The sequence below is a fragment of the Perognathus longimembris genome, chromosome 1 (genome assembly GCF_023159225.1).
Source record: "Perognathus longimembris pacificus isolate PPM17 chromosome 1, ASM2315922v1, whole genome shotgun sequence".
Classification (NCBI taxonomy): Eukaryota; Metazoa; Chordata; class Mammalia; order Rodentia; family Heteromyidae; genus Perognathus; species Perognathus longimembris.
This window is the reverse complement of record NC_063161.1, coordinates 43,731,316-43,803,404: the sequence shown is the minus strand read 5'-3', so window position 1 is coordinate 43,803,404 and position 72,089 is coordinate 43,731,316. Positions and strand designations below refer to the sequence as shown.

General features: G+C 39.6%; 2 protein-coding genes across 2 annotated transcripts; one reads left to right on the top strand and one right to left on the bottom strand.

Moving 5' to 3' along the window:
* Positions 1–10,826: 10,826 nt before the first annotated feature.
* Positions 10,827–17,000, top strand: LOC125348032. Its single transcript, XM_048340973.1, is given in 1 exon segment — positions 10,827–17,000. A coding segment is annotated over 1 exon segment (5,235 nt). The 5' UTR covers positions 10,827–11,765.
* Positions 17,001–42,250: 25,250 nt separating this feature from the next.
* On the bottom strand, positions 42,251–43,116 carry LOC125348013 (HORMA domain-containing protein 1-like). Its single transcript, XM_048340953.1, is given in 2 exon segments — positions 42,251–42,942; positions 42,945–43,116. Coding segments are annotated over 2 exon segments (864 nt in total).
* Positions 43,117–72,089: the final 28,973 nt, after the last annotated feature.

Here is a 72,089-nt window from a genome sequence, read left to right as displayed (position 1 = left end):
TTCAAAATTTAACTTGCTCAGAAATCTTTCCAGAACAACAGCCTGACTGCTCATTAATTCTACAGCAATCATTCCTCTATTTGTCATCTTCCCAGCTGTTGGAGATACTCTTTGTATCAAATGATTTTGCCCTTGCTGACACACTACTTTGCATTTTTAACATCATGGTATTAACGATTTTTGCCTTCTTAGGCAATCCTTAGGATTTCCATAAAGGTTCTGCCTCTGTAAGTTGAAGGCACCATTTTACTTTTTCTTTTGTTTCTCCTTTTATGGTATATATGTCACAAGGTCCTGCTCAGAGGAGGAGCCTAGTGCACACTTGTTGAAGACATGCAATTGAAGTGATTATCAGGTGTATATTTGTGTGTGTGTGTGTGTGTGTGTGTGTGTGTGTGTGTGTGTGCCAGTCCTGGGGCTTGAAGTCAGGGTCTAAGCCCTGATACTGAGCTTTTGTGTTCAGGGCTAGCATGCTGCCACTTGAGTTCTACTGCTGGCCTTTTGGTGGTTAATTGGAGATAAGAGTCTCATGGACTTTCTTTCCCGGGCTGGATTTAAACTGTGATCCGCACATCTCAGCCTCCTGAGTAGGCAATGGACATGAGCCATCAGCACCCAGCAGTGAAATTCTTTTTTGTTTTCTTCTTTCATCTAATTGTTTCACAAGAAATAAAGAAGTTATTTGATATATCTATAATCTAAAAAGTAAACTTGCATTTAGAAAGTTTGCATAGCCATTATCTTGAACTTCTAAGGAAAGCTGATCTTTGAATTTTTATGAAGCATAAAGGCCAAGCCAGAAATAATTAGGTTCATTAATATGAGCTCTTCCGGTCAGTTCCGAGAATGAAAATGTATATATTTTCTATGGAAAGAGTTTTTTTTTTTTTTTTTTTTTTTTTTTGGCCAGTCCTGGGCCTTGGACTCAGGGCCTGAGCACTGTCCCTGGCTTCTTCCCGCTCAAGGCTAGCACTCCGCCACTTGAGCCACAGCACCGCTTCTGGCCGTTTTCTGTATATGTGGTGCTGGGGAATCGAACCTAGGGCCTCGTGTATCCGAGGCAGGCACTCTTGCCACTAGGCTATATCCCCAGCCCTGGAAAGAGCTTTTGGTCACAGAGCAAATTGATAGCAAGGAATTAAAAAAATATTTTGTTTTCTTTTTTTTTTTTCAAATTTTTATTATCAAACTGATGTACAGAAAGGTTACAGTTTCATACGTTAGGCACTGGATACATTTCTTGTACAGTTTGTTACCTTGTCCCTCATACCCCCCTCCCTCCTTCCCCTCTCCCTCCCCCCCCCCACGGAGGTGTTCAGTTCACTTACACCAAACAGTTTTGCAAGTATTGCTTTTGTAGTTATTTGTCTTTTTTAACCTTGTGTCTCTCAAATTTGGTATTCCCTTTCAATTTCCTACTTTCAATACCAGTATACACGGTTTCCAATATACTCAGATAAGATTACAGAGATAGTGTAGGTACAACCACAGGAAGGTGATACAAGAACATCATCAATAATAGAAGCTACAGATACACATAGGACGTTGAAAGTAGTTACAACTGTTTCCATAACATGGAGTTCATTTCACTTAGCATCATCTTATGTGTTCATAAGGGTATAGCTATTGGGCCTTGTGATGTTCTGCTATGACTTGCCTAAACCTGTACTAATTATTCCCAATAAGGGAGACCATAGAGTCCATGTTTCTTTGGGTCTGGCTCACTTCACTTAGTATAATTTTTTCCAAGTCCTTCCATTTCCTTACAAATGGGACAATGTCATTCTTTCTGATAGAGGCATAAAATTCCATTGTGTATATGTACCACATTAAAAAATATTTTTAAAAGGGTTTTCATTCAAGATTTCATTTGTTATACTTCTTGAAATCATAGTAACAAATTTCTGACTTCCTAAATGACATGACCTTAAGATGGGAAGGAGCTAGTAAGAAAGACAAGAACGCTTGTAATGTTATCATTTGGACATATTGAAAATGAGTATCTTATGCATTAATAGGAGATTTGGTCCCAGTCTGGCCCTCTCTTAGGCCTAACAGGAGAGATACTTCTAGAATGACAAACGCATGTGGGAGATGTGCTCCCCACTGACAATACAAGGACCCATGGACAGTCCAGATCCTGTCTCTACCACTTCCTATGGGCTAAGTAGGAACTAAAGTAGGAACTTATTCATTCCAGGTGATCTCTTATATGATTCTTGTCCTTCAACCTTTGGAAACTCATATATATACCTTTATGCTCCAAATACATGATGCAGAAACATTGCTACTTATGAGAGTATTTCTACTATACTCTTCTTACTAATTAACCACCTTTGCCAATATATTCCATTCAGTTGGGAGGCTGGGCTGCCTCATGAGGACAGTAATGCATCTATAAATTTGGATTAGGCACAGCTTAATTTCTGCTGTTTCTCACAAAAGTGATATTTAATTCTTGGTGTGAGTGAATGCCTACTTGATGAATCTTTCGGTTTCAATTGCTTTACTCTATTTACAACTCCTTCCCTTCCCTTCCCTATTCCTTCTTTCCTTCCTTCCTTCCGTCCTTCCTTCCGTCCGTCCTTCCTTCCTTCCTTCCTTCCTTCCTTCCTTCCTTCTTTCCTTCCTCTCTCTCTCTCTTTCTTCCTTTCCTTTCCTTCCTCTCTCCCTCCCTCCCTTCCTTAATCCTCCCCCCTCTCATATACTCTCTCTTTTTCTTTTGTCACTGGTACTAGGGTTTGATATCAAGGTCTTGTGCTTGGTAGGCAGGTACTCTGTCATTTGAGCCATCCAGTCATATAGCCTGAGTTTTGTTTTCAATTGATCCCCTATGAAATATTGGTTGATGATCTCACCTCTTTCTCATTTCCGAAGACTACCAGGAAGCTCTCACTTTTTCTGTTGCAACTTTTCTATGTGAAAGGCTCCATGCACTTATCTTAGCCAACAAAGCCCTTGAAATTTCCTGGGGCATGTAGATAACACGTGAAGAAGAGTTCAAATAGCTCAGTCCATTATGTTTTGTTTTGGGAATTTTTAGAATAGCTGTTTTAGTTATGTCTGTACTAGAATGATTTTTTTCCTGATCTATCCTTCCTTTTGTGTTTTCTTAAGCTTTAAAAAAATATCATTTTATTGTTACTAAGATGTACCGAGGGGTTGTCATTCCGTAAGTCAGGTAATGAGCACAATTCTTTTTTGACAATGCCACCCCTTCCTTTGACCTCTTACTCTCTCTGTCTTCTTTTTTTCATTGTAAAGGTGATGTACAGACAGGTGACAGTTATATAAGACAGGTATTGAGTACATTTCTTTTTGAACAGTGTTGCCTCTTCCCTTGTTTTCGCCCAGCTTTTCCCTTCTGACCCCACCTCCCCCCAAGTTATATAGATCATTTTCAACATAATGTCTAGTGAATATCCCTGTTTCATTTGTTCACCTTTTCCTTTGTGTGTTTTGGCAAGCTGTTATTTCTTTCTTTAAATTTTTAAAATGGTTATTATAAAGGTGATGTACAGAGTGGTTATAGTTACATAAGCCAGCTAAAGAGTACATTTCTTTTTGGACAATGTCACCTCTTGCAGTTGTTATTTCTTTAAAAAATACAGAATCACTTCACTTTACTTCAGTATTATATTTTATGTAATTTAATCTCATTAGTTGCACTTTGATTTGAGGGTGTAGGAGGAAGATCTTTTGATCAAATGGAGCCATTTCCAGGAATACTACTATGGAATCATTGCCGCATCTCATAAGTAGGTGTATCTCAGTCATGCCTCTCCTTAAATCTACCTCAAGTCTTTCACGTTTTACTGGTGACCTAACGAGCAATAAGGTAGTCATGAAGCAGATAACATCTAGCAGGAATGAAATGATACTCTACATGGTTCAAATCAATGCTAAACCATTTTCCCCACTACCCCCTGATGTTCATAGACAGGACAAGTGAATGGAATAAAAAAAGAAACAGGCAAAAGCCATGGAAAGTTGACCGTTAAAGAAGGCAAAGATACTTGTTTGTTTAGTTTAGTCTTCAGTCTAATATATGGCCCACTTGCATTTGACATCTTAAGAGAGCAGGTTCGAAGATTATAGTGGTTTTCTTTTCCTCTGCCCATTTTGGGATTTTCAAACATGCGCATAGACATGTTAGAGGTTTGCTCAAGATCAGCTGTTGGAGATGTACCTCAGTGGCACATTTTAGCCATTTTATCACATTTATACTTGCATAGCATGCATGAGGCCTTTGGTGCAAACCCCAAAACATGCATGAGGCCTTTGGTTCAAATCCCAAAACTGCAGAAAAAAGTACCTTGCCAACAGTTAAATAATGAAAATGTTTATATCTTATTGATGATAGTGAGTAATGGCCTTTTTTGCCAGCATCTACAACATTAAAGGACTATTAATGTATTTTTTCTAGGGTTTAGTTTCAGAATTGTAAGCTTTAACTGGACTCTGATTATAAATTCATCATGTCAACAATCTCATTTTATTTTATTTGCATTTAACAAATACGCAATATATGCTCTGTGCTGGTCACTACTCTTGGTTCATTTACTCCTCATGACAACTCTAGATAGAGTAAGGTATTATTTTTATTCCCTTTTCCATACCTAGGGAAATGGAGGCATAAGTGATTAACTCCCATGTCATTGCCCTAGCAAAGCACAAGAGCCAAGATTGAATCCCAGAATTCTGAGATTTCAGTGACCATCATTATTCTATAGATTACCTCAGGATGTTTCAGCGATATTTCCAAAAAGTGAATTGCAAAGCTGATGCAGACAGTGTCAATGACATTACACATTACCACTGAAAAAGAATATGATTATGCTACACAGCTCTTATTTAGATTCAATTTATCATACAAATTCTCTGAGCTATTGACAATCTGACCATGAAATGATGTGTAAAGAAAGAGGCAAGCAAAAGGCAGACCGAGGTGAACCTTGCATGTCAAGCTAAGGAACTTAGATCATATTCTGAAAGCGATGGGAGTTCATTAAATAGGGATGTGTGTATGTGGTATGTGTGTGTAGTCAGAGCTCAGGCTACAGAATCTCAGTATATATTCTGGCTGGGTTCTAGTCAAGAGAAGAGTTGTTAATGAGGATTTTGAGTGCCAGGCAGTAGGGAGTCCTGCTTACCTGGGAGTTAAGGAAGGTTTGCTTGCAACTTCTTGCAGTAAAAATCTGACATGGGTTTGTGAAGTAGATTGGCTATGCCTCACTGTCTGGGCCTTCCACATTCCTCTCAGCTGGGCCATGAATAGGACACAGAGCTTCTGCCATCTCGAGACTATACTACTAGGCTGCAAGCTATGAAGACAAAAAAAGATATAATTCCTGTATACTGGACTTATTCCAATGCTCGCCAAATCTCCTTCCCAAACTGATGCCTTCCTCTGCATTGCCCTCAATATAGTTAGGGGACATTTACATAGTATTCTATGGATTTGTGTTTGGGGGTCATGTGAGCTTACGTTCTCCCTGGAAACAAAACCAATCGCACACACCTTGATTTCTTTTTGGAGGTGGAGAAGTGCCAGGACTTTCTGGACATTGGCAGGAGACTCAGGGGAGCAGATGGTGCAGTCAGAAGACCTGAGCTGGAGAGTTGGGGATACAGATTCCGGTCTGGGTATGAAAGCCTGAGAACCAGGAACACCTAGGGCAGAAGGCCAGTATCCCAGTTCAAGTAATCAGTCACAGAGCAAATCCAACCATTCTCCTTTTTCCTGTTCTCTACAAATTTCCTGTGAATTGGATCATACCCCCTACCTCTTCACCTAATGTACAGACTCAAATTCTAACCTCTTCCAGAAATACTCCTAGACACATGCAATGATGTTTAATTAGAAATAATGTTTAATCAGAGATTTGTACATCTATGGCCTAGTCAAATTGATAGCTAAAACTAAGCATCATGGGAGCTATGACATGGTACTCTCTTAGTCTTGTGCAATGTTAGAGTTAACCCCTGAGGGCAGGCAGTTCTCTCTGGTTCTGAACCTGTCACTGTCAGAATGGTTTTAACACTGACCTGCAAGTATATTTGGAGTCATGCAAAACGTCCTAAATCAGGGTTTCTAGAGTTAGAGTTCTCAGCTTGACTTCACACTAACCAGAGCTGTGTGGCCTGAAGCCAGTGCCTTAACATTTCTAGCACATAGGAGTCACCCCACTATCTCTTTTATAAAGTCTTGTACTTTTTGCCTGGGGCTGGCCTCAGTCTGCAATCCTCCCACCTACGTCTCTTACAGAGCTTGGATTATAGGTGTATACCTCTACAACCTTATTTGTTGATGGGGTCTTGCTAATGTTTTTCTTTTTTCCTTGCTGGCCTTGGACTGTAATCTTCCTGACCTCTGCCTCCTAAGTAACTGGAATTGTGAGCTACCCTCACTAGGCCTCAGTTTTCCCATTCTTAACATAGGTATCATGCCACTAGCTCTTTCTACCTTGCTGAGCTGAGGTATGTACAAGTATTCATGTTTTCACTGTTAAAGGGTCCTGCAGGCTTTCACTGGTCCTCGCTTTTTTTTTTTTTCCATTAGAGAAGATTATTATGGAATCTATCTGCTGTGTTATTAGACAAAGTAGGTTATTAAAATATCTAATAAAACACCCAGAAAACTTAAATTTGCTTCTAGTGTTAGGCATTCGGAGTCAAAAAAGAAAAAGAAAAAATGATTGCAGTGAAAAGTAGGCCAAAGCTTAGTCCTGCAACTGGTTATCAGACTTCAGTGATAAGGCTACTGTGACTGTTTTTCCTGCATCGAATTTGCTGGAAGCAATTTCCTGTTTTTAACCCAAGCAGACTGCCTTCTCCCCATGGGGTTCATTAGCTTGTGCTCCCTGGGCAGTCTCCTTCCTGCTATTTTGTTGGCGGTATGAAGGCCTTACAGCAGATGGGGAGGGCTCAGCCTTGCTTTTGTTGTTAATGCTTATAATCTTATTAAAAGCTAAAGAAATACAAGATCAGCTAACTCCTTGTTCTCCTAAACACTGACTTACTAGCATCACATCAAATATTTACCTTGCCCTAAGCTACCAGTAATTACAAGCTGATATTGTTCAGGCTTGAACAAACACGGAGTAATGAATTTCTGCTAATTATTAGGCACTGATGAAAAATGTGATTTGCCCACTCCCAGAGCCATCCTGGGCTCCTCATCTTTCTGCACGAGGGAAAACTTCAATTGATATGAATATATTTAGGGCTGCCGGAAAGCACTTCAGTGGTATCAACCCAAAGCAATTACCAGCGAGTCTGAGAAAGTGATTAAAATGGCTTAAAATTAAGATTTTGGTTCACCATACTTATCTCTATGCAAATAGATCACATTTTTCAACTGACTTCGGTGTCTTAATTAAAAACAGGCTAAAGTTTTAGAGTAACAGCAGAATTTAAAAATCCACCAAACAGAAAAAGAAACAATTCCAATCTTAGCTGTAAATGAAAGTGATCTTTCTCTTTGTCGTAGATATTCCTGGCTTTTAAAAAAAGTGGCCATGTCTGCACATTGTTACTGCATCATGCATTGGAATGTATAGGCAGATTTCAGCTGCTGTTTTGCTTTGCTTTGCATCTCCTCTGTTTGATGGAGGGGTGGGTAATGAGAGAGTGGTGTGCTCACCTTGCAGTGAGAGGCAACATGGCTTCTGTTCCCCTGAGAGCTAGCACCATTAGGGGGTCCACCCAGAGGTGATGGATATTTCACTACAAATGGAAGGGCCTCAGTATCTATAGAGGGCCCAGAATTCAAATTCTACTTCCATATCTTTCTTTTCTTGTAGTACACATTTCTTGTTGCTGCTCCAGTTTAGTCATTCATGGACCGTGAAAGGCTTCTCCAAGAAAATCACTTGGACACATGGTCACACAGAAAGGAAAAGGAATTTAATGTCAGTAACCTGACAGGCTACCTCGCCATCAGGGAGTAGCAGCAGGGTGGGGGTCATGAGCACAACATTTATAAGGGCAGGTTCATGTGAGACATGAAAACTGGAAACTGCATGTGGAAAGGGTTAGCATGTACAAGTTCTAGCTGCACAAACAAGGGAAAAGGAGATTGTGTTAGGGGAGGAGCTGCCATTTGAGATTACTGCTACCCCATGTCACTTGTATTTTGGGAGAAAACTTGTGACAGCTGATTTCAGGGAAAGGCAGTTTTGTCTCTGCCGAAGGTCTAAGGTGGCAGACTGAATAGGATGGAGGAGATTGGGCTAACAAAGTGGACAAAAGTTGACCCAGTTGAACTTTGGCTACTTTATCACTTTTTCAGGTTTACCCTGAAAGGTTCATTGCAAACCTAGGATTTTTAAGGGGCTCATAAATAGGTAAGCACCTATTTTCTCATATACTTCTAGTCGGATCCTGTTTTGGAAGCACTGTATCCTGTGTTGATTGTCTCTGGGCCTATGCTACTTGTGTTTAAAGTGTTTAAAGTCTAAAACCTAGGTGAGATTTGTATTATGTCAGGTCAACTTTAATACTAGAACTTGCTCAGGATGAATCAGAAGAGTATACACAGGGAAAAGCTCAAATGAAGGTCATTTCTTCCTTAGTCTTCTTGTCTCTTGTACAAGCTCCCTGGGCAAACTTCCAGGGCTTTGTTAACTCTACACATGGAGAATGCTGCTCAAAACCACTTTTCCAGTCCAGAATTCTCTTGCTCTGAAAACCCAGAGACTTACAATGATGACACACTCCATGTCAATCTTTGCTTTTGTCCCCCTTTCTCCCACCTCCTCTCAAACCCACTTATATTTATTTATTTATAATTTTTTTATTATTATCTTTAAGTGGTTGTACAAAGAACTTGCCATTTAACAAAGCAGTTTATGAATACAATGTCTTGATCAATATCATCACTCCCTTCAATATGTTCACCCATCCCTCCCCTACCCACTTCTTCCCTCACTCTTAATTTTGTAGGATGCACATTGGATTCTCAACTGCATTCTTCTCTTCTTTTATTCTTCTATCCCTTCCCCTTGACAACACCTCACCCGTTTCCGGTCCTCTCTTCCTGGTGTTTTATTTTTCTGATCCTTGATTTGTCTTTCTAAGGAATTACACTATTTGGGATCTCCCTTGAATCTACTGTATTTCAGTTAATACATCTGTATGCATTTGCATACCACCCATATAAGCTAAATCTAGCTTCCACATATAAGGGAACACATGCAAAAAATGCAAGCACTTATCAATTTTTCATCAACAACAATAATTTAGCATTATGTGCTGACGTAATCCCTCCAATGGTTTATAGCTAGTGTTGGTCTGATTAGCTGTTGGTCACATCATACTGATGATAAAACTTAATTTTCTGCCTTGACTTTTTACCAGGGTCTAGGCTTTCATGTAATTTAGTCAGTAGGATCTCAAAGCACTACTCTGTTTTCGCCTACAGTCTTATAGTTAAAACTTTGACATGTTTGAGAATTTGCATCCACTCAAAATCTACAGTAATTTGAAGATGAAAAGGCAGAGATTCTGATGGTAGATCTTATTTGTTCATAACTAGTAAAACATGATATGTGTGTGTGTGTGTGTGTGTGTGTGTGTGTGTGTGTGTGTGTTTCCAGAAGAGATAGCATTTGAATTAGTGGAGTGAGGAAAGCAGCTGTCCTACCCACTGTGGGTGGACATCGCCCAATCTGATGAGGATTCAGAGACAACAGTAAGTCAAAGGAAGAGTGAATTATCTCCCTGCTTTGGCAGAGACATCCATATTCTTCTGTTCCTGAACCAGCATTGCTGGGATTTGGGACTAAGATAGGGATTTACACCACTACTTCCTCAGAGTTCAGCTCTTCAGACTTGAGACTGAATTACACCATTGTTTCATAGTTCTCCATTTTGCAAATGCTCTTGTTATGGTGTTAGGAAAATGTAGGAGAAAGGAAAGGAACAGCCTGGACTCTCCATCTCAACAGGGGAGGACTGTTTATTGAGGCACAGCAGAAAGAGGCAGCAACCTTCCTGTGGGAATGGAGATTGTGCAAGGAGGTGGGGTTGGAGTTGGGCTTTTATTGGGTCCGAGCAAGAAAAGTCAGAGGTTATTGAAAGGTTATTAGGGCTGTGGGAGTTAGGCCCACAATAGGATGTTGATGACCAGGCTCAGGTCCCATTGCCCTGCTTGCACACCAACCACGTTCACACATACCTAAGCTTTTGTCTGACATCTGTATGCACCTGGGATAATAGAGTGGGGGTCAGTTCTTCAATGGGATTACTCAACTTCCCTAACTACATAAATCAATTCTTTCACTAAATATGTATGTATGTGTCTTTATGTATTCCATTGGTTCTGTTTCTCTGGAAAACCCCAACAAATGTAGGGATAAATGGGTATATGCATGATTGTGTGTAAATGTATTTTTAGGAAAACAAAATATCTCAGAGATTTAAAAGAAGCTTGAGGAGAACCTGAGAGAGATCCATGTAACCCCTCTGACTGAAGCAAGAAAAAGTTTGACATATTTTATTTTAACTGGTGACCTTCCCTAGGATAAAAATACTTGAAAGATTGGCATCACAGTTGGAGACCCATTAAGAAGTATTTCTTTGCATCTAGACCAACCTCCTTTTTCTGAACTCTTATTCAAAGTACCTTCAAAATATACAGCAGAATTTACATTTTGAGCTCTAAGCTCTGGAAATAAGATTGACATTTGATTGCACAAGGATTTGCCCATCAATTTACAATGCAAAACCTGTCATCTAACTTAAATACAGTATTCAAAACTGAAAGACCCCTACCCAGATCCCAGATTGATAAAAGTCGGTAAGGCCAGGCAGAAAGAAAAGGGCAAGAAAGCGTGAGTCAACACCAACACCTGGTCGGGGTTCTGGGAATTTAAGACCATAAAAATAGCCAGTTCCAGGAACCGAAACTAGGCGGTTTCAAGATTGCGATAAACAAGTTCAAATTCCGAGAACCAAGGGTTGTAAAAACAGGAAAACCAAAAGGTATTTCAGGCTCACCAACGTGGACCAATCAGAGTCATGTAACCCTGTTCCTTGCCTTATTTGGACTGACCAATCCCTATCCCTGTAACCTTGCTGTCAGCTTCTGTAAGCCCGCTTCCGCGATTTCCCCCCATAAAAACCCCTAGGCATCGAGCTCTGGGCGCCACCTCCCTGCGAGGACTTGGACGCCCGGGTACCCGTAACTCGCAATAAACCTCTTGCTGTTGCAGCCCTCGTGTGTCTCGTTGATCTCTGGGGGTCTCCTCAGATAGAAAGACAGCCCACCGCTTGGGGGTCTTTCATCTGGGGGCTCGTCCGGGATCGGAGACCCCCACCCAGGGACCACCGACCCACCGACGGGAGGTAAGCTGGCCAGCGATCGCACTTGTCTGTGTCTTTGTTTTGGTGTTCTGCGCTTGCGTTTGCTTTGTTCTTGTACTAGTTAGCTAACTAGATTTGTATTGGGCGGCTCCGTGGAGGAGTTGACGAACTCATACTCCCGACCGCAGCCCTGGGAGACGTCCCAGTGGTCTTTGGAGGCCACCCTGGCCCATTTGTCCTCCGTAGCCTGGAAAAGAGTCAGTCCCTTTGGGGCTGCCCCGGTGACCGAGGGCTACGTGATTTGTGAAGGAGACGAGAGATCCGGACTCTCACGAACACAGTCTCCATTTGAACTTTTCCTTTCGGTTTTCAACCGAAGCCGCGCTGCGAAAATCTGTTTCACTTTTGTCTCCGTAGTTTTTGTGTTGTCTGTCCTAGGACTCTGTGTTTTTGAAATAATGGGTCAATCTGTTACCACCCCCTTAAGTTTGACTTTACAGCATTGGTCAGAGGTTCGGAAGATCGCCAGTAATCTCTCTCTCGAGGTCCACAAGCGACCTTGGATCACGTATTGCTCCTCAGAGTGGCCCACCTTTGACTTAAGTTGGCCCAGAGATGGGTCCTTTAATTCAATTCTTATTTTACAGGTCAAGGCACGGATCATGGTTCCCGGCCCACGCGGGCACCCAGACCAAGTTCCCTATATTCTTACTTGGGAAGCCTTAATGTCTGACCCCCCTCCATGGGTTAGGCCCTTTGTCTTGTTTCCCCCAACACACCCTCTTACACCCTCCGCTCCCCCTTCCCGTTCATCCCTTTTCCCCGCCGTCACCAAGCCTCCCTTAACTTCAGAGGACCTCAAGGTAAAAGCCCCCAAGGTTCTGCCCCCTGGGGACGACCTCCTCCTGGACCTGATGACTGAGGACTCTCGGTTGCCTCAGCCCCCACCATACCCGGCGGAAACTGGCCCTAGGGAGGACGTGCAGCGGCCCGATCCTTCCCCTATTGCCACTAGAACTAGGGTAAGGAGGGACGGTAATTTACCCCCTGCGGACTCCACTACCCAGGCTTTTCCCTTAAGAACAGGGGCTACCGGACAACTCCAGTATTGGCCTTTTTCCGCCTCAGATTTGTATAACTGGAAAAACAATAATCCTCCTTTTTCAAAAGACCCCGCCATGCTAACTGCCTTGATTGAGTCCATACTTGTTACCCATCAGCCTACCTGGGATGATTGTCAGCAACTGCTACAGGTTCTCCTGACTACTGAAGAGAGGCAGAGAGTCCTCCTGGAAGCTCGGAAAAATGTTCGCGGGGCAGATGGGCGGCCGACACAGCTGCCAAATGAGATTAATGCTGCTTTTCCCTTAGAGAGACCAGACTGGGATTTCACCACTGTGGAAGGTAGGAACCACCTAATCCTTTATCGCCAGTTGCTTATGGCGGGTCTCCATGGGGCAGCTAGGCGCCCCACAAATTTGGCTCAGGTGAAACAGGTTATTCAGAAATCTGAGGAAACTCCTTCTGCCTTCTTAGAGAGACTAAAGGAGGCTTATCGAATATACACTCCCTATGATCCTGAGGACCCAGGACAGGCAACTAACGTTTCCATGTCTTTCATTTGGCAATCTGCTCCGGATATTAGGAAGAAATTGGAAAGGCTGGAAAACTTAAGGGAAAGTTCCCTACAGGATCTACTAAAGGAGGCAGAAAAGATATTTAATAAAAGAGAGACAATAGAGGAGAGAGATGAGAGGCTAAAAAGAGAGGCAGAGGAACGTGATCGAAGAAAGAGTAGGGACCTTAGTAAACTCATGGCCACCTTAGTGACAGGAAAGAGGCAGGATAGACAGGAGGGAGAACGAAGGGGACCCCCCCGAGTGGAAAAAGACCAATGTGCCTATTGCAAAGAAAGAGGGCACTGGGCAAAAGACTGCCCGAAGAACCCCCGGGGTCCTCGGCCTCGACCTAAAACATCTCTCTTGACCCTGGATGATTAGGGAAGTCGGGGTCAGGAGCCCCCCCCTGAACCCAGGATAACTCTAGATGTAGGGGGGCAACCGGTCACCTTCCTAGTTGATACAGGAGCCCAACATTCCGTCCTGAACCGTGACCCAGGACCTCTCAGCGACAAGTCGGCATGGGTCCAGGGAGCCACCGGAGGACGGCGATATCGATGGACTACTGATCGAAGAGTCCACTTGGCTACCGGTAAGGTGACTCATTCTTTTCTTCATGTTCCTGACTGTCCATACCCCCTATTGGGAAGAGATTTGCTCCAGAAATTGAGAGCCCAAATCCATTTTGAGGAGTCTGGGGTGCGTGTAGCTGGCCCCAAAAATCAACCCCTGCAAGTGTTAACTTTGAGTCTGGAAGAAGAATACAGACTGTATGAAAATAATAAAAGAAAAGAACTCTCCCTTAACTTAGAATGGCTAAATGATTTCCCTCAAGCATGGGCAGAGACGGGAGGCATGGGATTGGCCAGACGACAAGCTCCGCTGGTTATAGCTTTAAAAGCAAATACCACACCTGTTTCGATTAAACAATACCCAATGTCACAGGAAGCAAGAATAGGAATTAAACCTCACATAAAAAGGCTTCTGGACCAGGGGATTTTAAAACCTTGCCAGTCCCCATGGAACACCCCCCTGCTCCCCGTCAAAAAGCCTGGGACAGGAGACTATAGACCGGTCCAAGACTTACGAGAAGTTAACAAGCGGGTAGAAGATATACATCCCACGGTGCCCAACCCGTACAACCTGTTAAGCGGACTGTCACCAGCCTATTGTTGGTATACAGTTTTGGACTTGAAGGATGCCTTCTTTTGCCTAAGGCTCCACCCAGACAGCCAGCCTATTTTTGCCTTCGAATGGAAAGATCCTGAATTGGGAATTTCAGGGCAATTGACCTGGACTAGACTCCCCCAGGGGTTTAAAAATAGCCCTACCCTGTTTGATGAGGCCCTACATCGAGACCTGGCAGATTTTCGGGTCCAGCATCCCGCCTTGATGCTACTCCAGTATGTCGATGATTTGTTACTAGCCGCGACATCTGAACGGGAATGTAGGGAAGGAACCAGAGACTTACTACATGCCCTCGGGACCCTAGGGTATCGAGCCTCCGCTAAAAAGGCCCAGATTTGCCAACAACAGGTGACATACCTGGGCTATTTAATTAAAAAGGGAGAAAGGTGGCTGACGGATGCAAGAAAAGAGACAGTCATGAACATACCCGAGCCCCAAAACTCCCGGCAGCTAAGGGAATTTTTGGGAACCGCCGGGTTTTGCAGGCTGTGGATACCAGGCTTTGCCGAAATGGCCAGCCCCCTGTACCCCCTCACCAAACAGGGTACCATGTTTGCCTGGGGAGAAGAACAACAGAAGGCCTTCCAGAACATTAAAAAGGCTCTCCTAACAGCCCCAGCCCTAGGACTCCCAGACTTGACTAAGCCCTTCGATTTGTATGTAGCAGAGAGCAAAGGACATGCGAAGGGAGTGTTAACTCAAAAATTGGGGCCTTGGAGGCGGCCGGTGGCCTACCTCTCCAAGAAATTGGACCCAGTGGCCTCAGGATGGCCACCCTGTCTCAGGATGGTGGCTGCCATTGCCGTCCTGGTTAAGGACGCCAGCAAGTTGACTTTCGGGCAATCCCTGACCATTCTGGCCCCGCACGCAGTGGAGGCACTAATTAGGCAGCCGCCAGATCGCTGGCTGTCCAATGCCCGAATGACTCATTATCAAACTATGCTCCTGGACACAGATCGGGTCCGGTTTGGGCCCGTCATGACCATCAATCCCGCCACGCTACTTCCCTCGGCGGATGAGGAAGCAGTTCCCCATGATTGCCTTGAGATTTTAGCAGAAGTGCACGGGACCCGCTCCGACCTGACTGACCAACCGCTTCAGGGCGCTGACTTTACTTGGTATACTGATGGGAGCAGCCTGGTGCTGAATGGGGAACGGAAGGCGGGAGCAGCCGTAACCACCGAGACTGAGGTAATCTGGGCAGAGACCCTTCCGCCAGGGACCTCAGCACAAAGGGCAGAGCTAATTGCCCTCACCCAGGCACTCAAAATGGCAAGCGGGAAAAGACTCAATGTATATACAGATAGCCGGTATGCCTTTGCCACTGCCCACATTCACGGGGAAATATATAGTCGACGAGGGCTTTTGACTTCTGAAGGAAAGGAAGTTAAGAACAAAAGAGAAATTTTGGCCCTGTTGCACGCATTATTCTTACCCCGTAAGCTCAGCATCATGCACTGCCCGGGACACCAAAAGGGAGAAAGTCCTATTGCCCGGGGCAACAGGATGGCTGACGAGACAGCTCGAAGGGCAGCTGTGATCTCGGTCCCTCCATACCCCGTCTCCAACAAAGAGGCGCGGGCGCAGTGGCTCGAATGGCAGAGTGCTAGCATTGAACCCGAAGGCCAGACAAAGCCTATAGCAATGTGCCTTCAGTCTAATGCAGGTCAGAAAGGAGCAGACTTAGGACCATTTGTATACCCTAAAAAAGATGAAGAGCTCCTAACAAACCTAGGGGCCCGAAAAGACGACAAAAGAAAAATATGGATCCTTGACAATAAGACTGTATTGCCCAGGAATTTCGCCCAGCAAGTGATCGAACAAGTACACCAGCTAACACACTTAAGCCCCAGAAAGATAAAAGCCCTCCTTGATCGAGACGAAAGATTTGTTTATTTTTTGGGCAAGGAAGACATCTTGCAAAGAATATATGACAGGTGCCGTGCATGTGCCATGGTAAATGCTGGGAAGACAAAATCGGGATTAGGAAATGTCCGAATGAGAGGGCATCGCCCTGGAGTCCATTGGGAAGTTGACTTTACTGAAATCAAACCTGGGCTTTACGGATATCAGTATTTGCTGGTGTTTGTCGATACTTTTTCCGGTTGGGTGGAAGCCTTCCCCACAAAGCAAGAAACTGCCAAAGTAGTCAGCAAGAAACTACTGGAAGAAATTTTTCCCAGGTATGGCATGCCTAAATTTCTGGGGTCGGACAATGGGCCAGCCTTCGTCTCCCAGGTAAACCAGCAGGTGGCCATGTTACTGGGGATTAATTGGAAGTTACATTGTTCATACAGACCCCAAAGTTCAGGGCAGGTAGAGAGAATGAATAGAACCATTAAGGAGACTTTAACTAAATTAACGCTTGCAGCTGGCTCAAAGGACTGGGTACTCCTACTCCCTCTTGCCCTTTACCGGGCTCGAAATACCCCTGGACCCCACGGACTTACCCCCTTTGAAATTCTCTACGGGGCACCCCCTCCCTGTGTTAGTTTTTATAGTTCTGATGTCTCCACTTTTGCTAACAGCCAAAATCTTCAAGCCCACTTGCAGGCCTTACAGACCGTCCAGAGAGAGGTCTGGGAGCCACTCGCTGCCGCCTATAAGGAACAGCTGGAGAGACCTGTGGTGCCACATCAGTTCCAGATCGGAGACTCGGTGTGGGTCCGGCGACATCAGACCAAGAACTTGGAACCTCGCTGGAAAGGCCCCTATACCGTACTCTTGACCACTCCAACCGCCTTAAAGGTAGACGGCATAGCTGCTTGGATTCACGCGTCTCACGTCAAACCTGCTTCTGCTGAAGAAACGATCCCGGAATGGCGAGTCCAACGCACTCAAAACCCACTAAAGATAAGACTAATCAAGGGGGGGCCTTCCTCATAGTCCTCTTTGGAATCATCCCTTTAGGAAGGGCAAGCCCCTACCAAGTCCTTAATGTGACTTGGACTTTAATTAATCTTAACTCAGGAAAGGAGTATGCTCTGGCTCAAGGAAAACATGCCTTAAATACCTGGTTTCCCCGGTTAACCTTTGACATGTGTGAGGTAGCAGGAGAGGAATGGAAAAGGAAATGGCTGCCTCAATGCGGAGAAAAAGGAGATGTTTGGTATACATGCCCCGAGGAAGGGCGGGGAGAGGAATGTGGAGGGGCAGGGGATTTCTTCTGCGCCTCCTGGGACTGTGTAACCTCCATGCCCTTGCCCTTGTGGGCAGGGTGGAAATCAAAGAAAAGAGATCTGGTTAGATTCTTTAAAGGAAGCAGGTCAAACTCCCAAGTTCAAGTAAGTTTCACCCCAGAGGGTGAAAAGGCTTCCGGGTGGGAGAAGGGAAAAACATGGGGCCTCCGAGTATATAACCCACACAAACCTGATCCTGGGGTACTACTGACTCTCCAGCAACGAGCCCGGCCACTAATGCCACTAATCCCCCACTCAGTAGGGCCGAACCGTGTTTTGGTAGAGCAAAAACCCCCTTCTGGACTAATCCCTTCCCCCAGGGCAACCCCGTACTCTCCCCTAGCTGCACTTGCAAATCCAACTCCCCCTGTCCCAGGAACAGGGGATAGAATAATAAATCTGGTTACGAGTTCCTTTTCAGTCCTTAATGCCACTTATCCTAGTAGGACCCAAGAATGCTGGTTATGCTTGGCCCCACAGCCTCCTTTCTACGAGGGAGTAGCCGTAATAGGCGAATACACTGCCTATACCATCCCTCCGCCTCAATGTACTAATCTCCCCCAGCGTGGATTAACTTTGGCTGAAATATCAGGAGAAGGACTCTGCATAGGAAAGATTCCTCCAATTTATCAGAGCCTCTGCAATGACTCTCGCTCACCCGAGGCAGGAAACTACTACCTAGTGCCCCCAAATGGAACTCACTGGGCTTGTAACTCTGGATTGACTCCCTGTGTCTATGCTAATATTTTTAACGCAACTGCAGATTTCTGTGTTACCATTGAACTTTGGCCCAAAATCACATACCATAGCCCCGAATATGTATATAGTCACTTTGAAGGTCAAAACCGCTTTAGGAGAGAGCCTATTTCCATAACTCTAGCCCTAATATTAGGGGGACTCACAGTTGGAGGCATTACTGCCGGGATAGCCACTGGCTCCACTGCCTTAATAGCTACTGGACAGTTCCACCAACTCCAAGCGGCAATGAACACTGACATTAAGGCCCTGGAGGAATCTGTGACTGCTCTGGAAAAATCTTTGACATCCCTGTCTGAGGTAGTGTTGCAAAATCGAAGAGGCTTAGATATACTGTTCCTAAAAGAGGGAGGATTGTGCGCGGCCCTTAAGGAAGAATGCTGTTTTTACGCAGACCACACAGGATTAGTGAGAGATAGTATGGCAAAACTTAGAGAAAGACTAAAGCAAAGACAGCAGCTCTTTGAATCTGGTCAAGGTTGGTTTGAAGGATGGTTTAATAAGTCCCCTTGGCTCACTACCCTGCTTTCTACCCTAATAGGGCCCCTTATGATTATTTTGCTTATATTGCTTTTTGGCCCTTGCATCCTTAACAGGCTTGTACAATTTATAAAAGATAGGACGTCCATCACCCACGCCTTGGTTCTCACTCAACAATACCATCAGTTAAGGCAACGAGAAGAGGAATAAAAGATTTTATTCAGTTCATAGAAAAAGGGGGGGATGAAAGACCCCTACCCAGATCCCAGATTGATAAAAGTCGGTAAGGCCAGGCAGAAAGAAAAGGGCAAGAAAGCGTGAGTCAACACCAACACCTGGTCGGGGTTCTGGGAATTTAAGACCATAAAAATAGCCAGTTCCAGGAACCGAAACTAGGCGGTTTCAAGATTGCGATAAACAAGTTCAAATTCCGAGAACCAAGGGTTGTAAAAACAGGAAAACCAAAAGGTATTTCAGGCTCACCAACGTGGACCAATCAGAGTCATGTAACCCTGTTCCTTGCCTTATTTGGACTGACCAATCCCTATCCCTGTAACCTTGCTGTCAGCTTCTGTAAGCCCGCTTCCGCGATTTCCCCCCATAAAAACCCCTAGGCATCGAGCTCTGGGCGCCACCTCCCTGCGAGGACTTGGACGCCCGGGTACCCGTAACTCGCAATAAACCTCTTGCTGTTGCAGCCCTCGTGTGTCTCGTTGATCTCTGGGGGTCTCCTCAGATAGAAAGACAGCCCACCGCTTGGGGGTCTTTCAAAAACAAGAAATCAGATGTTCAGAGATGGTAGGGGTGGGCTATAGCATGGGTTGGAATTGTTTGACAGGCTCTCAATTTTCTCTGGTGACAAAACAGCCTTTCTACCTGCAAGGATGTTCCAGTGGAGATGGTAATAGCCATAACTCAATTTCAAATTACAGCTGACAGAGATATTTTTTCCTCAAACTAAATGTTAGGGTATACATTTGTTGATTTAAATTGACCTCCTTCCCATACTATTTGAATTAAATGATTAGTTTTTCAAGACCTGAGGGATAGATTCAGTCTAGGAAGTGTTAGTAAGAAATTACAGTGTCAAGAAAACAATGGCATTTGAACTACGTGGTTGTCAGTCACAGACACACACCTCTTTTGCAATGTACTTTTCTGAGTTATAGAGGGGGTAGAGGAAACCAGTCAGGATGTTTTTATCATCAGTTTGATTTCTTTTACGGTAATTTATGAAGACAGCACATGAGCACTACAGAAGATTAGAACATTGAGGAAGTGTACAGTGTGAGAGTTATCCTGGCTTCATTTTTATTCTTTCACTAATAAGGGCAATCACTTTAAGTAGTTTGGTATGTATCATTCTGGTTCAAATTCTAAGAAATACTCAGGTACATTCATTAGTCTGTGTATTTTTGTATGCATATCTGATTTGTATAAAAGTGAAATTATTCTATAGACTGTATTTAGTATTGTCTTATATTAAATTTGTTAATGACTACATTTGGGATGATTTCTAAGACACGGAATATCAAACAACAGAGGGCAGGAATAACAGAGAGATAAGGGACAAGTGCATTTTTAATGCTCCAGCTTGTTGCCTGTAGTGCCTATCTTTATCTGTTTAACTCTTTAGCTAACCTGCTGAGTTACAGATAGACCTATAAATACAGATAGATGCTAGCAGGAAGTATAGGAGAATACTTTTATTATATTAAATAGAAAAGGCCTCCCTTAGCATGGCAGGAAAATTGGAAACTTTAAAGGCTGATTTAAAACTTTCATAGGGTACAATTTGTTATGAACAAAATTAAAGAAAAAAGACTCCAAGACCCCATAAAAAGCTATTAGAAGTATAGGATGATTCCTATTGGAATACTGTAGTATATCTCTTTCAGAAATCGACAGATTAAGTAAATTAAGAAGAAAAAGTGAGCAACTAAGAATTGAAATGATCTCATATTAATTTTCATATAATTGATGCATACATCTAATCAATTAGGATTAAATATTCTTAGCTAGGTGCAGAAGGCTCATTCCTGTAATCCTAGCTACTCAAGAGGCTGAGATAAAAGGATTGCAGTTCAAAGCCAGCTGTGAAGAAAAGCCTATGTGACTCCATTTCCACAAGAGCCAGTTAAAAAGCAGAATTACAGACATTGTTCAAATAGTAGAGGAACAACTGAACAAACAATTGGAGCAAATGTGTACACTAGGTTAAAATTCTGGTATGGCAAACAAAAAGAAGAAATATTCTTAAATACTCATTAATTTTCGATATTACCCACGAGAAATAAGAAAAAGGAAAAAAATGAGTTCCCTTTTGTTTTCAGCCCATAGTTCTTTGCTATTGTTGTTTTGGGGCCTTTGGTGAAGAAGAATATCCTGGCTAGGAGTATGAAGTGCAGCAAAACTACTCACCTCATGGTGGTCAGGAATAAGAGGCAGGAGGGGAGACACAGGGATAAAAGGAAAGTGGGGAGGGGGAGGAGAAGGCATAGCTCCAGTGACCTAACTTTCTTCACCAGGTTTGCCATCTCCCAACAGCATCACAGGCTATTGGGGATCAAAACTTCAACAGTTTTGGGGGGATAATTCAGGTACAAAGCATAATATAAAAAGAATGAAGAGGTGGAAGATAGGTAATAGAATATAGAAATAAGTAAGTCCATCCAGGATTCATAGATGTTTTAGACAGAGAGAGTGGAGAAAATGGCAGGAAGAAAATCTTCTGAGAAATAAGTTTCAGGAAAAAAAAAAGATTTCAAAAGCTGAACAGCATGGTTTACCAGATTGAAAAAGGTCCATCAGTACAAGAAATGTATCCAATGCCTAATGTATGAAAGTGTAACCTCTCTGTAATTCAGTTTGATAATAAAAAATATATATATAAAGAAAAAGGTCCATCAAATGTCCTATAAAATTAGCAAAGAACCTCAAACGCGATGACACTTCAGCATGTGAGAAAGAAAAACAGTGACTTGAATATAGTAAATTCAAGGGAGAACACAAATAGTGTAATTCCTTTGAAAGGCAAAGTCAAAGTTCCAAGTTCCAAATCAAAGTTCAGCAAAATAACACCATGAAGCCCGTACTTGACAAGGGTGGGGTGGGGCCAAGAGGAAAGGGGTGGACAAATGAAGAGGAGAAGAGGGGAGAATGCAATCAAGAATTCAATGTATACCCTACAAGATTAAGAAGAGTGAGGGAAGGAGTGGGTAGAAGGATGGGTAAGAATGTTGAAAGGGGTGACACCGATCAAAGGGGTGACACCGATCAAGATACATTGTATTTGTAAACTTCCTTGTTGAATGGCAACACCTTTGTATGACTATTTAAAATAATAGAAATCTTAAAAAAAGAAATATGAAGGTAGGCGAAATGGCTAACTGTTCTTTCAGAGAATATTTCCCTGAAATCAGCTTTGTGAGCTCTTTGTGATTGGCAATGACCACTCAGTTGAATGTAAATAATAACATTCTTGGGAAGTTTCTGAGATATTTCAGTCTGTTCAGAAATGAATATAAATAAAAATGAGAAGGCTTTATCTAAGGGAACCTCATACTCCTAAAAGTGTATATTAAGTAAAAAAGAAAAGCGACTTTTGAAAGGTCAAATAGCTGTGGAAAATTGTGACTTTTAAACAAATTGTATTGAAATATTCATGTACCAAATATCTTTGCATATTTAAAATTTTAAACCATAGCTATTTTTTGGTGTATTTTCAGGTATGTAATTATCACCTAATTAAGTTAAGGATATATTTATTAACCCCAAATGAAACCGTACACCTATTAGCAGTTTCTCTCCATTTCTCTAGCTCCTCACTAGGCCACTTTCTGCCTCTATAGATTTACCTTCTTGTGATACTTCATACAAATGGAATCATCCCATATGAGGTTTTTAAAACCCTTTCTTGTTTTATTCAACACAGTACTTTTAAGGTTCATTTAAATTGTGACACAGGGCCTGGGACTATGGCCTAGTGGCAAGAGTGCTTGCCTTGTATACATGAAGAAGCCCTGGGTTTGATTCCTCAGCACCACAAATATAGAAAACGGCCAGAAGTGGCACTGTGGCTCAAGTGGCCGAGTGCTAGCCTTGAGCAAAAAGAAGCCAGGGACAGTGCTCAGGCCCTGAGTTCAAGCCCCAGGACTGGCAAAAAAAAATTCTTACACATATTCATAATTTGTTCTTTTTTTTTTTTTTTTTTTTTTTGCCAGTCCTGGGCCTTGGACTCAGGGCCTGAGCACTGTCCCTGGCTTCTTTGTGCTCAAGGCTAGCACTCTGCCACTTGCGCCACAGCGCCACTTCTGGCCGTTTTCCATATATGTGGTGCTGGGGAATCGAACCGAGAGCTTCATGTGTAGGAGGCAAGCACTCTTGCCACTAGGCCATATTCCCAGCCCATAATTTGTTCTTTTTAAGGGTCCACTAACATTCCATTATGTGGATAGACCACATTTTGTTCCATCCTTAGTTGATGGACATTTGGTTGTTCCTACTTCTTGACTATTATGGAGAATGGTGGTGTGGACATTGGTGTGCATGTTTTTGTGTGAACATATTTTTATTTCTCTTAGTTACGTGTATACCAAGGAATGGAATTGCTGGGCTACCCCTTCCTCTACATTTAATCTTTTTAAGAACTGCCAGGCTGTTTTCTAAAGCATTTGTACCCTCTCTCACTCCCACCAGTAATGTATGATAGTCCTAGCTTCTCTGCATTCTCTTCCGCCCATACTTGTTATTATCTGTCATTTTGGTTACAACCTTCCTTGTGGGTGGAGTAATGTCTTATTTGTGAAAACTACTGACTTTTAACCCAAATAAACATGTGTTAGAAAGCTGGTAATTGCTACACACCATGGCCCAGAAGACTGAAAAAGAAGCACAGGGACTCGCTTCCCCTATGGATGGCAAATATACAGTATGCAAATTAGATTTTTTCCTGCCTTTGCTCGGTTCTTGCTTAGTTACCTTTTCTTCTGCTCCTTGTTTCTTTCTCATTCATAGCTAAGTACAGTCTCTGTAGTGAATGAGGAGTGTGGACAGCACTAGTGAAGTATCTATGTTAGGCAAAAATAACAGCTCCACATTCCTAAGTGAAACGAAAAATAATTTGTCCCTGAGTATGCTTCAATTCTCATTGGAATAAGCTCAACACGTTTCTGCCTTCTTCTGGAGATGACGCTCTTTACTGGATTAGAAGTCCCCTCCACCTCTTTAGACTTCAGAGCATGTGGCTCGACTTCTCCTTCTCTTGGTTGTAGTGCCCATCATCTCTTCCCAACCCCTGGGCTTTGTAGCTTCATGGCAACCCCAGGCTTTGTAGCTTCATGGCGTTAGGCTCCCAATCTGGTGTAACTAGGCTGTTTTTACTGAATGAGGACATACTAGAATTACTTTCTTTGAGAATGAACATTCAAGATGAATGTTTCTGAAAGCTTCACTTAGAAATGGCTGTCTCTATTTTCTCTGAGTTGCAAAAGTGTAGCATTTGATTATATTTCCTGTGATACCTGTGGTATTACAATTTCACCCTAATTTAGACATATTTCTGTGAATTCCCTTGGCACCGTTGTTTCTAGGACAAAAGTACAGTACAAATTCTAACCTACCGCTTTCCAAAGATCTTCAATACAACTTGGCTGTAAACACAGAGGCTCTTAATGGTTAAACTCAAGTATAGCTTTATCTGCATATAGACAGATCATAAGATCCCTGTAGTAGAAAAAGGAAAAGTAAGTCTGTTGGTACCTGTGGTCCATTCATACCAGCAATGAAGGGCAGCATGCTAGAAATTTCAGTCTGAAGTCTGTGGTGTGATGAAAGAGCATTTCTAAGGACAGAAGTGACCTTAGGCAAGCCATCAAGGCTCATTGGATCCCGTCCTCCTCATACATAAAATACAAGTAGTGGGGATGTTGATTTCAAAGAACTCTCCTAGCTTTAACAGGCGTCAGTATATAAAAGCCAAAGTCACTGTGCTAAGTTATGATTTTTCATTCCAACTTTAACATCTTTTGTTTTAATAATTGATTCTTCATTCCTCAAACCGACTCATAAAAACAGTACTGAAGGTAAAGATCTGATTCTAGCTGAATGAAGTCATGGCCTAGTATAATAAGTCTGAGTGTTTGAGGTTTTCCATTTACCTAGGGTCCTATCTCCCAGCTTTCTCCTTATAGTCATTGGGTTGCTGACCCAAGTAATTCAGTCCAAGTATGTATTTATCTAGGCTACATTTCCATATAATAATATAAAAAATCAATAGTTCTTTTCCATGGATGGATTACATTGACATATTTACTTCATCCAAGAAGATGTGGGCTGGGTGCTGGTAGCTCTTGCCTGTAATTCTAGCTACTCAGGTGGTTGAGATCTGTGAATATGATTCAGAACCAGTCCAGGCAAGAAAATCCATGAGACTCTTTTTTCCAATTAACCACCAAAAAGCCAGAAGTAGAAGTTGTGGCTCAAGTGGTTGAGTACCAGCCTTGAATGAAAAAGCTAAGGGACAGCGCCAAGTTCAAGCCCTAGTAATCCCGCTCTCCCCCAAAAGAAAGATATGTTAGGGATGCTAAACAAGTAAATCATGAGTTTTCAGGCACAGGTTGGGGCTCTGGAGAAGAACAAAGCCTCTGTGTTTGCACTGAAGGGGGATGTGGTGTCTGTCTTGCTCTGATACAGCAGGTGTTTCTAGCACTTGATAGAAATACTTTAAACTGTGACCTCAATATCAGGGAGCCTTGGGATATTTTAAACTGCCTTTCTTCTTCCTCAGTTGTGAGGCTAAGGAGATTAGAGTGAAGGTGGCTTTCTGTGCTGCAGCTGTGTGATGTTAAGCTGCTAATTGTACTCAACTTTTTCCCAGAGGAAGTTCCTGGACTTTGGCTTGGCAGATGACGATGAATTTCTCAGGACATTTTGCGTGCTTCATGTAAACAAGGCAAAAGCTCTGTCTCTACACAGATAACATTTCTTGAAAAAGATGGCATTCGGTCAGAAACTAGGGTCTTTGGAGAGATTCTCGTTTGTGGCTATTTGCACTTTGGTTCTTCGAGTGCAGCTATTTCTGTAGAGTAGTCAGCCACAGTACTTTTGAATATGGCTGGACATTCTTGGGGCATTTTCAGTTTCTAGAGTGCTTTAGCTTTGGATGAAGCCAAGACACAGTGGGTGGGTCCTCTGGGCACTGAACTCTTCATGCCACTTGTCAGCACCTGGAATTTGCATTAGATGTGACCCATTCCCAGCCCCCTGGCCACAGGCACAAGGTCAAGTCCTAAAGGCCTGGCTTGTTCTAGGTAGACCTATTGCCTCTATTTCTCAAGGTGAATTGTTACCCTCACCTTGCATCCTCCTGCACAGAAGGCACCACATCAACCCAACCCAGGCAATTGCTATTCCATGAATGGGCACGTTCTATCTTGCTAGTGTTCTTTAGCCCCACCTGGTGATCAGTGGGTCTCAGATCTGTGTCATCTTCTAAATGTTCTGAGCAATGAAATGGGATAGGTGTGAGCTGGATGTTTAGCCCATGTGTCTATCTGTGTGTAGATGGAAGTGTGAGATCAGAGCACATCTTTTCTAATGCCTATCTGTTTTTCATATTTGCTCCAGTCAAATTACCTTTTTTTTTTCTAGTTCTGTGCTATAGATGCCAAATCACCACAAAAATAGATTCTTCTCTCTACCCTCTCCTTGCCAACTAAGGGAAGTATTATTTCTTATTCTTCTTCAAAATAGTGTTAAGGTACACATGGCTCTGGAGAGTAATCTTTCTTATAAGAAAATAAATGATTTGAGAATGGAAGTTTCCTCCTCTTCCTCCTCCTCCTTCTTCTTTGCCTTTCTCTTTCTCCTTCTCCTCCTCCTTTATCCTCTCTCTCTTTCCCTACGCACACGCACACACACACACACACACACACACACATCATGATTTTTACAGACATGCTATTCAGATTTTGAAGAGGGAAAGGTCATCTTTTCATGAGGATCTTTACAGAGGAGGAATTGGGTCTTGAGGGATGAGTATTGTTTAGATAAGCTGTTATGGTCAGATGGTTTTTCTTAAAGAGGAAACAAAATCATTGGGGGTTATAAAGTGAAGGTACCCCACTTGGATATAAATATAGTTAGAAAAAAATATAGTTAGAAATGGGGAGAGTGATGAAAGGAATGACATTTCAGTCATCAAGATGCATTATACTCACGGATTGACATGTTGAATTGAAACCTTTTTGTACAACTACTTAAGGATTATAAAAAACAAATATAATAAAAAGTAGTCACAATTTCGTAAAGTAAACAGCATAGAGGTTTAAAGGCAGTGGGTCCCGAATTTATCACAGGTGCACCCAGAGACTATCAATATTGTTCTCATCCCCCTCAGTCCCCCAATTCCAATCTCACAGCTGCAAGCTCAGGGAAAGTGGTAAGCAGGTTGAGGCAATATTTAGTCAACTCCTGTGCAGTAGACTTCCTTTTTATCTCTCATCCAAGGCTGGCATGAGTGCCAAGACTGATGCCCATTATTTTTTATTTTATTTTATTTTAATTTTTTCTTATTTATTGTCAAAGTGATGTACAGAGAGGTTACAGTTTCATACATTGGGCCTTGGGTACATTTCTTGTACTGTTTGTTACCTCCTCCCTCATTCCCCCCTACCCCCTACCCCTTTCCCTCTCCCTCCATGAGTTGTTCAGTTGGTTTACACCAAATGGTTTTGCAAGTATTGCTTTTGGAGTTGTTTGTCTTTTTATCCTTTGTCTCTCAATTTTGTTATTCCCTTTCACTTCCCTAGATCTAATACCAGTATTTACAGTATCCAGTGTACTCAGATGAGATACAGTAATAGTGCGGGTACAACCACAGGAAGGGGAAACAAGAGGATCATCAACGATAGAAGCTACTGTTTCACATGGCATGTGGAAAGTAATTAAAACAGTGATATAACACTCATTTCCATAACATGGAGTTCATTTCACTTAGCATCTTCTTATGTGTTCATAGGGGCATAGCTATTAGGCTTTTGTGATCCTGTGCTGTGACTAGCCTAAACCTGTGCTAATTATCCCCTATGAGGGAGACCATAGAGTCCATGTTTCTTTGGGTCTGGCTCACTTCACTTAGTATAATTTTTTTCCAAGTCCTTCCATTTTCTTACAAATGGGGCAGTACCATTCTTTCTGAAAGAGGCATAAAATTCCATTGTGTATATGTACCACATTTTCCTGATCCATTCATCTACTGAGCCAATGCCCATTATTGTGTGCTGGCTTCTTGAATCCTTTCAATGGCCTCGCTCATTTTGCTTGCTATGTCCTTAGCAATGCATTGTCTTAGGTATTTTGGAAAAACCCCAGAGGGTGACTCTTGTGGCAGGGAATGAAGGAAGGAAGCTTTCTGTCCCTCAGTGGGCAATATCTCACCCTACTTTTGGGGGACTGTTTACTCTCCCCCTGAGAGGAAGTCATGGTTTCAAGGGTGGCATATTTCTCTTCACGTCAGAGTCAGATTGCTTGTTCCTTAGAGTGAAGTTTATCATCTACATGACTGTGGTTATTTTTGGTGGCTTTGGTGTTCAGTCCTTTGAGCCTGGTAGTGGGAGGGAGAAAGCTAAGAACCTAGAACAGAACTTGTCACCTTGAATATCCAATAGGAATTGATAGCCAGAGTGCATCTTGTGTTTGAGACCTACTTGATAGTTGAGAAATTTCAGAATATAAATGTTTTCCAGCTCTTGGTCTTGACAGACTGAGATGATTAATGATATGTGACGTTCAAGGAGATAAAATGAGCAGAGCTGAACTCATGGAGTTTTCCTGACAGGGGACTTTTAGAAGGCATTTGAGAAACATGAATATGTTTCTTTAGCTGACACCTTCATTTTTTTTCCATCCTGCCTGACAAATAAGAGACCTCCCAATCTCCTCACCAGAGCATTCTCTGGGGGAATGAGCCAGTTGTGTGGTGCAGCAGCCATGGCTTTTGTTGTAAGATTCTCTTTTATTTTAAGTCAAGCGCTGCTCTCCATTCCATTATTTCACTGTGAAAATGGAAAAATTATATGTGGAAAATGTTTCCTCCATTCTTTTTCAATGTCTTTTCCCCTTAAATGTTAAGGTTGTTAGTTTGAAAAAAAAAAAAAAGATCCTGAAGGCCTACAGAAGGAATTCTGAGTTAGCAATTCGGTAACAACTTTGCTGGAGATCCTGATCTCTGTTTCACAGGGACATGTCATCAAGGGAGATAATCTTGGCAAAAAGGAAGCTTTCTTGGTAGAAGACGTTAGACCCACGACACCAGTTAATGATTGCAAGCACATTCCCTTAATATGGTCACTGGTCATTTTAGGTCTACCAACAAAGCCCTCAGCAATTTGAAGACTTTCCCCCATTACAAACTGGGCCATAGTTCTTTAGTTAGTGAGAGAATTATAATATCATCATCATCATCATCATCATCATCATCATCATCATCATCATCATCTCTTGTGATGCTGGAGACCAAACCCACAGCCTTATATACACAAAGTAAGAGTTCTATTATAGAGCAACACTCTCAGCTCATTGCTATCCTATTTTAATTGGTTGCTTCTGAGTGGAATAATGCAATTTCTGAGGAGTTATTGTTCTTCAGTTTTCTTGGTTATATTGATTATCCTATTCTGCTCCAGGCTCTGCAAAAACAACCAAGCAAACAAAAACTTTTGTGATATTTTCCTAGGGAAAATATACCACTCCTCTGAAAAATTTTACACATTCATAAATTCATTTGCTAAAAATATGCGCGATTTTTCTTTTACTAGGCACTATGTGGGAAGAAGGAGGAACTGGAGACAAATCTGTCTTTAAATCACATGGAGGTTATAAAAACAAACAAACAAAAGTTACTTATATATTAGGTAGATAGATACCCCCCACCACTGAGCATATAGTAATTACACAGTCCTTATTTTCTTTTTTAAAATTTGCATTGGATTGGGCCCAAGGCAGTTTCTCAAGCAATAAGTTTTGTCTGGAGCTAGGCAGACGTAGTTACAGATGTCATTTTTTCTCATCCAAGCTGGTCACTGGTGAGGAAACAGACTCAAGGCAAAGTCACATGACCACTTCCACATAGCTAATTAGAGACCAAGCTACAGACTTCTGATTCCCAAGCAGAAGCATCTTTACTTTCTAAAAGACATGGCATTTCCTAAGTTCAATTTAGCAAGATCAAATTCCAGATTTGTAAACTGCTTTCACACACTGATCTTTTTCAAGGATCCTAATATCCCTAAAGTTAAGTTAGAAGTTGAGGACTCTGTATTGAGTTAGTACTGAGTGATCACAGTTACCTTTGATTAATTTACAAAGACTCATTCTAGATGGGTTAAACTGCTAATTTCATTTCTTCCATTACAAAAATCTTACATTTTTGTCCTCAGAGGTAGAGTTGGAAAGGAGATTGAAGAAGTCTGTCTGTGAGCCTGCCAACTTCGTTACTAAAACTAATTATTTTACAGTGTGCAAATAATATGATCTGAGCAGGGGGAGTGTGGAGAGGAGGGAAAGACATTTCAGAAAATGTAAGTATTCTTGATCATTTGCTTTTAATTAAAAATCAAGTTCAAGCTATTTCTGGGTTGAAATCAATCTTTTTCATAGATGGGTTAGTTCTTGTGGAATTCTCCCTTTCCAACTTTTTCCTCTTATTGGCATCCTGGTTGGTCTGATGCTAGACTAATGTGTGTGAAATGGATTTCTAGTAACCAAAATATGTAGACCCATCTGGGAGAATATATTTTCGCTATGTGCATGTTGCCTCAAATGTAACACAAGACCTGTGTATTTAAAAATACATAAAAACCAGCTTTCAAACGTATATTCCAGAAGTAGGAAGGAGAAAGGTCAATACTCTATTTATTAACTATTATATTGCACAGAATTTATTTTCCTAGATAAGGAAAAATGTCCCTTTGATTGCATCTTTTCCCAAACAAATAACTTGCTTTGTTTTAAAATCAATTTTTCCCCTACATGTAAACTCTCAAGCCTGGAAAGCTATATACAAAAGGATAAAACAGGAAATAAAATAATTAGCATCATCAATAAGTTGCAATTATCATGGGCTACAGCTCTCCCCACAACTTTTTTTCAAAGTCAATTTTCTAAGACTGTCAGTGGTAGAGAGAAAAGGAGAAGTTGAATGAACGGATTTAACTCAACACAATCTTGCTATTTGAAAGTTCTATTACAATAGCTAATTTCCTTTCACAGTCAAAAGAAAGTGGCTCTTTTAACTAGAGGAAAAGAGTGTACAAAGAATATTGTCAGTGTATTGACTAACTAGGACTTTGCTTCTTTCTGATTTTACTCTAGTTGTCTTCATGGTCCACAGAAATGTATGAAGGCTGTGGATGAAGTTTCTTCCTCACTGAGTTTTAAATCCACTTCTATGAGTCTGGCCCACTCCCCTTCTTTCCTTGTGTTCTCTTTTCTAACAAGCATACCTGGATTAGCAGAGCCTTTGAGTTGGGAAGGGAGGAAAAACAGAGGGATCAACTGATGTTCCTTTTGCTCTTGACCTTTCCATCCTGGGAGAAACCTAGCCAAGGAGATCTTCAGAAATCAGTTCCCTTCTTGAAGAAGCTTAGTAGTTTTCAATCAGTTTTCTGACAGTTAGGACTTGACCTTTGCAGAGATAGATACTCTTAAAATATTCAGTTTTGTTTTTGACAATACCTTTCTTGCAAATACCTGCCCATCTTTTCTTGACAGTAATTGGAGCCCCATCCATGGATGACTAAACTCTGTTTTAGACTCTCATTTGGACCATTGGATGGATGGTGTTGCAGGATATGCTGGATGGTCTTACAATAGAAAGGTACGAAAGACTGGCAAGGAGTTTCTTTATGCCACCCTGGGCTTGAGTTCAGTGTATATCCTTTGGCAGGAAGAGAGGTAACTTCCTTACCTCCAAAATAGCTGTTCCATACCCATTATTTTGTTAAACAACAACAACAACAGCAACAACAAAACCTCATGACGTGTAGCATAGACATGATGTAAGTGCTTTGTGCTATGTGAGGAAAAAGCAAAAATATTCTTAAAGTGTTAATGCTTTGTGTTTCTCTTTGATTGGGAGTTTGTTGTTGGGATGGTGATGATGATGATGGTGATGAATTTATTTATTGATTTATTTTTGCTGGTCCTGGGGCTTGAACTCAGGGCCTGATGCTATCCTTGAACCTCTTTGTGCTCAAGGCTAGTGCTCTACCACTTGAGCCACAGCACCATTTCTGGATTTTTATGAGTAGTTTATTGGAGATAAGAGTCTCATGGACTTTTCTGCCTGGACTGAACCGTGATCCTCAGATCTCAGCCTCCTGAGTAGAGCCACCAGTGCCCAGCATTGGGATTATTTTATCCATTGGCCATTATAGGGTAAGTGTTAATGAACAGAACTTTTTCAAAGACTTAAAGTTTGAGCAAGGTTTTCAAGAGCCTACAAAAATGCTTGCAAACTTAAATTGGTTTGTTGAATCTCAAATAAGTATCAAAGCTAAAACACACACACACACACACACACACACACACACACACACACAATCTTGAATCTGGTCAGATGCTAGGCTAATGTGGGTGAAATAGTTTTCTAACAACTAAATAGTCTAGATCCATCTTGAGAATATCTTGAAAAACTGAGATTAATTAATATTGAAGTTAAGTATATCTGTACAACACAACATTGTATTAACTTACTTACTGCAAGTCAATCCATGAAGTTGTAAGTAATTTTATGGCTTGATTTAATATGTTTGATATACTATGGAGATAGTATGTCTAAGGTAAGAATCCTAGATCTTTGAAAGGTCTTCAAATTGTGTGTGTGTGTTCAAGTGTGCATGTGTGTGCAAGTGTGCATGTGTGTGTGTTCAGGAGCTAAAAAAGTGGCGAGGGGATCATGAAGAAGTTTGGGATGGGAGGAAAACTACTTGAAAATATATAGCCAAAATTAGAAGCCGAAATACTCAGTATAATTTCTGAGAAGCTCGTATCCAATTTCCAGAAGTGCTTCTCAAGATAAAATTGTTTCCTTTTGAGCAAAGACTACAACTAAACTTTGAAGTGACAAACAGAATTAAATAGAAGTTGTGTCATACAATTCAAATAAACTTCAGAATTGGCAGTCATCACTCCCTGAGCAATGCATGAGAAAATCTGTCCTTAATGATTGTGCTGAGCATATGTGCAGATGTGTTTTCCTTGGAAGAACACTGGATATGATAAAATCAAAATTCACAAAGCAAATGTGTTAAGGAGTTGCTTTATCTAATTATTCTTAACTTTATAAGAGTGATTCTTGTAAATTGCTTCTTTTTGTACAAATCTTGTTATGTAGCCCCAGCTGGCCTTGAACCATGAATCCTTCTGCTTCAGTCTCTTGAGTGCTAGGATTAAAGGACTGTGCTCCCATGCTCAGATGCAAATTATATCTTTTATTATTTTATTTTATTTTTTGCCAGTCGTGGGGCTTGAACTCAGGGCCTATTCACCATCCCTGAACCTCTTTGTGCTCAAGGCTAGTGCTCTACCACCTGAGCCACAATGGCACTTCTGGCTTTTTCTAAGTAGTTTTATTGGAGATAAGAGTCTCATGGATTTTTCTACCTGGGCTGGCTTTGAACCATGATCCTCAGATCTCAGCCTCCTGAATAGGTAGGATTAGAGGCATGAGCCACCTGCAATGTGTGTGAAATAGTTATGCATTTTGAAAGAAGGCCCATTCTGCAAGTACTTGTGTAGAGGCCACTGCCTATTGGAGCAGGAGAATGGCAGATTTTAAACCCAATGTATCTGAAAGTCAACTGACTACCTTCCCAAATGAAGCCATTACCATCCAGTTGCCTGTTGTTTATGTCAGAAATCTCATTTCCACATCCCAGATTTTCTCTACTCATTGCAGTTACCATCTAATGCTCTTGTCTGAGCCTCTTTCTATTGTCTTAAGCCTTGGAATGAAATATTTTTGCCATGTGTTTCTTTTTTTAGGAATTCTTTTTTCTTATAGAAGTATTTTTTGCACTGAATCAGATTATTCTGTAACTAATCCTTACAACTTTCTTGTAGTCTAGACTATTCAAATTTGTAACAAAGGCAGAGGTATTAAGGGAGAGTGAAAGTTGGGATATATGAAGATGGGGTAACATTGACTCCAGTCCTAGTACTCTACCTGATGCTTTATGTACATTATATATTTGAATTGTGACAACCAGTTTTGAGATAGAAATGGTATCCATTTTCCCAGTGAGGAAGAGACTGAGGCTCAGGGGTTAAGACATGGGATTCAGGTTACACAAGCAATAGATGGTGAAGCTGGACTGGGGGCAAGTTAGGCCTGTTCATTCTACTGTTCTTCCTTTACTATACTCCCTGGCAAGGAAGTCAATGCTTAGATTGAAGTATTTTGATTTTGTTTCTGGTTTTAAAATGCTTTCCACTATTCTATTCTTTTAACCAGTTGATATATCTGGCAGCAATTAATAGAACATATGTTTCTAATTTGTAGTAGTAGTTCCATTAATAAAATAACTATTTCAGCATAAGGCATTTTTGAAGTGAGTGCTTGTCTGAATGTGTTAAAATAGTTTCTACTTCTTTGCCAAGGAGTCTTACATTTCCAAAAAGGACCATAATAGCTCTCCCAGAGAATGTGAATCCTTACACTTAATGGCCTGTGGCTGGGTTTTCTATGGAACTTCTAAATACAGACATGGACAGTATAAGGACACAGATAAAGCTGAGAAGCCTGGATGTTTTCTCTTTAAGGTCATAGAAACACCTGGCCTTGCAATTGGGGATAACAAGTAGAAAGCTAAAAATGCATTGGCGGTGGAATTCATAATTATAGACTACAAGTAGATATATGTAAAAATGGGTTAGCTAACAATAGGCGCTGAAAGATTGATTTGATATATATGTCTATCAATTATCTATCTATCATTAGTTTAGGAAACAGTTAAGTGTGTAAACACAGAAGACTTAAATGTTTAGAGAAAATGGAATTAGGAGTAAAGTCCACCTGTCCTGTGAGTCAGGGACAAGAACCCTGATTTGGGGAGTCTAGAGGTCTGCACCATCTCTGTCATTAAGATAACATAGAGATTGCTGAGTCCCACAAGAACACTCATTCATATTCTCCTTTGGGTAAATAGAAGGGGTTAAGACTAACTCTTCCCAGTGCTTCAGCTCTCACATCAACACACACCAAGATTCAGATTTGTTACGACAGTTCTCTTCACCTCATGAGGAGAAGGATAATAATTCACCTCTTTCCATATTCATGAAGATGAATGTCATAACAGTGCTCAGTCTTCCCATTCCTTCTCCTTATGAATTGCAGCCCCAGAACTAGTGCTGTGCCGTCTTCATGGAAAAACAAACGGCTTTCATGCATAATGAGGTTCATATCGTGCTAATCTGTCTTGTATAAATGAAATCCCTAAGGTATTACAACCATTCTGAACTACGCATTTGTTTAGATTTCTGACATGCAACTGTAGTCATTAAAAAAAAGCTTATGCTTTTTTATAATTCTGGAATAAGACATTGATTTGTTATTATTACTTCTCTGGAAATAATCCCATCTATTTGGAAAAATCACAGCTGAACTGAACCACCTTCAACAATATGAATAAGTATCACAAATAAGGTAAGAATTCAGCTGCCCCTTAAAACATGCCTTATTTTCTAGTAAATTTATGTAGATATGCCAATTAAGGCATGAGGCCCAAACTCCTTCTATAACCTCAGAAAAAACTAAGGCATTATCAGAGCTAGGAGAGCAAGCTGCACAGTCTAAACACAGCTTCTCTTGACTTCCTTCCTCCACCTTTTCCCTTTACTTCTTCCCTTCCTGTTGTCTCCAATTGATCAGTGCAGCTCTCTGCAGGGGGGGAAATGAAAGCTCTCAAGTTCTAGGCAGCTCTGTGGAGCCTGCCTTTCAGGACACTTCTGAAGAAATTTTGCTTGTGAGCTACAACATCAGATCCAAAACAAAGAAGGTCACTGAAAGGGGAAAGCAAAAGCTAGAGATTCATAAGCACAAACAAAAGTACCGAAAGATTCTTTAGGGATGTCAAAGACTTTGTGGAATGAAATGAAGCAAGAAGAATAGACCCGAGAGGGGAAAAAGATTGAAGTTCAGTTTGGCCTCATTTGACTTTTAAAGTTGGTTGATCTTAAGAAAGTATTTTTATTAGCATACATTAATAAAACAAGGAAGTGTCATTGTTTGATCTTTTGAAATGTTGGGCAACTACACATCCACATTTGTCTTTAGGAAGATGAGTCACTATTCCAATACAGTATGGTCATAGGGGAGAAGCTATTAAGTTTCTTACTATCAGCTCCTCTGCCCTGATTTAGAATTGTTTCCTTTCCAGGCTCTTTGCCATTATTGCATCAAGCCACCCTTAATGGATACAAATAATACCAGTTGATTACAGACTTCTTTGTGTTACTTTGCCTTAAATTCTGACTACACATCAACCACCCTACTTATTAAGATAATAACTCAGCTGAGTTTTTTCTTCATGAATATGAGCTCTGGGGAGAAGAAGGTAAAGATTTCTAGAAAAATGAGCTCAAGAAGTCTCTTAATGATTCTCTTATATCTATAGAGAGATGAATAGTAAGAGGTGACATTTGTTAAGGACCTTTTGGTGTACCTTCATCACTGAGTGTCACAAATACATTGAATATTTACAATCATTTCATGAGAAAAGTGCTATTATTGCTTCCAGTTTTTGGTTAGGGAAGCTGGGTTATAGAGAGGTGAAGAAATACGACCAAACTTCAACAGCTAGTCAGGCCTAGAACCCTATTGTCCATCTGTGCTGGATTAAAGCCCCTTCCTTCGCCCTGCCACTTTGGCTACTAGATTAACTCTTGGCTTTGACATTGAATTGGCTGACATGTCTTTGGAAACTCTGGCCAGGCATTAAGATGTAATGTTTTGGCTCAATAATTCCTTGTACTATTTTTGATTATTCTCTGAGCTTTGTGAACAGCCTTCTCCAGAGCTGTAAGTAAAATCTAGAATCCATTATTTTCTCTTTCCTCCCTTAGTCTTGCCTGGCCCCAACTGTCTAAGGGATAAAGTTTGGTTAGGAACCAATGATTCTCATCTTGAAGGTCAAGAATGCTGGCAAGAATGTGATTTCAGACTTGAGCCAAATGACTTAAGATTCAGGACAGGAGAGTTACTACTGCAAACTGTCTGCCTGAATGACAGGGCCATGAGAGCAGTTACCATTGCAGTTTGATTTCTGTGTCTCTACCATCAGCACAGTTACTCGGCAAATCCTGAGTGCTCAATAAGCACTTATGACTGAACACATGGATTAATGAATGAATGGGAGAAAGCAGTGGTATTGGGCAGACTACGGCACAGGTTGTGAAAAAACGACCACTGGGAAGTTTAGGCAGTGTCCTTTATATACCAATGCTGGGTCTGCTGGATAATATCTCAAAGAGCCAGGACAATCCCTGTCAGATGAGGGAGTTGAAGCTCTGAATAGCCCTTCTACTCCCATTATGTCTGGCTCAATAATTGAGAATGAACTAGTCTGTGGCTAGATTCAGCAAGAGAGCAAGAAAAGCTAAAGTCAGGGAGTTTGGCTCAAATTTCCTACCTTGCCATAACTGAAGGCAGGGGTCTGGGGTAGTTGTTTTTGTATATCTCCCTTTAGCTCATTTCTGGGCAAGGCCAATCATTGGCATCATTCAGCCTTCAATACAAGCCTGCAATCTGCACATAGATATAGAGCATCAGCTGTAGGCACACTGGTTCTATTTATTTCATAACTAATGCTAGGAACTGCTGAATGAGGTACTTGAGCATTTCCCTTAACCAGCCTCTACTACTTGTTGTTTCAAGCCCTCTGTTAGCAGCTCCTGCAGTTCGAGGTCATTCACATTCTTACTTCATGTTTGTATCTTCAACACCTAGCATAGGTGTGACCTAGAATTGATATGCAAGGAGTGCTTTGAGTAGACAAACAATTGGATAACTATAAGTCTATTTTTAATTAAAAAACTTATTTATTGTCAAAGTTATGTACAGAGGGGCTACAATTTCATATGTAAGGCAGTGAGTACATTCCTTATCCAACTTGTTATCGCCTCCCTCATTTTTCCCTGTCTATCCTCCTCCTTACTCCCCCACCCCCCCATGAGTTGTACAGTGGTTTACAGCATATAGCTTTGTAAATATTGCTGTTGCATTGCTTTGTTTTTATCCTTTGTCTCTCGATTTTGATGTTCCCCTTCCCTTCCCTAGTTCCAATAAACACATATACAACACCCGGGTTACCAAAATTAGTTACAGTGACATCAGAGGTAAAATTATGGGGAAGAAAGACAAAAGAAAAAAAGCATAATTTCACATGGTATGTTGAAAATAACAACACCAATGCTAAAGCACTTGTTTTCATAAAGTGGAGGTCATGTCGCTTAGCATTATCTTATATGTTCATATGCACATAGCTATTGAGCTATTGTGATCTTCTGCTAGGACTATCCTAGATGTGTACTAATTATTACCAATGAGGGAAACCATACAGTCTATATTTCTTTGGGTCTAGCTGATTTCACTTAGTATAATTTTTTTTCTAAGTCTTTCTATTTCCTTATGAATGGGGCAATGTCATTCTTTCTGATAGAGGCATAGAATTCCATTGTGGATATGTACCACGTTTTCTTGATCTACTCATCTACTGAGGGGCATTTAGGTTGGTTCCATATTTTGGCGATGGCAAATTGTGCTGCAATGAACATAATTGTGCTTATGGCTTTAGTGTGGTCTTGTTTGTAATTATTTTTAATTTTTTGAAATTATCTTTAAGTAGTTATACAAAGGAGTTGCCATTTAACAATGCTATTCATGAAGACATGCATCTTAAAAAAAATTTTTATTGTAAAGGTGATACACAGGGGGGTTGCCGTTATATAAGTCAGATAATGAGTACATTTCTTTTTGAACAGTGTCTTTCCTTCTCTTGCTCACTCCCAATTTTTCTCTCCTGTCTCAACCCACAAGTTCATTTTCAACATAGTGTCATGTATAGGGAGTACCACTGCTGCATTTGTTCACCCTTTGTCCCCCCATTTCTGTGCCTCCCAAAGACAGATAAATGAACAAAAAAGACAAAAATAAAATAAAATTTAAAAAGGCAACAAAGAAAAATGTTCCCATTTCCTGGAGTTCATTTTGACAAATATATTTTATCATCTTGACACATGTTTTTAAATGAATAGTGATGCTTTTTGAAATTTACCTCAATAAATAAAAAAAAATCATCTTGTTATAAAACCTTGAAAATATATTTAAAATATATTTAAAAAAAATAAAATAAGAACAACACAAATAATAAAAAAAACCTTGAGCAAATAAGCAAACTAGATCACCTCGATTTGCTCAAAAACAAAAACATTTACAATTTTATTTAACCTTTTTGTCTTCACTTAAAATGTTGAAATTAAGAAGTGCTCTACATCACTGGCCATAAAAGAAATGCAAATCAAAACAACATTGAGATTCCATCTCACCCCAGTAAGAATGTCCATTATCAGGAAAACTAACAATAAAAAATGCTGGAGGGGATGTGGCCAAAAGGGAACCCTACTATATTGTTGGTGGGGATGTAAACTTGTTCAACCACTCTGGAAAGCAGTGTGGAGGTTCCTCAGAAGGCTAAACATAGAGCTCCCTTATGACCCAGCAGCCCCACTCTTGGGCATCTACTGAAAAGATTACAAGCAAGAACACACTAAAGCCACCAGCACAATATTCATTGCAGCACAATTCGTCATTGCTAAAATATGGAACCAACCCAGATGCCCCTCAGTAGACGAATGGATCAGGAAAATGTGGTGTATATACACAGTGGGATTCTATGCCTCTATTAGAAAGAACGATGTTGCTCCATTTGTATGGAAATGGGAGGGCTTGGAAAAAATTATACTAAGTGAATTGAGCCAGACCCAAAGAAACATAGACTCTATGGTTTCCCTCATAAGCAATAATTAGTAAATGTTTAGGCTAGTCCTAGCAGAAGATCACAAGAGCCCAATAGCTATGCCCTTATGAACACATAAGATGATGCTAAGTGAAATGAACTCCACATTATGGAAACAAGTGTTATATTGTTGTAATTATTTTCAACATGTATCCCTTTTTTTTTGTTTCTCTTATATTCCCTTCCTGTGGTTGTACTCCCCCATCACTGTATCGCATCTGAGTACCCTGGATACTGTTTATACATGTATTAGAACTAGGGAAAGGAAAGGGAATATCAAAATCAAGAGACAAAGGATTCCAAAAGCAATACTTATAAAACCATTCGGTGTAAACCAACTGTACAACTCATGGGGGGAAAGGGTAAGGGAGGGGGGGAAGTGGGGGAAAAATGGAGGAGGTAACAAGTTGAACAAGAAATGTACTCACTGCCTTACATATGAAACCGTAACCCCTCTGGTACTGCACTTTGACAGTAAAGGGAAAAATGTTGAAATTAAGACACAACCTCTTAACAGGACTTACATTTTTCACTTAATTCTTCCTGGATCATGAATTTGGATGATTGAATTGCAGGCTTGCATGCAAAGCCTACTCTTGAATATGAGAAATAATGAGAGGCAGGAATAGTAGAGGTGATTGAAAGGCCCCTCAAATGTATATATTTAATTGAAATAGTTTCTTTCACCATCTCTCAAGCGTTCCATGAGTATCAGGAATGTAGCAGATTCCAGTTAACTCACAGATTTCCCAGTCAGCTTCTAGAATAATTGAGAGTCAGCTGTAACAATTCAGGTTTCCATTTCAGGCACACATCATGCCAGCCATCAAACTCTGTATTTGTTTTTCCTCTGTTAAACTACCCCCAACCTTGAGACTTCTTTTCTATTACTTTAAAAATCATCAAAGAAACACTAAATATTTATCTTTTTTGGTCCCAAGTATCTTGCCCTCTATCCACAGGAATAAAAATATTAAGAGAAATTCAGCAAATAATCAGAACATATACTTTTATTTCACTGTGACACCTGCAGTGAGTACATTTATCATTTTCTTCTGACTTTTTTTTTGTATCTGGGAAATGAAAGAACTAGTTCTGATTCATTATTTGCAAATGCATTGGAGATTTACCACTCTATCAGGAAAAAAAGTTATATAAAGTAAGGAGCAGTGGCAGTTGTACTTCCCTCTGCTCTTCCATGAGGAGGATTCTTGGCTTTTGTGGCTGGACCAGGCCTGTTGTACTGACTGAAGGAGGAAGAGGAGAATGGCAACAGCCACAATATAGAAAGGCCGGATTAGGGAGGGACAAGAGATTCAAAGAGCAGAGGGCAAAGAGATGAGGATGAGGAGGAAAATAATGAGCAGGAAAATTAGGAAAATATGGTAGTAGCAGAGGAAGAGGTGGAGGAGGAGGAGAAGGAAGAGAGAAGACAGGGAGAGTGAGGATGTTGAACAGATGCTGAATGGTGAGAAGTTGGATTCTCACACTGGATCCCAGGATTCCCAATTCTAAGCAAGTTACACTACTAAACACAGGGAGCTCCTCATTCCTAACAGTGTGACTACTGTTACACCAATCAATTAAATATATATAAAACCTTTGTGCCTGCTTTAACTCATATTTTATGTAGTGTATCTTTTTTTTCACTTTCTTTTTCTTGAGCAGAACAGCAAGGATAGGCATGTTTGTATACATCTGGTCTATTGAGGGTGAAATCAAGATTTTGTAGACTGGAATTCAAGTGGTTACTGGTTAGAAGCTCATCGGTAAAATTCTTGCTTTCATAGATTATAATTTTTAAAATAAATTGACAAAGGTTCATTTGGAAAATCAGCTAAGTCAATCTGTACTTAGATTGTTACTATAAAATATTAACACAATTTGGATACATACTAGTGTTAATGCTTCTACTTTTTCCTTTTAATTTTATTTTTTAAAAAACAGCCTTTAGTTTTTTTTCCCTCTGGTTTCTAAAATAATTAAAATATGTTTTTATCTGGGCATCATTGGCTCACACCTATAATCCTAGCTACTCAGAAGGAGGAGATCTGAGGCTCACAGCTCAAAGCCAGCTGGGGAAGGAAGGTCCATGAGACTCTTACTTACAATTAATTGTAAAAAAATAAAAACAAAAACAAAAAACAACAACAAAAAACAACTGGAAGTGGAGCTATGGCTCAAATAGTGGAGTGCTAGCCTTGAGCAAAAAAGCTCAGAGATGGTGGTCAAAGCCCTGACTTCAAGCCCCAGGACAGGCATTAAAAAATACATATTTTTGTCTTAGTTTTAAATTCTTCTTGTGACTATTTTTTCCTGTGGCTGTTTTTGTATTTTTTAATTGCCTGATACTTTATTACTTTTTGTATGTGTCTATGTAGTAAGGTAGCTTTTGTCTAGTGCATAGCACAAGGCTCTGTATATAGCAGAATCAAAGTTTGTGGACTAATAGAGTTCTCATCTAGTCCTTGCTTTTAGAAAGCTGGAGGTATGATTTTTTTAATTTACTTTTTGTTCTCTTGAATTTATTTCAGGGAAGGTTCAGGATCACAATATAATAGCTATTTTATCAGTTCTTTTAGTGTATGAACTACTTAAAACTACAAATAAATTTTCAGAGATCAGATAAATGGACATATAGTGTCTCTTAAATGTTTAGAAGAACTTTGCAAACGTGCAGAAGGAAAATGTAATGTTTATACATGTTCCTTTGGTTCACTAAACTTTCTCCACTTTGGAACTGACTCTTGGCTAGACAATCAAAGTGATGGAGGACACATAAGTAATTTTCATCTTCAACATCATCTTTGTCCATCAGGATTTTTCGAAGTGGTGTTTTTAATTGTTTTGGTAATAGTATGGTTGAATCAATATTTTCCATTCGTTCTCTCTCAGTGGTCACTTTTACTTTGAAGGTGTGAAAAGGTGTTGGGACTTCTCCCACATTTAAATACATAGGGTCCCCTTCAAATGTTACCCCGTCACAATCACCATCTTTAAAGCCAGGAGGTTGGTAATCTGGGGGTGTAACTTCATCATAGTAGAAAAGTTTCATGGTCAAACAAACATCATTAGGTAAAGGTCCCAGATTTTGCATTAGAATATAAATCTTGCGAATGAGGAGAATACTTGCTTTCTTGGTGTCAGCAGATGACATGTTAGATTCATTGTTTTGATTTTTACTTACAAAATCCATGACTGGTCCATTTTTTGTGTACTTGAACTTAAATTGGTAGCATTCTGAAATTGTCTGAGGGTCTTCTGGATTGGTATATACAGCTAGAATGACCATCCTCAGATATTTTCTTTGTAAAGCATCATAACACCCTAGCATCCATCTAGATGTCTTGTTCCATAAGCACATTCTGGAAATATTCCTCTCAAATATGTGATACAGGATACTGAAACAGCTAGTAGCTTCTTCACCAAAACCAAAGACTGCTGCTCAGTTGATATCTTACTGGGAAATACCAATGCACTCATGGCAGTCCTCTGCAACTGTGCAGTGGCCATCTTCTTCTGAAACTTTAATTCAACCAGAGGTGGATGCCGGATGGAGACCACAGGACCTGGGAAATGCCGCACGTGGTGTCCAATGCGCATGCGCCTGCCTTCAACGGTCACTGGCAGACGCGCCGCCACAGGAGCCCTTTGACCCCCCCCTCCCCACCTACCCCCAATCAGGTCATTTTTTTTCTGGAGGTATGAATTTTTCACTGGTCAGCTTGGTGAGGGTGATCTATAGTTAATAATTATCCACTCAGACATTAATTTAGGTCTACCATGAAGAGTTATTATAGTTTAAAGTCTTATTGACTTGAACTTTATTTTTATCTTTTCTGGTTCGTTTGGACTTTTCTACCTCCTGAGTAACTAGGCTTACAAATGTGAGCTACCAGTTCCTGACTCATCAGTTGACTTTAAATGAATAAAATGATTATCATATGTGGGCTTGGCCTAATCAGAACACTTCTTCAAGGAATCCTTTCTGAGTATCAGAACTTCCAATAGCTTTTGGGTCTACAATGACTGTTCCTTCTTTAACTTGGGGCTCTAGCCTGTTCACCTGCTTCTACCTGGTGGCCTGTGGACCATAAGCTTCAGGTATTCCTGTGGGGTTTTGGTGTGCTGTGAACATGAGTTTCAGCATGAACCCACAAGTAACAGCTTGCTCAATTTTTGTCTCTTTGAGGGTTATTCTTAGATATTTCAGAGTTGTTTAACCACATTCAATTGTGCAAACCAATCCCCACCCCCACTGCCTGCTGTTTCTACTTCCTTGGTTGAACTTTCACTGGAAAGAGTGAATTTTTGATTACTTCTCTTGAATTCCCAAGGACTCTCATTAAGTTTAGTTCCCAGCAAATCTTGACTGAAAGATTTCTGAAATCTTCAAGGTCTGAAAAGGACTCTACCTACAGTATAATTTAAACATACATATAAGCTTTGAATAAACTAGTGCATCTTGAGAATTTAATCTTTCCTTTTTATTTCAAACATTTTCCCTTTCATGTTTAATTTTTGTTTTCCCTTTCATTTTGATGAGAGAATATGTATTTGTCCTACTTTCCTTCTTAGATGTCAGAATTTAGTGAAAAAAGAAAATTACCATGGACAGAGAAAAAGGCTTCTCTGGAGTTAATGAACAGTGGTCATCCCAGGTGGAGAAAAATCAGCAGTGTTTGAGGGCTGGTCTTATCTGAGGGTGTGGAACCAAGAGAGTATTAACTTGCTTATAGGGGGCAATTGACATTCCCCCCATCTTCTCCCTTGACTTAAGAGGTGACAATGACTAAGAACAATGAATTCAGGTGGAATGAAAAGGAAGAAATGTAATTTTATATTGGAAGAATAGAAGAGTTATAAGTAGGAACAATAACCTTTCATTGTTTCCTTTTTTTGCTGAGTTAAAAATTGTAAATGTGATGTACAGAGGGGTTACAGTTATATAAGTCATGTAATGAGTACATTTCTTTTTGAACAGTGTCACTCTTGGCTTTCTTTTCTTCTTCTTTCCCTTCCTCTCTCTCCCTTTATTACTTACTTCTCTTTATCCCCTTTCATTTTCTCCTATCTTCTTCCAAAGAGATAGTGTAAGAACTTTCCAGTTGCTGGTGGCTCACACCTGTAATCCTAGCTTCTTAGGGGGCTGAGATCTGAAGATTAAACTCCAGAACCAGCTTGAAGAGGAAAGTCTGTGAGAGGAAGAGCACTAGCCTTGAATAAAAACAAGAAGCAAACAAAGGAAAAAAAAACTCAGGGACAGCACCCAGACCCAGGTTCAGGCCCCAAGACCAGTACACAGGCATGCACAGTGATAATATAAGATCTTGATATTGTGAGAGATAAGATGAACCAGGAGCCGCTTCTTACTGTCAGGTTGTCAGGGACTTGGAAGGGCTATAGTCAGGATCCAGCATGGATTGACACATGAGGAAAGGAGTCAAGAAGTAGTCTGATCCTTCTCTGACCTGGAGCTTAAGTGAGGACATTTGTTTCTACTCTTTTTTGCTTTGGGAAGTGGTTGCTAATAATGCTTCTAACTTTGAACCCTGGGGAAGAAGGACAACAGTGGGGTTCTGATAGGAAAAGAAAAGTTGGCTGTTACCAAATCTTTACTAAAAGACAAGAGAGAGCCTGAGCCCCACAGTTGGCACCATCCAATTCACCAGTGTGGGAGGCCAGGAGGATGGTAGATTGAGGTTCTAGCCCAGAGCACATTTTCCTGGACTGCCTCACTCTGGTCTCAGGGAAAAACAAAACAAAAAAACCCAATCTGGAAGTAAACTGTCCATGGTGCTGAAGGAAGTGACCGAGCAACTTGGAATCCTGTCTTTTAATTTTTTTCTTTAAATTTTTATTGTCAAGGTGATGTACAGAGGGCTTACAGTTACATATGTAAGGCAGTGAGTATATTGCCTCCTTCCTCATTTTTCTCCCACTGTCCCTCCCCTCTCCCCCCCGTTGTACAGTTGGCTTACAACATATTGCAAGTATTGCTGTTGCTTGGTTCGACTTTTAACCTCTGTTTCATCATTTTGATGTTCCCCTTCTCTTTCCTGATTCAGACAAACATATATATAATACCCAGGGTACCTTGCTCACATGATGAATGGAAAGATGTTGCAGTTCTGCTTTTAAGATGGAACAATAGGAAAGATTCTTCAAAGATGTCTTATTTTGTGTCTAATCCTATGGCATTTGCTTTATAGAAGCACATGAAATAGAGCAATAAGAGGTATGGAAGACTATACAGACTTCTTTTGTGGACCTATTTAGTTTGACTTGTAATTCATAGGAACATTATGCTGAAGAGATTTCTAAGAGATTAAGGAGATTATTTAAATATTCTTCCTAGGGTATAGCAGAGATTGACAATACTTCTGAATTACTGTTAGGAAAACAAAAGGATGTGCTATTAGGTAGATTGTATGAAATACATAGAGCGATATGGTTGAAATATTCATCTTTGTTTTACATCTGGGAATGCCAAATGATGGAACAATTGTGTTATGTCCCCCAGATTATGGTTTATCATAAAAGGGTTACATGCTCCACTGCCTTATAAGAGAAATTTTATTTGAACTATAAGGCATTTCTAGGCCTCATGAATGATTGGTAGGAGGTGCAGTCTTTTCTAACATAAAATGCTGCTGACTAGAATTACAGTTACCATTAACAGGAATGTAAAGGAAATAATTTTGTTTCAACAGTCATACCTTGAGGGCAAATGGGTCATAGAGAGTGATTAAATTGAAAGTTGGACCCAATAATAATCACTATACATGTATCCCTTGTGTATGACCTCACTTTGTTTTCCTCAGGATTTAGCATTCTCAGACATTTGCCATTGTATTAAGATATACTGATAGCCATAATAAGGTGATTGACTGCACCATTAGATCATTCACTATGAAAGTATTCTCAGCATGAAAAGACTGCATATTGATATTTCTTTCTAAATTGAAATATTATACAGAGGGCAAAAGGATTAGACAGATATAGCAAGTAATTTGATGGCAAGAAGAATACCATAGATCAGCAGTGATGAGCATTTTTCATAAAAACACGAGTACAAGGATGAGAAAAACAATGCCTTTCAAATTTATGAAGCATCTATTTGAATCAGAAGAGCTTTTCAAATAGAAAGTTATGGAAACATTATGAATGTTTACTTAAAGTAGTTATTATGACCTGATAATCCTGAACAATTGGTGAAAATGAGAATTTATGTGTAAGCTCATAAAAAAGGAGCTTCTACTCCAGGAAATTATATATGTCTTCAGAGTAATATGACTCTCTCAAGGCTGTTTATTTTTAATGCATTTTTGAAGTTTCCTTAGGACATTATGGCTCTCTGAATTTTTAATGCCTGATCCACACCACTACTTACGCCTGCATATTGTGCCTTTCTTGCAGCTAGCTAAGAAGAAATCTGTCCCTCAACAGATTTGGCTGGCAGATTCCTGTACGTTTCACAGGAGTTAGTGGTACATGATGGCATTATGTGTGTGCATTTTGTGGTCCTCTTAGGTATAGAATGAGGAATAAGAGCAGGGAACAAGGCATGAATGGAGACACAGAGAGGCAGAGGGGCTCATTTAGAGAGATGGTTGAGATATATGGAAAAGCAAAAGGTGCATTAGAATTAAGTCACAGGAGGGAAAAGAGAATGAGAACAGTGGAAATGAAGTCAGGAAACTTCCATCATTCCAATGAGGAAGCCATGAGACCACATCTGTGGAGGTGGGTGCTCTAGCTGTACATTTACAGTCTGCATCATTTAGTGACTCTATTGTTCTACCCAAGGTCATATGGTATTAAACAGAGGACAATTCTTCTCTGATACATATATTTGTGTTGGACCTGGGGCTTGAACTTAGGGCCATGCACTCTCATTTGGCCTTTTTTCCCCCCTTAAGGCAAATTTTCTCCCCTTTGGAGGAGGTCAGTATTTTTCTTAGGATCTTCAACAAGTAAAATGAAGCCCACCCACATTACAGAAGGCAAGCATTTTTGTCACCTAATTTTATAATTATATTAATTAATTAATTATTAAATAAATAATTAATTAATATTTAATTTAATATTATAATATATAATATTTGTATCTCTAAAAGTTGTCTTCAGAATAACATCCAAATATGTTTGGACAAAATCAGTGTATGGTAGCCTAGGAAATTTATTTAAAGTGAGTGTAAGAAGTGTCACATGAATGTGTCATAAGTCCCTGCAGTGGGTTGACTGAAAACTAGGGTGAAGGAAAGGAACAGAGCACAAAGCCTGAGTGTTTTCCTGACTTCAGTGTGATTAATGTTGTATGCCGAGTTGCCTAGGCAATTATATTGTCGTTTACTTGTTTCCAAATCTCTGTTCTAAGCTCTTGTCTCTGGCCTTTTCCTCAGGGACCACCTCTGCTTTCCTGGGGCTGAACTTTAGGTGCCTCACAGATGGCTTCCAATCTTGCTTTGTGTGTGTGTGTGTGTGTGTGTGTGTGTGTGTGTGTGTGTGTGTGTGTGTGTGTGTGTGTTGGTCCTGGGGCTTGAACTCAGGGCCTGGGTGCTGCTTCTTAGCTTTTTTGCTCAAGGTTAGTATTCTACCACTTGAGCCACAGCTCTACTTCGTACCTTTGGATGGTTAATTGGTGATAAGATTCTAACAAACTTTCCTGTCCAGGCTCAGTTTGAACCATAATCCTCAGATCTCAGCCTCCTGAGTAGCTGGGATTGAAAGTGTGAGCCACTGGTCAGATCTGAATTTTGTTTGGTTGTATTTCCTAAAAAGTACTTCAAGTTCCTTCCTTAGGTTTATCTTCCTTCTCTTTTGTTCTGTATCTAGCATTTTATGATCCAGAATTTCCTTTTATTAACCCAGCCTGAAAGTTGTGCTCTCATTCCTCTTACTTCCAATATGATGAAAATCAAGAAATCATGTTCCTGTTGCCCCTTCAAGGTTTCTTCACTCATTCCCTTTGCCATTCCTCTGAATACTGGCCTAGTTCAGAACTTTATTATTACCACTTTGTGCTTTTGAATTGTTTCCTAAACCACCAATGGCCATGCCATCCCCCACCAGAAGTGCCCATCTGAGATGTGTGAGGATAACATCTCTATATGCTCCAGAAGAGCCCAGTCTCTCAGGATCTGGCATGGCTCTCATTTGAGGATGCTTTATAAAGTGTACTTCCAAAAAAATCTTTCAAAAATTTTAATACATTCTCAAGATAGAGGTACTTTTGACTTGATTTAGTTATGACCTAATTGGCTTGGTGAGAGCTATTAATATGCTAGGAGAAATTCCTTCAGGTCCCTTTCTTCCCATAATGAATTTTTTAAGGGCACCATTTAAAATCAAGGTCAGCCCACAAAGGCATCATTTGCCTTATGGTACCAGGTAGAGGTTTTAATCCAATCTTATTCTGAGTGAACCTTTTTTGTTTCATGTAAAAAACAGCTCTAATAAACTTCATTAAAAACTCATAGTACATATAATACAAAGAGGCCTGATGGCATTTTTCTCCCATGACAGAACTCAATAGATGCCCCTTCATGTCTTCCCTAGTGGTTGTTAGTCACTGGGCACAACAGAAGGGGTTTCTAGATCATCAAAGAGCTCCTTTTCTCTATTGCTACCTTGGTCTTTTTCCTCCCTTAATCCCATTTTCTCCCTTCTTGAATTACCTTGTTCAGTTTGCTTCCCCTAAAATTTTCCCTTTAGTGAATTATGACACTGAATTATAGCAACCAGGGCTTTTGAGTTAAGTGAATTTTGTCATATTCTAATTTTAAGGCTATTGCAAAACATAGTTTATCAGATCAACTAAACATTTAATTTTCAAGCAGATGGGCATTGCAAAATATGTAGTTTTGTGCCTCATTGAGAGTAGACAAAGGTAATTTTTTTTCCAAATGGAAAGAGATCTGATTTTGATAAGATGATTAAAATATAATTGAAAATAGAAACTTAGTAGTAGGAAAGAAACCACTTTTTTTTTTTAAGAAGAAAGGAGATTGAAGGGTTCTTAGAAGCAATGAGGTGGATTCTTGGCTGTAAGATGCGTTTGGAGGCTTGTGACACATAGAGAAATCAGAATGTCTGTGTGGTTTTCAGGGAGCACTTGGGAATCTCTGGGTGAAATGCTCTGGTATCAAGATGCCATGTATATGTCTCGTTAGGTGTGTAAAAATGCACTTGGAGCAGGACTCATGGAGCCATGAATGTTGGCACTTGAAGTCCTGGGATGTTTCCAGGAAGAACCCTTTCTTTTTTTTTTTCCAAATTTTTATTATCAAACTGATGTACAGAGAGGTTACAGTTTCATATGTTAGGCATTGGATACATTTCTTTTTTAATTTTTTTAAAAGTTTTTATTATAAAACTGATGTACAGAGAGGTTACAGTTTCACACGTTAGGCATTGGATACATTTCTTGTACTGTTTGTTACCTTGTCCCTCATACCCCCCTCCCTCCTCCCCCTTTCCCTTCCCGCCCCCCCCCCCCCAGGTGTTCAGTTCACTTACACCAGTTTTGCAAGTATTGCTTTTGTAGTTGTTTGTCTTTTTTTACCCTGTGTCTCTCAATTTTGGTATTCCCTTTCAATTTCCTGCATCCAATACCAGTATACACGGTTTCCAATATACTCAGATAAGATTACAGAGATAGTGTAAGTACAACCACAGGAAGGTGACACAAGAACATCATCAATAATAGAAGCTACATACACACATGGGATGTTGAAAGTAGTTACAACTGTGATATAACAATTGTTTCCATAACATGGAGTTCATTTCACTTAACATCATCTTATGTGTTCATAAGGGTATAGCTATTGGGCCTTGTGATGCTCTGCTATGACTTGCCTAAACCTGTACTAATTATTCCCAATAAGGGAGACCATAGAGTCCATGTTTCTTTGGGTCTGGCTCACTTCACTTAGTATAACTTTTTCCAAGTCCTTCCATTTCCTTACAAATGGGACAATGTCATTCTTTCTGATAGAGGCATAAAATTCCATTGTGTATATGTACCACATTTTCCTGATCCATTCATCTACTGAGGGGCATCTGGGTTGGTTCCAGATTCTCGCTATGACAAATTGTGCTGTGATGAACATTGTTGTGCTGGTGGCATTACTGTGATTTTGTTTGTGGTCTTTTGGATAGATACCCAAAAGTGGGGCTGCTGGGTCATAGGGGAGTTCTATATTTAGCCTTCTGAGGAATCTCCATACCGCTTGCCAGAGTGGCTGAACCAATTTACATTCCCACCAACAATGAAGTAGGGTTCCCTTTTGGCCACATCCCCTCCAACAATTGTTATTGTTAGTTTTCTTGATATATGACATTCTTCCTGGGGTGAGATGGAATCTCAATGTTGTTTTGATTTGCATTTCTTTTATGGCCAGTGATGTAGAGCATTTTTTCATATGTCTCTTGGACATTCTCATTTCCTCATCAGAGAAGTCTCTTTGTAAGTCTTTAGCCCACTTGATGAGGGGGCTATTGGTAGGAAGAACCCTTTCTGTAGCAGAGATAGAGATGGGTCCCTCATGTCACTCACAAAAGAAGTAAATGAAGAGTGATACTTTTTGTTGTACAGGAAGGCTCATATACCATCATTTAGTATGTTAACTCTGTACATATTTCTAATGTACTAGATTTACAAAATTGCTGCAGCTTTAAATTTCAGGAATACTGCATAGAGTGAGGAGACTCTCTAGTTCCATAAATTTGAGATTAAAATTGTGTAATCCTGCTTCTGTGTGATAATGTTTGGAGTGAAGGGCATCTGCACCTCATCTTACACTTCCTATTCAGTTAACAGCCAAGTTTCTGAACCTGTAGTTTCTGTAGAGGTAAACTATCTGATGTCTTGACAAAGCTGTGATTCTGTCAGTTCTCTGTTTCTCTGTCTTTTTCTTTCTTCCTCCCCCTCCCCCACCCTTGTCTCAGAAGAATGAAGGATTACTTATTCCCAATTTAAGCCTTTCCCTAAATCTTTTAGTAGAAAGGAGAAACATCAAATAATCTCTTTCCTTTGATTTCTTTCTAGTAAATATGCCCCAAAGGAGATAGAGAGGAAGAAAATAAAGAAACCCAAGAATTCATAATAGTTGTATAAATTAATCTTTATGAGGAATACACACACAGAGACACATACACACATGCACAAAACCATGAACAAAATCAGACTGTTCTGTATGTTGAATTTAATTAATTAGTTATTTTTGTGTGCTGGTACTGGGGCTTACATTCAAGACCTGTGTGGTATTCCTTAGGCTTTTTTTGGGTGGGGGGTGTCCGGGAGGTCTGCAGTCCTTAGGCTTTGTGGCTCAAGGCTAACACTACCACTTGAGCCCCGCCTCCATGTCCAGATTTTTGGTGGTTAACTGGTGATAAGAGTCTCATGGATTTTTCTTCTGGGGTTGGTGTTGAATCTTCTGATCTCAGCCTCCCGAGTAGATAGGATTGTAGGTGTGAAACACTGGTGCCTAGAATGAATTAAAAAATTTAGGCAACTATGGTTTTCATCTCCCAGAATCTGTTTTAAAATATTTTTTATTTTTATTGCAAGGTAATGTATAGAGGGGTTACAGTTATGTATGTAAGGTACATTTCTTATCAAACTTAACCCTTCCCTCATTTTTCTTCCACCTTACTCCTCCCCACCCCCCCAGTTGTACAGTTAATTTATAACATATTGTCCTGTAAGTATTGCTGTTGCATTGGTTTGCCTTTTACCCTTTGTTTCACCATTTTGTGTTCCCCTTTCCTTCCTTTGTCAGACAAACATATCTACAATAACCAGGGTACCAGAATCAAATACAGTGACAACAGGGGCTAAACCATAGGGAAGATAAACAAAAGAAAAAAAAGTAATTTCACATGGTACATTAAAAATAACAACAATGATAAACCACTTGTTTCCATAACTTGGAGTTCATTTCGCTTAGCATCATCTCATGTGATCATATGTACATAGCTATTGAGCTCTTGTGATCTTCTGATAGGACTCCAGACTCTATCTTGTCTCTGATTGTTCCTTTTGCCTGACAATCTGTTGAGAATTCTCATCTCACTGAGGATACTAATTAGAGTAATGATTAATAAAGCTCGTTAGCTTCCTGAATCATGGCTCTCCTGACCCCTCTCCTTAGATGTCTACAGAGCTTTGATATCTGCCTGCATGAGGAGCTGGGATGATGGCTACAGGCCAAGGAGTGCATTTCCTTCATGGTTCTGTAGATTTCTGTACATCGCTTTTTCTTTTTCTGCTTTTCATTGAGTAGCTTTCAGGTTTCTATACAAATCTTGTTGTCTGCTGGCTTTCTAATTAGGCCGCTTATGCTTTCATCTTTTAATCCTTTTGTCCTGCTTTTTTCCACATTGATTTTGTTCTTTTATTCTAGCTTTAGCATTTACTGCTTATTCTGGTATCCAGGGAATGCACAATTATTTTGTGCCTTTTTCACTGCATCCATTTTACTTTTAAAGCCTGGGAAGAAAATAAACACAAAACAAAACACCAAAAAAAGACATCATTAAAACAAGCATATAAGTAGATGGCTGTGTCAAGATTTGACCAAGGTCTTTTGATGACCCTGTATGACATTATATGTGTATTTCAGCTGGCAAAAATAACACAAAAATGTATACTATTAAAAATAATGAGCTTAGACTTTCTGTGACCCCACTAGTTATCCTTTAAAAACATGGCCAAACATGAAAAGAAATAAAAGTAGAATACTTTAGAAGAAAGGAAAGCCATAAAAACGGTGTATTTCTTGCATTTACTAAATTTGTTTTTCATTGTACACATTTTAGGCTGAAATAGCTCCTCACTCAGGATTTTACCCTTTTCTATTTCTGTGGTACATGTCATGAAGACTACATGAAAACATAAAAGGGGCTCTTACATTTCCAAGGGAAAGAAAATAAGTTCTTGTGTAGTTTGCTCTGTTGGCACAAACAAGCAGATTAAGCATAAGTAGGAAATTCAGCATATCTCTATTTCCCCGACACAAAAAATAGTGCATTTGACCACTTTTTATGTTTTGGTATATTTTCATCAACAGTCTTTTATTATAAGTATAAAAAAGGCTCCCATCTCTGTTCCTTATCGAAGTTTTAAAATCATTTCACAGCTGAGTGGGAGCCTAAACAGAGCTATCTTAGTGTAATGAAGCAGAAAACGATCGCGTCTTAACAAGACGGCTATATGGTGACAAACAGCTCATAAAAATCCCATCTGCTACAAATGCCTCTATTTTAGTTGCTGGAGAATTTAAATAGTATATTTCCTATTTCTTTTCAGAAACAACAGAGGGAATATAAAGCCTTCACCACCATCAAATTGTCCCTTTGACAAGAAACACTCTTGGCTCTTAATCTACTTATGTAGCTCATTCACCAGACTACAGTGCCTGGTGAAGCCCAGTAGGGCAACTGGGGATTTGAGATCACCCATCTACCTTTTACATCAAGAGAGCCACATGTAATGCAGTGTCATCTCTCATGTTTTAACTTCTAAGAATGGCTTCTATCTCAATCAGCTCCAGATTTTGTTTAGTTTAAACAAAAGACAACAGAGAGATGAAGGAATCGGCCCATTGGCAGGCAATAATTGACAAACCACTTTGCATGTTTGTGCATTCACTTCTACTTTTGGCTTTATGGAATTATATGCAGATATATCTATTTTACTTAGGTGGATTTTTCAAAGTATTTTCCCTATGCCCTACTAATTTAATATATTTATCTCAACCAAACAGTAGTCACTTTTTGAAACAGTTAAGCTCAAATAACTGGATAAAATTACAAAATGAAAATGCCACTAATTTTGTCTGAAACCAGACCATTTACCTTGAACAGGAACTAAATATACCAAAAGTTTCAACAACCTCAAAATACAGTGTAAGATGGTAAAGCATTTCGTTTAGCATTATCTTATGCATTCATAAGGGCATAGCTATTAGGCGCTTGTGATCCTCTGCTGTGACTAGCCTAAACCTATGCTAATTATTCCCTTTGTGGGAGACCATAGAGTCCATGTTTCTTTGGGTCTGGCTCACTTCACTTAGTATAATTAAGTGAAATGAACTCCATGTTATAGAAACAACTGTGTATCACTGTTGTAATTACTTTCAACATGCCATGTGAAACTGTAGCTTCTATTGTTGATGATCCTCTTGTATCCCCTTCCTGTGGTTGTACCTGCACTATCACTGTATCTTATCTGAGTACATTGGAAACCGTGTATATTGGTATTAGAACTAGGAAAGTGAAAGGGAATATCAAAATTGAGAGACAAAAGATAAAAAGACAAATGACTACAAAAGCAATACTTGCAAAACCATTTGGTGTAAACCAACTGAACAACTCATGGGGGGAGAGGGAAACGGGGAGGGGAGGAGGGGGAATGAGGGAGGAGGTAACAAACAGTACAAGAAATGTACCCAAGGCCTAACATATGAAACTGTAACCTCTCTGTACATCACTTTGACAATAAGTAAGAAAAAAAAAGATGGTAAAACATAATAGTTATGTATTAATGATATAATACAATGTCACTTCTAGGCCAGTCCTTAGACACCATTTAGCCCATAGCTTCTCACTGTGCACATGAAAACAAAACAAACCAAGGATGAATTTTCAACCAACACCGGGTGGAAGGGAACCAAATGCCCCTGGTCTGACTCCAGTTTTCCTTCCATTACTTGTTATCAGCCACCATCATTGTCCTTTTGTCTCACTGTTCCAGGGATTCTAGGAAACATGTGCTTCCATGTTCCTTACTCTTATGACACTTCATGTGAGCCTTATTCTGCCTATTTTAATTATGTCACACAGTCTTTTTTTTTTTTTTCTAAATGATAGAGTTTGGATTTGCCCTGAAGTTGTTCAACTTGAGTTTGGATCTTTAACTACTGGAGCTTTACAGTCCTGCCTAGTGTATTTTTATGCAGCTCCAAACCAAGGAAGTTATTTTACACACTTTTTATCTTATTAAGTGAAAAAAATACTCTGGAAACAACCGATTATAATAACTTTTAAACTGATTTAGAAGAGTGTTGAATAGAGCAACACTTAAATTAGAGAAGGGAGTATAAAGCTCAGATTTATAGAACTTTTTTTTTTAGAATGGATTTAGTTACTAAGTAGTTAAAAAAGCCAAGATGTAAAATGTGAATATATTGATTCTTTTAAGAATAATATGCATTATTGGTACAGAATACTGTATTAGCCTTCTCACAATAATTAAGCTATAACTTCTAAAATAAATATTACACACACTGGAAAGGAGAAATAAATGAAAGTTGTTAGATGACTGTAGTTTCACTACGAATGGGGAGATGGGTGGTGGCTGTAATGCTTATTAGAAAAGAATGAGCAAAAGACATTTCCTTTTCCAGGAGCCACCATTTACTCCCCAAATGTATCCAGCTGTCCCATATGTGATTTTTTTCTTTTGAAAAGAAAGTACGGATGGATCTTGACCAACAGAGCTCAAATGCTTGTTATTCTTCTGCTACAAGAACTTGTTTTTGTTGCAGTCTTTAGCTCTTTTAGCAACTATTTGGAGAAAACAACAGGCAGCTGCTGGCCTCTATAATTTTTTTTAATGCTTTAACAGTGAAGGTTATACAATGTATTGGGTCTCTGAATGTGTTCCAGCCTCAGACTTCATTCCAGTTATCTGAAATGGAAAGCATTGTGACCAACAGTATTAACAACTGAGGTATCCTTACCCCCAGTCCTCAGGGCAGTTCACTGAAGAGCAGCACAGGCTATAGGGGGATCTTTATGGCTCAGAAGCTTCACTTTCATCCTTCATTTTAGGGGAAACTGTGAGGTCACTTCCCACATCTCCACTCCATTTGCAACTCCACTTTCCCTCTGTTCTGGTATGTGAAGGCATATTGTTCTAATTTTCTTTGTAATTATGAATGTAAGACCATACGATATTAAAACCATTCTTTCTAAGAATGGAGGGAAATCAGATTTTCCTCCCAATTTTATTTTTCTGTCTGCTGTCTTCCATTCTAGTCAGATTCAAGCTCTCTCTCTCTCTCTCTCTCTCTCTTTCTCAGCTGCCATTCTTTATTGTTACGGATTTCATTAGTGTCATAAAGATAAAGACAACCATAGTTCATATCCTTCATCTTATGTCTAATGTGTTAGAGGTAAGGAAAACATACCATCCCATTATATTACTTGCTGGTTCCTGGTATTATTAATTGTACCATTACCTTGCAATACCTTTATGCTGTATTTCTGCCAAACTTATACAAGTGAGGCAGAAAAATATCTAGATGGGTAAACTGAGCCTAATTTTACAGGACCACAGATATGCCTTTTGTGCATTCTGTAACTGGAAAGGGTTTCCCATTTGTGGGAGTAGAGATACAAACAAACAGCTGGTGTTTCAGGTGTGAGAGAGAAGAGGAATACTAGATCACAAAGTTAATAAAACGAATGTCTGTTTTTGACATTTCTCTCCTAGGGATGAAACAGTACTGAATGAATATAAACATTCTCACATGCATAAGTAAGGTGTACCATGCTGGTTAAATTCTCATTTCCACTGTCCTAAGGATATGTGAACCTCTGTCTGTGACACCTGACACTAATTTATGTTTTACTTAGGGTGAAATATCTACAAACTCAGAGGTAGATGGTGGCAAGATCATTAGAAACAAGCTTCTGAGGGCTTGTTTAGGGAATCATAACCAAGCTATGGCTATTGTAATAGGAACTTTCAGTCTTCTGGACATGCTTAATAGCTCTAAGCTATTTGGAGCAAATTAAACAAGCAAGAGGTAATGGATCTTTTCACTTTCTGTTCCTTTCTCTTGATGTATCAGGTAAGGGGTTTTAAAGCTCATTTGTTACTTACAGAAGAACATTTTATAAACTTGCTTTCTTTTTCTTTCCAGAGCAAGGAACAAATTAATAGCAAGCTCAGAATTGGTGATTAGGTGGCTCTTATGACAATGTAGATCAAGAAAGGAAAGGGCTTTTACTAAGAGGAGCATTTCATGGTGAGCATACTTTGTAAGTAGACACAAAACAAAAACTAGAGGAGCAGCTGGGAACTTTTGCATGGCATTTAATATAAATTGGACAAAATGGTAAATTCTGTGGCATAGTTTTTTATGGCTCTTAGATCATATAGTTTGTCAGGCTATAAACAGAGCATGAAAAAAATCCTAAGTAATTGTAATCCCTCTGTACATCACCTTTATAATAACAATAAATTAATTAGAAAAAGATGCCATTGAGTTTAAGCCCCACCACCAACCAAAAAAAAAAAAGAGAGAGAAAATGCATGGTACACATAGACTGCTTTGTTAAATGGGGCAAAAAAAGTGTTTGGGAAAAATATGACCATAGTGGTCCAGTCTGCTACTTCTTCCTGGAAGTTGACCCTTGAGCTTCCACCCACCCTGACAGCAGCATTGTGATGAGCCCAAAAAGGAGTTCATGTTTCAAGGGTTTCCAAAGCACTGTCAGTCTTTTTCCTCCTCCGAATCTTTTTTTTTGGGGGGGGGGTAGGAGGAGGTATTCCTGCTTCTCTGTATCCTTTTAACAAATTCTTTCTCTTGAGCATCCATTTCTGTTGCTTGCATTTAAACAATCCTAGATAATACACATGTCTGTAGTTCCATCACTTATAGCCATTGCCTATGTCTTAAATAGCATTTGCTATACTATGTCACATCTTCATCTAGGGATGATTTATAGCACCCATGGAAAACTAGACTAGTATAGGTTTTCCTCTTTTCTTAGATGTCTATAAAGTTTGTCAGGAGAAGAGGACTGTATATAGACAGAGAAGAAAAAAATACTCACCACTGAATATTATACAACCTGCTATGGTATAAGTAGCCTAGATGGGCAAATGGCTAAATCGTTTTTTCTGCTGCAATCTGTCATTGAACTTAAATACATAAGACATAGATTTTTAGTTTACTTTACTGTTATTATAAAGGTGATGCACATAGGGATTACAATTTCACGAGTCAGGTAACGATTATATTTCCTTCTGCATAGTGTCATCTGCTTCCTCACTAGTCCCTCCTTCTAGTCTCTGCCCATGAGCTGTGTCCAGTTAGCTCCACTGTTGCACTTTTTCACCCTTTTCCTTTTGTTTTGTACCTTCTCCACCACCCTCTTGAAGATATATACATGAATACAACATACATAAAGAAGAGAGAATCACCAAAAAGTAAAACTTGAAAAAGAGAGATCTCTTGTTGCCAAATCCTGAGTTCTTATATATATTATATAATTTTATATAAATATAAAGAGGCATGCAGGCATTGCACCTTTGTGTTTCTCTCCTAAGACTTTCCTCTTCTGATTTTACCATGTGTGAGTATCTAGATCCTGTAGAATTTATCATATCCCAGTGCATTTTAGATTTAGCTTCTGCATATCAGAGAGAACATGTGCTGTTTGCCTCTGAGCTTGACTCACCTCACTTAACATGATTTGTTCTAGTTTCATCCATTTCCCTGCAAATGACATTATTTTATTCTTTCGAATGGCTGTGTAAAATTCCATTTCGTATAGGTACTACATGTTTTGGATTCATTCATCTATTGTGAGGCATCTAGGTTGTTTCCATATATTGGCTATTGTGAATAGTGCAGCAATAAACATGGTATACAGGTGTATTTATCACATGCTAATGATATCATCATATCATGATGTTCAGGAAGATCTATGTTTAATTTTTCTAAGGAATCTCCAGATTGTTGTCCAGAGTGGTTGTACTGGTTTACATTCCACCAACAGTGAAGTAGGGCTCCTTTTTCCCTATGGGATGCATTTTATGATTTTCTTTTCACTTCATGGAGGAGTTAACATGAACTCTTTCCTAGTCAAAGGGTAGGACAAAACACAGAGGAAAGCGAACAAGAAACACTCAGCTCCCATTCTAGACAGCAGAACTACAGCTACATATAAATTCTGGGGGTGGAGTAGGGATCAGAGCCTGGTCTATCTTGTAGAATGTGCAGGAAGAATGGAAAGACTTCTTGGTAATATCATTAGTAGATGTTATGCAGTTACTAGAGTAGACATAGAGATTATTCACTTTAGATAGGTAATACCAAGTCCAACACACCAGGTCAATTACAGAAGTTCAACAAAACATGAGTTTCATTTCACCATGGAGATATTCTCATAGACAGCTGGATGGGAGCTTTTATGGACTCAAACATAGACAGTGATTGCACCAGCACCTCTCTACAGGCTTTATGATTTATTGTATTTAGTTTTAGATTAAGGAGGCAGCAAAGTTCATTCTATGCTTGTGGCCCAAGCTTTCCCAAGTTAGCTTTCCACTATTTTCAGAAAACTTCTAGGGGGTCAGAGGGCTCTACACTTATGAGGAAGGAAAAAAATCAAGCAGCTGAAACTGAAAAACAGAATCTGTTTGTGGATTGAGGTAATATAGAGAGAATAAGATTAGTGATGCCTCTACAGCTTTGACACAATTCCAACCATGCATTGTCATTCTCTAGCTTTGTGACCTTGGGAAAATCCTTTATTCCCTCTATGCCTTATCTTCTTCAAATGAGAAATGGATATGATGGGATGACACCTATCTTTGGGGCTGTAAACATGGTTGATGCAACACCTGCATATAGAAAGAGCTCAATATGTGCTTATTTTTAATACAAAAATGTGGTTCTAATAATTTTTAGAAATAATGGGAAAGTAAGTTCTGAGTAAAAGTTTGGCCATTCAGCTTGAGGCTACTTAGGTTAGTGATAATGCACGTGACACACATAATGGAACCATTGTACATAGCTTAATGTGAACTCACGCCAAGCATTCTGGAAGTTCAATGCTTGACTAGTGTGATTTGTCTATACCAACTCTAGTACAATATTAGGCTGCATCTACAAAAGCGTGATGTCCAGATTATAGGGATTATTGCCTGTGTTGTGCTTAACCCTCATTAGATATTGTATATAGCATTTTGAGCAATTTGGTGAAGGCAAACTTTCAGAATACCACTGACATATGAAATATAGGGTGATGGAATTGTTAGAAGTTCTGGCTATTGATGTCAATTGAGAAGTGTCTGAAGGAAATGTAGATTGGCTGGAACTGAGACTCAAAAGGAAACTTGATTGCTGTCTTTAAAACAAATCCCCAAAAAGTCAACTGCCCCATTAATAAGTGGGCTAAAGACTTAAAGAGAGACTTCTCTGAAGAGGAAATAAGAATGGACAGTAGACATATGAAGAAATGCTCAACATTTGTGGCCATAAAAGAAATGCAAATCAAAACACATAGAGATTCCACTGCACCCCAGTTAGAATGGCCATTATCAAGAAAACTAATAACAACAGATGCTGGCAGGGATGTGGCTAAAAGGGAACCCTACTACACTGTTGATGGGAATGTAAATTTGTTCAACCACTCTGGAGGTTCCTCAAAAGACTAAGCATAGAGCTCCCCTATGACCCAGCAATCCCACTTTTGGGCATTTACACAAAGGATCACAAACAAGTCCATACCAAAATTACCAGCACAACCATGTCTATTGTAGCATTACCATAACTAAAATATGAAACCAAACCAGATGTCCCTTGGTAGACATATTGATCAAGAAAACGTGGTGTATATACACACACACACACACGAAATTCTATGCTTCCATCAGAAAGAATGCTATTGCCCCATTCTTAAGGAAATGGAAAGACCTGGAAAAAAATCATATTAAGTGACGTAAGCCAGATCCAAAGAAGCATGGGCTCTATGATTTCCCTCATTGGTAATAATTAGTATATGTCTAGGATAGTCCTAGCAGAAAACCACAATAGCTCAATAGCTATTTACATATAAGATCTATTTACATATAAGATTAGCATCATACAAGATGATGCTAATTGAAGTGAACTCCAGGAAATGGAAACAAGGGGTTTATCATTGTTATTGTTATTTTTAATATACTACGTGAAATTATTCCTTCCTTCTTTCTTACGGTTTATCCCCTGCTGTCACTGAATTTGATTTCGGTACTCTGGGTATTGTTATATACACTTACCTGAATTAGGGAAGGAAAGTGAAACATCAAAATATTGAGACAAAGGATAAAGGGTGAACCAATGCAACAGCTGTATTCACAAGACAATGTGTTGGAAATGAACTGTACAACTGGAGGGGGGCTAGGGGAAGGGAAGGTGGGAGAAAAATGAGGGAAGGGGTAACAAGTTTGACAAGAAATGCACTCACTATCTTACATATGTAACTGTAACCCCTCTGTACATCATCTTGGCAATAAATTTAAATTAGAAAAAAGTATAAAAAAGAACAAAACAAAACACAAAATAAAAGTTGACGGTCTGTCCATGAGAGATTTGCCTAGGTGCAGTGGCTTGGAAACAATCCAGAAGCAGAAGCAGATGATGGTTCAGGATGAGAAGGCCAATAATTAGAACTGCTCTGAGTTCAGCTCTTTCTCTGTGTAACTGATTGGACTCCTAGCCTTAGAAGAGTTTGGCAGATGCTATAATACTCTGATAGGACATACTGGGGGAGCATTTTTTATCTGGAGTTGTGTGTGTGTGTGTGTGTGTGTGTGTGTGTAGGTCTGTGTGAACCCAGGGCCTGAGTATTGTCCCTGAGCTTTTGTGCTCAATGCTACTGTTCTACCACTGGGACTATAGTTTCACTTCTGGGTTTTGCTTTGTTTTGTTTTTGGTGGGTAATTTAAGATAGAATCTCATGGGCTTGAGAACTTGATTCCAGATGTGGTGGCATCTCAGGGAGAGCTTGCTGAGCAGAGGGAAGTGTGGGCTTGGGTCAGGATCCAGGGACTGGCCACCCACCAGCAAAGCCATGTTCTAGGAAGGTTTCCATCACGGCTGATGAAGAATGGAGCCCTGTTTGCAGTCTGGGGAGAAAGGGTGCACAGGACAGGACAGCATAGGACAGCGTTTTGATCCTCCTCACCATCAACGGGCATGGACAACTGTGGGGAATGCTGGGGTGTGCGGAGAACTGTCACTGCCAGTCACACCGATAACCGAGGGAGGCTGCAGATACTGGACCCCCGAGGATGTGGGTTCCTGCAGGCCGGACACTCTGTCGCCATAGGTAGGGCTGGTCTCAGCCCACCCTTTCCGCTGAAGTGTCCTGCGTTTTTCTTTTGGGGACAGAAACCCTTGATAATTATTTGATAGCTGGCTTCTGGGAAGGTGTTTTGATATTTATTAGATCTTCAAGCTCTCACATCGGTTGACCCTGAAGCTCATCTGTGTCTCTGAGAGTATTTTGGTAAACGTTCCAGAACCATCTATCAGACTCCGGGATTTTCAATCCTATCTGCACAATATCATTCCCTGGAAGATTAAAAAACAACATTGATGTCAGAAAAAAAAAAATCTCACGGACTTTCCTACCCAGGCTGGGTTTGAGCCACAATCCTCAGATCTCAGCTTTTTGTATAACTATTTTGTGTGTGTGTGTGTGTGTGTGTGTGTGTGTGTGTGTGTGTGTGTGTGTGTGTGTGTGTGTTGCTAAGGATAGAGCCTAGAGACTTCACATGCTAGGTAAGACCTTTATCACTGAGCTACAACACAAAACAAAAAGGTTAGTGGTAGCTTAGTGGTAGAGTGCTACTGCTTGTGCAAGGACCTGAGTTCAAGGCCCAACACTGAAAAAAAAATTAAAAGAAAAGAAAAATTTAAAAAAAGAAACCATTTGTGATGTTAGGATCTAGTCATGCTCGTTTGTTCAGACCTAGTTGGCACTCTATGAAGTTATGTAGTTTATTCTCCAAATTTGTTTATGTCCATGAGGCATATTCTGTTTTTAAAAATGGCTAGAGGAATTGGAAGAACACCTAGTCTCTATTTTTACCTCTCTCTTCTACTTGCAGAGAAGAAAGGTAAGTGTTGAAGAGCAATAGACTTTGGGGCCAGCAGTATGGCATTCTGGGGCCAGCTTTGGAAACCTTCAGCAAATGTCCCTACAGAGGCTGAAATTCTTCAAATGAACACAGCATCCACCTTAGAGGTTAGTTATAGAACAAATTTTTTAGCACACTGCTCAGCACACCACAGAGTCCTATGAATGATGCTTTTAGTGAGTTTTGTACCTATTTTTCCTACTGTGTCATGGTAGGAGTGAAAAACATGGGCAACAGCTTTAATGCAATTTCAATTATGTATTAGTGTTACTACACAACTATTACACACTTGGAGGGGGGTGGAGGGAGAGAAAGACCTCACAAATCTGGAAATCTTTATTGGGACTAGTTCCTAAATTTTAGACCAGCTTAACATTTTTGGAGCTCTTCAAGTTATGGCATCCTTATTAAGTTCTGGTTCTCTCAAAAGCAAAATGATAAGTAATATAAATTTGCAGAATTTCCTAGAATAAACTTCTATGTTTGGGGTTAAGAAGCATAATATAACAACTGAGGAATTGTTATAAATTATTGAAACTATTAAAGCTGTAAACAACCACCCTGATAATCAGTTATGGAAGCCTAAGAAGAAAATGTCTTAAAAAGTTCATATATCTTTAAACAAGAAGTTTATATATCTTTAAACACTTATAAAACAAGTAGGAAGTACTGGCTTTCTTTAATAAATACTGAAAAATTTATATTACAGACACCTGTTTTTATCAGAAGGATCCAACAAATTCTAATTACATTTATGTTAAAACTTATTTCCTCTCAATAACATAAATTAATTCTTATAAGTACTCTTCAGCCCTTAAATTCATTGTGTTCTTAATTATTATGGAAAATGTATTTTAGAACCAAATGGAAATTGTAAGAACTGCTAGGAATTACACTACATTTAAAAAATTTGATTGTTATAACACTGCAATTTCTAACCTTCCACCAAAAGCAATAAAATAATACTTATATCTAATTGAAACTCATTTATAATCAAACAGCAAGAGGAACTAAAGACAAAAATCAACTATGTTATGAAATTTCACGCCCCAAATTATTTTGTGCAGGCTATTAATATTTATATCTAAAGTGTCCTTTGATGTGCATTAATAATGTACCTGGGGATTATGCCAAAGAATAATTCATAAATATTCTGGAAAAGGGGAAGAAGCATAATTAAATCACAGTAATTAACATGGATATTACATTATGATTTGAATGAATCACAAATTTTTACTATTCAGGTTGCTATCTTGATTTCTCCATGAGATTCAAAAGGTTGAGGTTCAGCAGATAGAAGGCAATATGTAAAAGTAGCTTGTCTAGAAAAATGGCTTACCCTAAGGCCTTTGCTCACCATAAACATGAACTTGGCATCAAGAAAATATAGTGAATAAAATTACATATTCATTTGTCACTTTTTAGTATTTGGCTGTGGTGAAGAATAATATTAATTTGTTTCAAGGAGTTCCAAAACATGAATCCAACCAACTTTTACTGATGTATATTTCTTAACTGACTTCAAATGCAAATTTAAAAGCCCGATATTGCCTCATCCATTAAGAAATTGAAATAACTTATTTTAATCTTTATGGTATTTTGGATTCCTTTAGTCTTCAAGCACAGCAGTTTTGTCAAGTTCAAATTGATTAACAATTTAAGTTTTCTTCTAGACTTGAAAGCCTTCATGTTGTGCTGCTGTTACTGAAACTGCATCAAACCCTGATACTCCCGTGAAAATGGATGATCAACATGCAAACAGTAATAAATGCTCTCTGGGATTTCTGTATCTAATGTTAGTTTTGTCCTTTAGATGTGTTCCTATGTGGAGGCGGTGATGCATTCAGTGGTTTAAATGGTTCTTGGATCAGCTCGTCCCCTTCCTTTCTCCTTCTCAGAGAATGACATTAGGTACTAGGTGCTGGTGGCTCCAACCTGTAATCTTAGTACTCCGAGGCTGAGATTTGAGGATTGTGGTTCAAAGCCGCCTGGTAGGAAATTCTGTGAAACTCTTATCTTCAGTTAACTATCAAAAAAGCCAGAAGTGGAGCTATGGATCAAGTGGTAGAGTGCCAGCTGTGACCAAAAAAAAAAAAAAAAAAAAAAAAAAAAAAAAGCTAAGGGACAGGATCCAGACCTCTGAAGGCCTAATACTAGCACATACACATAATGAGAGAGAATGGCACTAGTTTTTCTCCCAATCACCTGATCATGTTGCCTTTGCTCACAATCCCCTTACAAGCCACACAAAGTCTTTCTGCCACTTGGGTTTCTTTTGAAACAACCATTTCTTACAGTTTTCCCTACTGTTACTTTTAGTCTGAACCACTATGATGTCACAGACTTTGGTCTATTTCTTCTCCAGTGTCCCCATTTTCCAGCCATTTCTCCTCATTGTAGCTGTTGCAATCCACAAATACAGACACAATTCTCCAACTATTCCTCTTCACTTCTGATTATTGTGAACATCTCATAGATGACTTTAGTCAATATTCTGGTCTCTCATTGAGTTGGCCATCTCATCTCTAGGGAATAAGTCTTCATATTCTGCCCCAGCTAGCATATCTCTACTGTTCCAATGTCACAACCATGAGTTCATATATCCTTTTCTTTGACCAACATGCTTTATCTCTCATTTACCTCCTAAATTACCTATTTGGTAATTTACCTAATTGGGAAACAATTCTTCAAAAACAATAGCATTTTAATTTTCTTTCTGTTTTTCAGACCTCCCTCATCTATGTGTGCCCTCCTCATCCATTTTGAATTCATTTTATTATAACACCTAGTTTTAGAATATAAATAATCATCACAATTAATCCTCTGGTAAGTCCATCTCCTTAAAAGGTCTAGTCCATTTTTTAAAATGCATTGCCCATACAACCAGTCATTGCTATGGGAAAAAATAGATGGCAGACAGATTGGAGTAAGTATATGTCTGTGATCATTTCCTTGCTGTAGTCTAAATGTTAGTGACCTTCCAACTTTCCTGTTGAAACCTTAGCCCCATTGTGGTAGTGTTAAGAGGTGAGGCCTTCAGAATGCAGTTATGTCCTGAGAAAAGATAGGCTACTAATGGGATTAATGCCTTTATAAAAGAGGCATGAAGGAGCTTGTTTGCTCTTTCCACCAAATTGACTGGTGACTTCATCTTGGACTTTTCCAGCCTTCAGAACTGGGAACCATCAATTACTGTGTATTCGGTCTGCAGTGTTTGTTACAGCAGCTTGCGTGGACTAGAACATCACTCTAATTTGTAATCGGTATTGGCACTCTATTCTACTGCACATTATGCTGTTGCACACAATGTGTTGGCAATGTAACTATAACTCAAGCCAGACTCATACCCTGGCAGAACCTGCCATTCTATGAGGGACACAAGCAATTACCATGCATATATTTACTAAAATAAATTAGCGTTTATCATCAGGTATTCGTTCACTGGGAATTAAGAATGGAGGAAGGATCCAAAACAAAACTGCAAAGAAACAACAGCTCCCTCAACAAGTGGGCTAAAGACTTAAAAAGAGACTTCTCTGATGAGGAAATGAGAATGGCCAAGAGACATATGAAAAAGTGCTCTACATCACTGGCCATAAAAGAAATGCAAATCAAAACAACATTGAGAATCCACCTCACCCCAGTAAGAATGTCCTTTATCAAGAAAACTAACAATAATAAATGTTGGAGGGGATGTGGCCAAAAGGGAACCCTACTATATTGTTGGTGGGAATGTAAACTGTTTCAGCCACTCTGGAAAGCGATATGGAGATTCCTCAGAAGGCTCAACATAGAGCTCCCCAATGACCCAGCAGCTCCACTTTTGGGCATCTACCCAAAAGACCACAAACAAGAACACACTAAAGCCACCAGCACAACAATGTTAATCGCAGCACAATTTGTCATAGCTAAAATATGGAACCAACCCAGATGCCCCTCAGTAGACGAATGGATCAGGAAAATGTGGTACATATACACAATGGAATTTCATGCCTCTATCAGAAAGAATGACATTGCCCCATTTGTAAGGAAATGGAAGGACTTGGAAAAAGTTATACTAAGTGAAGTGAGCCAGACCCAAAGAAACATGGACTCTATGGTCTCCCTCATAGGGAATAATTAGCACAGATTTAGGCTAGTCACAGCAGAGGATCACAAGAGCCTAATAGCTATGCCCCTATGAATGGATAAGATGATGCTAAGTGAAATGAACTCCATGTTATGGAAACGACTGTTATATCACTGTTGTAATCACGTTCAACATGTCATGTGAAACTGTAACTTCTGTTGTTGATGATCCTCTTGTATCCCCTTCCTGTGGTTGTATCTGCACTATCACTGTATCTCATCTGAGTACACTGGATACTGTATATACTGGTATTAATTAGAACTAGGGAAATGAAAGGGAATAACAAAATCGAGAAACAAAGGATAAAAAGACAAATGACTTCAAAAGCAATACTTGCAAAACTATTTGGTGTAAACCAACTGAACAACTCATGGGGGGAGAAGGAAAGGGGGAGGGGGGAGGGGGGAATGAGGGAGGAAATGTACCCAAGTGGGAAAGTTAGGAAATTAAATAGAAATCATGATATAGTATACTGACCACTAACAGTTCATGTCCATTATAAAAACACAAGAAATGTACCCAAGGCCTAATGTATGAAACTGTAACCTCTCTGTACATCAGTTTGACAATTAAAAAAAAGAATGGAAGAAGAAGAGGAGTCTTATAGAGAGCAAAGGTAGAAGTAGTCATAATTTATCACATATGAATTCTGGCTCATGGCTGGCTGGTGACTACTTAGATTTCAGGTGTCAGTTTAATAGCATAGCTTCAACCCAAGGCTGTGTAGTTTTTTTGACATTCTTCCATTCAATTTTGGTATTAGTCTGCAAAGCAAAGCCTTGTTTCTTTAAATTACATGAATTACTTCATTTTAAACCTCTTAAAACGTATCGTTGTTTTAAAAAACCTCTTTGAAAATTTTTTTTATCAATTGTTATAAACAGGTTAACCTCTGGTACTCAGAAAACAAATGTTGGAAATAAGGAAAACTACTTATTTTAGAGCTCTGATGTGAGTACCACATACATATTTCACACAAGTTTTACATTGTAGACATGGCATATGGGTGCTGCATTCTCTAGTAAAATGTATCACAAATTAAGGCCTTCCAAACTTCAGAATGCTTCACAGAAATGCAACACTGTATAAGAAGTACAAAAGCCATTTTAATGGGAAAATTCCAAACATACCCTTTATTGTTTTCTGCTTAACTTATTCTTTTATTTCTGGAGGGGCAATGTCCAATACCTAGAAGGTTCTTAGTAATTACATATTGAATTTATCATAATAAACAATTGCTATTATACATGAAGACCTTCCTGATGATGCTTGTGAGCTTTTCTATTATCCCCAAATGGTTTGGTGCTCCAATGGCTGTATCTGCTTAGTTAGCTCTGTCCTTGCTCTGATGGCTAGGCTGTTAGCTGTTACATCTTTGCATTGCTAACATTATCCCTCACTCTCTGGGTAACGTGCCATTTCTAATCTTCTCTGGTCTAGGAAACCAAAATATTCATGTTATTTGAATTGAAGAGACTTATTTTATTTCTCCTGTTTTCCCGGTGAGTGCTTTTCTAATAGTGAACAGGAGAATTTAAATTGTGTGCAAGAATGTGAAGGCATAAAGGCCCAGTCACAGCTATATTCAAATTGGATTTTAGTATACAGATTCCATCATGGATGCTTAATATACTATATGTTGTTTTTCTTTAGGGGCCAACGTTAGAGGACCAGACTATGAGATACACTTAACCCTGTATTATGTAGTGTCTCTCTATATTTTTAATAAGAAGCTTCAATTCCCTGCAGACTTTGCCTCTGTAAATCACCTGTTCAAAACTGAACTGGAGAACTATGGAAAGTAGTTACTTGATCATTACTGGACAATGCCAATAGTGATCGGTTATGAATTGATAAGCACTTTGCATTCAACTGTTATGTTTTTATAATGGACATGAACTGTTAGTGGTCAGTATACTATATCATGATTTCTATTTAATTTCCTAACTTTCCCACTTGGATGTCTGATATACATCTCAAACGTGATTGACAAAACTGTATTTTTAAGTTTACCTTCTCCCAACAGTCTTTCCAGTCTTCTTTTTTTGGGGGGGGGTACAGGTAGTAGGGTTTGAACTCCAGTAGGTCACAGTCCACTTGTTTTAGATTAATTGATGCTTGCCACTGTGCCCAGCTCTTGATCCAGTAAGGGGTCTTGTGAACTTTTCTGTTAGGCTAACCTCAAGTGATGATCTTCACAACCTCAGCCTTCCAAGTAGCTAGGATTAGAGGTGTAAGTTATTGATGCCTGGATTATTCCTTCATATGATGGATTGTTAGCAACTGAGCAGAATAGTGGTTTTCCAGGGTGATCTGGGACTAGCAGTATAGCCCTCACATGAAAACTTGTTAGGAATGAAGGTTTTGGGTCTAACTCAGCTCAGTCTCAGAAACTCTGCAATGAGATCTCACAGGTTGTACTTAACTAGACTTTCAGATCATCTGATGCCTTCTAACGTTTGACAATTAGCATGGCAAAATTAAAATGGCAAATGAGAGAAAACAAAATAGGAGACCTTGCTGGCCTTTGGGCTTTAGTTTTTCCTTTAGAACTACTCACAAAAGCCATGTTTATCACTGTCGGAGACAGCTCAGTGAAAACATCTTACTGTTTCAATGCTACCATTACTTACAGGTATGTTAAAAAAAACCCTTATAGTCAGCTTCTCATAAGCTTTTTGCAGGCACTTTCACTAAAATTTCATGGTGTGAAGTTTACTAGAGAAAGCAAAAACTTCTTTCAGCAAGAAATCATTTCTCTTTGCTAAGGCATATTTTTAATAGTTGAAAGTGAGATTCAGGGCCTTTCTTCTAGATAATGGATTTCACCATTCTATTGTCCATAAATAATTTACTTACCAAACTTTAGCTCATAAAACACAGTTCAAAGAAGATATAATCCAAATACTCTATTATTAGTCATTTACTGTTTGATAGGAGTGATCATTTGTGTTTATTCTTTTATATATTATTGCTGGGTATGCAGTTTTTCCTAAGACCCTATATAATTTTTAAGAGTGTTTCAAATATTAGTTTTTCAAAACAGAGTACTTTAATCAGCAATATTCAGGAAGGAAGTCTGCCATCTAAATAACTTACTCAACATTCAAATAACTTAGCCTGCATGTATTTAGGACTATTTCTTTCTAGATGTTTTATTAATGAAATCAGAAGTTAATTTGGTTGGGTGGCCAGAATAACTTCATCACTATTGCAGCTATTTAAAATAGACCTTATAATATATTTTTGCCTGAAATTAAATAAATGTAGATGAGCAGGTCCTATTTTCATGAATGGCATTAGATGTTAAAAAGGATAAAAAGATGAATGAACCACTGTTCCTTCCTGCAGAAGGTTTCTTAAGGAAGAATGGACTATGAAAGCAGCTAACTACAATGCTAGTCACTAAGTTAAAGAAAAAACATTCTGAAGGATTACTGATAGAACTAGTTTTATTCTCGTTCTTGTTAATATATAGGCCCCATACTTTATTAATTAGGATTCAATTTATTGTATATATACCAATACATACCACATCAGTACCATGAGAGAAGATCTGGAAATAGGGCTCATTTCAAATATGTCTGGATTTCAGGGTTTCAAAGGGTTTTACAAGGTGATTTCTCTTTATCTCACAGCTCTGCTTTTGATGGTAGAGCTGCAACTGCTTGCAAGTATTGTAAGCCATCTGTACAGATTCAGACCTGAAGGGAAGGACCTACTTTTAGAAAATCCAGAGCAAGGGGTCGGATGCCCTGTGTGTATTATTTATTCTGGCTGAGTAAAATGTGAAGGCTAGCCTGGTAAAGCCTGGATAATAGGCTTTGCCCCTGCATGTGGACTGAGGGAATGTCTTGACTTTTATGTTGTTGTTGTTGCAGTACAGGGGATTGAACTCAAGGCCTCATGCTTGCTAGTTAAGTAGTTACGTACTAGTACTTTACCACTTGAGCAACACCCCCCCAGACCTTTTAATTTTAGTGTGCTTTTCATATCAAGTCTCATGGTTTGCCCAAGGTGGGCCTTGGGGAGAGATTTTTTTTTCTTTCACTTAGCAATATTAATTGAAGTTTTTGGTGGCTTCAAAGTTCTTTTTATCATTGAATAATTGTCTTTGAATTTCACTTTTGTTCTTGTATCTGTACTGAAAATCAGCTTGATTTCTTCAAAGTGTTGCCAATAATGAACAAAATCATTATAAATATTTGTGTTTTTTTTTTTTTAGGAAGTGACTAGATCCTGGGATGAGTTATCATTTGAAACACCAATCTCATCCCATTCTCTTTTTGGTTGCAAAGCTTTGGGGATCATGCTTGTTCATTAGATCATGCTTCTGTAGTGCAGCCAGTATGATCTTCCACAGTTTATCTTCAGATGAACACAGGGACCCTCGTGGGTACAGATTCTTTTACCTTAGCCTCCCAT